The 71,541-nt window shown below is 47.1% G+C and overlaps 3 long non-coding RNA genes across 3 annotated transcripts; 2 read left to right on the top strand and 1 right to left on the bottom strand.

The window, feature by feature from the left end:
• Window positions 1-28,450: 28,450 nt before the first annotated feature.
• LOC311608627 lies at window positions 28,451-37,263 on the bottom strand. The gene is made up of 3 exons (XR_014783060.1): window positions 37,159-37,263; window positions 30,236-30,349; window positions 28,451-28,756 (listed from the first exon to the last, which is right to left on the bottom strand). It is a non-coding gene; the product is annotated as an uncharacterized lncRNA (long non-coding RNA).
• A 4,893-nt stretch (window positions 37,264-42,156) lies between these two features.
• Window positions 42,157-43,878, top strand: LOC311608370. Its single transcript, XR_014782937.1, has 3 exons — window positions 42,157-42,579; window positions 43,221-43,315; window positions 43,585-43,878. It is a non-coding gene; the product is annotated as an uncharacterized lncRNA (long non-coding RNA).
• An 8,155-nt stretch (window positions 43,879-52,033) lies between these two features.
• On the top strand, window positions 52,034-67,370 carry LOC311608787. Its single transcript, XR_014783164.1, has 3 exons — window positions 52,034-52,269; window positions 64,725-64,848; window positions 67,237-67,370. It is a non-coding gene; the product is annotated as an uncharacterized lncRNA (long non-coding RNA).
• Window positions 67,371-71,541: the final 4,171 nt, after the last annotated feature.

Genomic DNA, 71,541 nt, shown 5'->3' with positions numbered 1-71,541 from the left:
GCCATTGTGAGACAACCTGACCTGAAACCGGGCTGCCTCCAGCTCTAGTTCTCCAGAGGAGAGGGTCCGCCCCACCCTTAGAGCTAGAGATGTGGTGATGGCAAAATACAGACCCGTAGTTATGAGGTCTCTTCCTTCTCACAGGAGGAGACAGGAAAATGACGGATGCAGGATGCATGAATGCAGGACCATGGACCGGGAGCAAGCAGATCTCTGTGAGTTCAAGACCAGTGAGATCTTTATTCAAGAAACAAAAAAAGGAGAAAGAGGAAGAGGAGGAGGAAAAAGAATTGAGGAAGACACTCATAGGCAAACTCTAATCTTCACATACACAGGGGTATACACACATGCACACATACACACACACACACACAGAGAGAGAGAGAGAGAGAGACAGAGAGAGAGAGAGAGACAGAGACAGAGACAGAGAGAGACAGAGACAGAGACACAGAAACAGAGAGAAGGGAGAGTTTGTCATATGGTATGCCTTTTCTTTTTAAAAAAGATTTATTTATTTATTTATTATGTATACAGTGCTCTGCCTACATGTATACCTACATGTCAGAAGAGGACATCAGATCCCATTATAGAAAGATGGTTGTGAGCCACCATATGGTTGCTGAGAATTGAACTCAGGATCTCTGAAAAAGCAGTCAGCACTCTTAACCTCTGAGCCATCTCTCCAGCACCCATGCCTTTGCTTTCACAGGTAAGTCTTAAGTTAGAAAAACTGTCTTTTATTATTACATGTCTCGGTTGGCTTTTTATTGCTGCGATGAAACACCATAACCAAAAGCAACTTGGAAAGGAAAGGGTTTATTTCACCCGATGGCTTCTAGTCCATCACTGAGGAAAGCCAGGGTGTGAACTCAACGCAGGGCATCAGGAGACAGGAGCTGCTACAGAGGTCACAGAGGAATGTTGCCTATTTGCTTGCTCCCGTGCTTTGCTCAGCCTGCTTATACAACCCAGGACCACATGCCCAGGGGTGGCCCCACCCACAGTGAGCTGGACCCTCCCACATGGATCATCAATCAAGAAAATACACCACAGGCTGAACCTGATGAAGGCGTTTTTCTCACTTGAGTTTCCTCTTCACAAAGGGCCTTAGCTTGTGTCAAGCTGCCGAAAACTAACCAGGATGCCACTCCTATATATTTACAAAAGAAAAGGAGAATGATGTGGTGGAAAAGAATTATTAAGGGTTTCAACTTAAGCACGCTTGAGTTTGTGTTTACCTCTGCCTCTACTTCTAACTACAAACCAAGTCCCCAACAGAGCAGAGATGTCTTCTTCACCACGACAGCTGTGATGTGCCGCCCAGAGCTGGAGGTCTAGCTGCTGTTGGAGTGCCTGCTGAGCAAGCCTGAGGTCCTGAGCTCCATCCCCAGGGACCCGTCCATTCCAAGATTTTGTTTTCACTTAAAAAAAGAAAACAGTTCAAAAGTGCACCAAATGGAAAATGCACACAGTGAATTGTTAGAGGGCCCTACAGCTGAAGGTTCCAGCCTCCGTGGGTAGGTAGCTCTTTGAGCTAGGTGCAAGATGCAAGTCTCCCTTCCCCCAAAAGGGCTTCCTGTCCTTATTTGGAAGATGTCCCTGAGGTAGATGCCTGGCTTATCCTAGAAGTAACCTCTGGCACATCTTCCTGCAGAGTGCCCCACCCATATGCTAATTAGGTAGTGTGCCCCTGCATAGCAATAGGACAGTGATGTTTAATGCAAATGAAGTACACTGTGAGCACCTATCAGGCTACCTCCTGGCTGCTTCCCTTCCCTATAAATTCCCCTCCCGAGGCTGGCCTTGAACTCACAGAGACCCTTACACCTCTACCTCCCAAGTGAGTGCTAGGATTGTTGTTTTTTGTCTTTGTTTTTCGAGACAGGGTCTCTCTGTGTAGCCTTGGTTGTCCTGGACCCCGCCAAGATTGCTTCCACCTGTGACAAAGCTTAATCCTTCCCACAGTCCTGGACTCGCTTTGTAGACCAGGCTGGCCTCGAACTCACAGCGATCTTCCTACCTCTGCCTCCCAAGTGCTGGGCTTAAAGGCGTGCGCCACCACACCTGGCTGAGTGCTGGGATTAAAGATGTGAGCCACCATGCCCGGCAGCATATGGTGAATGTTAAAGTATATGTGCATGAAGCAAATCTCTTTCATTAAACTAGGCCGTCAAATATAAAAGAACAGGTGCCGGTGGCACCCTCAGGTCTAACCTGTCACCTCTTCTTTCTCCTCTCCATCTCCTGTAACATGAAATTAATAAAGCAGCAATTTTCTTTAGCCTAGCCAGTTCCCCCCAAAAAATTGACACAGAGTGAGTCCAGGACAGCCAAGGCTACACAGAGAAAAACAAAACACAAAAACAATGCTCCTCACAGACATGCCCTAAGGTTTCACTCATCCTCTCAAGCTAACAATCCATACTAAACATCCCCTTCCCAAAGGAGAATAGTAGAGGTGAGTGGTTTCCTTCTGCATGCTTCCAGCTATGGGCTTTGAAGAAAATACTTGTGTTTCTCAGTTTCTTACAGAAGACAAACTAAGCCAGCCCCTCTCTTCCACAGTCTCTCACCAAGCCCCACCCCCCTTTTTCCCCCCTGACACTTGGTCTCTGCCACGGGCACACTGAGAGCTTATAGCCCCTGGTAGTAAAATAGGAATTACACTTTCTGCTGGTTGTTTTCTATTGCTGTAATAAAACACCACGCTAGAGAGCAGCCTGTGGAGGGAAGGGTTTATTTCTTCTTACAGCTTGCGTCAGGAAGGGCAGCCAGGGCAGACACTCAAGGCGAGGAAGGAACCCGGAGGCAGGAACTGAAGCAGAGGGACACTGGGGAGATGGCTCAGAGGTTAAGAGCATTGTCTGATCTTCCGGAGGTCCAGAGTTCAATTCCCAGCAACCACATGGTGGCTCACAACCATCTATAATGAAATCTCATGCCCTCTTCTGGCCTGCAGGTGTACATGGAAGCAGAACACTGTGTGTATAATAATAAATAAATAAAACTTTTTAAAAAACTGAAGCAGAGGCCGTGGAGGAACACTGCTTACTAGTTTGCTCCTCCTGGCTTGCTTGGCCTGCTTTCTTATACAACCCAGGACCACCTGCCCAGGGGTGACGCTGTCCATAGCTGACAGGGCCCTTCATTGTGGACTATTAATCAAGGAAATGTCCCACAGACTTACTTCCAAGCAATCTAATGGGGACATTTTCTCAACCTAAGTTCCCTCTTCCCAGATGACTCTAGCTTGTGTTAAATGGGAAAACAAAACAAGCAAATAGCACAAACTTTATGACTTATTAGCCAAACAGCCAGAATTCTGGCTCTCCTGAAGTTCCCACCTGGGCAAAAAGCACGAGTTTTGAATCCACTGCAACAATTAAGAATATCATTGCCACTGGGTAGTGGCGGCACGCACCTTTATTCCTAGCATTCAGGGGGCAGAGGCAGGTGGATCTCTGTGAGTTCAAGGCCATCCTGATCTACATAGTGAGTTCTAGGACAGCCAGGGCTGCACAGAGAAACCTTAACTTGAAAAACCAAAAGGAAAAAAAAAAAGAATGAATGAATGAAAAAAGAAAGAGAGAAAGAAAGAAAAGAAAGTATCATTGGTTATAGGAAGTATTGGCCGGTGTGCCCATGAACTCTGGAAAATTGACACTAGAAAATAAGCCAGGACTTCAGCAGATATGAAGGGAGAATGCAGTTTAGTTAGGAGACAGCAACCTGTCCACCTGATGGAGGACTGGAGAGTTCAAGGCTAGGAGTCAGAAAGGCTGTCCTGTCCCTTGTAGAGACCTTAGTAATCCAGCAAACTTCTCCGAGCCTCACCTGCCTCCTCCGTAAAATGGGACAAATTCTTTCACTGGTGTCAGAACAAAGAAGCTAACAATGCTCTAGAGCTGTTGGTCTAGGGCTGCCACACTTCCTACAGTAAGATTTTTCTCCCCAGAAACCCCCGCCTCTAGGTGGACATGAAAACCAATCATCTGAGAAAAGCTGAGCTGCCCAGTATGCTCATCTTTGACTTCACAGAAATCGCTGGGAGCTGTAGTGGAAATGTGCCTAGAGGGGACGCCAGCGCTGGAGAGGATCAGCTGTGACTATGGAAACGCCATGGCCCCGGAGACAGGCGTGTCCTGATGAATTACAGAGGATGAAGAATGTCAAACAGGTACCAAGACTTGCAAAGGGACAGTTGATGACAGCACCCAGCATCTGCCTTATTTCTGTCAACAGCTTAGGAGCACCAGGCTCAAGCCAAGAGGCTTTAGGCTGATTCTGACACTTCCTGGCTCCAGGCCTCCATCTGTCTGTCCGCAGGATGAAGGAACAAGTGGATTGCTGAAGACTCCTCTTTCCCCATAGGCTGAACTGTCCCAGAAAACAGTCTTCTCCTGCCTGTTCACTCAGGACCCAGGAACCTGACTTCAGAAACTTAGGGGAGTGCCTTGGTTCCTTGATCCTTGGCCAGATGTGGGCAAAGGTAGCATTGGTAGGATGCCAGGGTAATCACTGAATCAGGTCAGTTTTGCGCTGGCTCTGCCCACAGGGTGGCCTTACAGAGGGGCCTGAATCAGCCAGGTGGGAGAGGTCTCAGAGGTGGGGAGAAACCCAAGCAAGGCGGCCTTTGTCAGCCGCAGCACGGAGCACTGTACATGTTGGAATGCAAAGTGGGGTTCTAGCTGCTAGAGGCAGTTCTTGGAGTGTACAGTGGTTTGAATTCCACAGACATTTATTTCATGTGTCTACACAGGATGGGTGGGACAGCTGTCCTCCTCCATGCCTTATGTGACAACTTGCAGCTCCCTGGGCCCCTGCCACTTTGAACATCTGGCTTCAGAACTTTGTCTAAGGCTTGTTGCATCTCTTTCCCCCTGACTTCCATCTGTCACGCAGTGACATATAACTTAAAGAGAGCTGAGATAGTCTAGCTGTGTGTCTAGGAAACCCAAGGCCAATGAGAGTTCTGGGAACCTGCTAGCTACTACTGCTGTCATGTGATTCATTCCCCAAACACTGGTTCTTGACACCTCAAAAAGGAGAAGCCGCCCCACACGGCCCTGCCCCCCCCTCCCCATCCAGGGAGCAAGCAAGTTGCCAGTATCTGATCTAGGAGTAGTCCCTAGGGGTTTTTATTTTGTTTTTCCTGGAAGCCAGCTTCACTCTAAAGAAGTGACAAAGAAGCCAGAACCCCACTGTGAGGAGGGGCCTCCACCTTTCCGACCTGTGGTTTGTAAGAAGCAGCATGAAGGTTAGAACTGCCTGACCTACAGGCCTCAGGCCTCCCAGTGTGGAGTGAGGAAAGCCAGTGGCTTTCCCTGCCACTGCCCCCAAGTATAGGTAACTCCTCCAACCCGATGTTTCAGTCCCTCGCTCTGGCAGGCACCGGTGCGCAGACCCATCACACTGCCTGACACCTCGGCCCTGTGCCCAGCCTGTGGGCCACTGTAGGCTGGCGCTGCTTGGTTGGGAGTTTGAGCCCTGCCCAGCCCAGTGGCTTTGAAGGGATTTCATCACCCAGCCCGTGACTTGGCCAAGTGCCTGGGAGAGTGCAGAGCATCGTGGCCCCAGGCTATCTGCTTTCACCGGAGAGGCCCTCCTCTTTCAAGGAAGAAAACCTGGGTAAGGAAGAAGCCTGGGTTCCGAGGTCCCTGCATCTAAGAACTATACCCCAAGATGCTACTTTCCCAAGAGACAGAGACAAGATAAAGGGCCAGAAAATTAACACGGAGACAACTTGTTAATGATTTTATTGCAGGTTAAATAAAATGTGGAAAATAAAACTACAGGAGACCCTTTTTAACCTTACGGGCTGTAAATACGCATTAACTCAATTACTATCAGCAATTAAGGCCAGTTTGGGAACAGTGGCCTGAGACAAAAAAAAAAAAGACATTATCATCCTGGGAAATGAATCAAGAATAAAGGGAATTTATTCCACCTTGGCTAATGAGCAGCTGTATAGGGATGGAAATGAAGGCCTTTGCCTCGGAATTGCTTTTGACCGTTGGGGGAGGGGGGTTGGGGGGGTTGGAAAAAAGGTTCGCTCTACGTAAAGCTCTTGGAAGGACATTAGGGACATTGTTACAATGCAAATGAGGAAGGCCGTTGTGTTTGGGTAGTTTATGGGTTTAGTAAAAGGAGTAACATTTCAATTAGTGGGGAAGGAATGAGAACCTGCCTCAAAGAGGCTTAATTGGCGACTTGGCATTCCCAGGGGGACTTTGAAGTAGCATCAGAAAGGGGCAGTTTTCAGAAATGGGTGGAGAATAGAATAGAGCAACTTAGGTCCTGGGCTGGGGATGTTGGAGGCAGATGGGGACGCTGTGAAGGTACTATGTGCAGCGCTAAGCAGATGCCGGCCACATGCACGTGCCCACTCCAGCTCTCTGGGCTCCTGGATGGTGTTCCCCATGCCACCTCACCCAGCTGCCCTGCCGTCGCCAGGAAAACATCTGGCTTCGAGGACTGCAACCCTAACCTCACCCGCATGGAATTCCGTTTCCTTTCTCAAGAATCCCTGCGAATTCAACTCCTGATTGCACAAGCTTATGGGGGAGGGTGCACTACGGCAAATGAAGCACAGTGTTTGTGTGTGTGTGTGTGTGTGTGTGTGTGTGTGTGTGTGTATTAGCACACGAGCACTCACAAGTAGATTCAAAGTCTGCAGGATCTGGAGACTGAGAATTCAGTGTGACCTCCTCTCAGGGCTGAATTTTAAATAGATGGTATTAAAGTCTCTTTTCAACTTGAGAAGTTACAAAGGTAGCTCACCCATAAGATTCCTTGGCGCTCTCTCTCTCTCTCTCTCTCTCTCTCTCTCTCTCTCTCTCTCTCTCTCTCTGTGCGTGCATGCATGTGTGTGTGTGTGTGTGTGTGTGTGTGTGTGTGTGTGTGTGTGTGTGTGTGGCATCCACTCCCCATGAGCTTGTCAGTGTGGTTTGCCGGCGAGACACTCAAATATTCACCCATCTTGTCTAAGCTGAGTCTCTCTCCCTCTGTTTTCTGGTCTGTTAGTTGTGGTTGATTGTTTGTCAAATGGGGTTTTTCTGTGTAGCCCTGGTTGTCCTGGAACTCACTCTGTAGACCAGGCTGGCCCCGAACTCAGAGGTCCACCTGCCTCTGCCTCCCAAGTGCTGGGATTAAAGGTGTGCATGGCCACATCCAGCAAGGATTTATTTCTTGTTGTTGTTGTTTAAGTTAACAGATTTAATCAAAATGAGGTTTGAAGACTGTCTAAGGGGATGAGAATCACCCTACCCAGTCTGGAAGCCCAGGCTCCTCAGCAGGTACTGTCTCCCAGAGCCTTGGACCCATAGAACGGGTGATTCTTTGATTTTGACTTTAAGGAGGACCAGCTAATCCCTGCTGAGGTCAGTAGCTATGAACATGAACTGGATTTTGCTTGAAGCTCTCTATCTTGAAACCTTAAAAGCTATCGACTTCAAACACATAGGACACTGGGCCAGTCTTTCTCTCTCTGTCTCTCTTCTCCCATGGGTGGGTGGCTTCTTCTGAAATGCTGGCTCATATCTCTGGAGCCTGTGGTTTGGGGATTGCTGCGAGCCAACTACAACAGGATCTAAAATGGGTAGGGACTCACCCTCCGAGTAATGCCAATCCATTGAGCATCTCAGCTGGTGGCTTGCTGCCTTCCAAGTGATCCCTCTTCCCACCTCCTTCACCCTAGTTCTTATCACACCTACCAGACCTCTTCCTTTGTTTCTTTGGAGTCGTGACTGATAGAAAACGTGGCATCTGCACACACCCTGAAAGCGGGGCCTCCCAGCTGCCTCAGTGACACCCACAATCCATCAGGCCACTATGAGGAGCGCAAAGCTCGAACACCGCAATACCAATTTCTTATTCCCATCACGAGTAGACAGGAGATACCAGTGGCTGCCATATTAGCCACAGAGTGCCCTTCTGCCCCTAGAAGACATTGTTAGTATGTGCTTTTGGCAGGACACAGAATGCATTTTAAGTTTTAAGGTTTTTTGTTTTGTTTTTGTTTTTGTTTTTTTGGTTTTGTTTTATTTTTTTAGTTTTTCAAGACAGGGTTTCTTTGTGTAGCCCTGGCTGTCCTGGATTCACTCTGTAGATCAGGCTGGCCTCGAACTCACAGCGATTCATCTGCCTCTGTCCTCCTGAGTGCTAGGATTAAAAGCATGCATCACCACACCCGGCTCAAGTTTTAAGTTTTAAGAAGGCCTTAAAATTATTCCTGCTGAAATGAGCCTTGGAAACTGAGCCCTCAGAAGGCAGTGAGCTCTACCCAGGTACTCTCAGGGGCGAAGGACACAGCTGAGGTGGCACTAAGGCCAATGCCTCCTTCCAACAGTGTGGCAGTCTCAGCTGCCACTCCCCTGTGGGTTTTGCCTGCTCTTAGCATGGAAATTGACCTATAAACCCTAGAAAAAGAGACAGGAAGAGGTAATCTGAAAGGCCTGAGGAATCCAGTGAGCACTTGCTCCCTGCTTCTCTGGGGTAGATTACTCCAGATTATCATATATTCTTGCCTCACTGAAGAAGCACTTTGCATACTTAATGCTTATTTCTTTAAAAACCTGTTATTACAGCCCATGTTGCCACAGTAGGGCTTCAGTTAGTGCTCAGGAGAAAATTCTCATACTAGACCACTGCTTGGTATCTTTACCCTCAACATCACTCAAGCTGCAGAGGCCAAAAAGCCAGGTCTGCTACCTCCCCTCTCATGAAGAACTAGGTCTTTGAGAAAGGAGGCTAGTGTTCAAAGCCACACTCCTCATAGAAGGTTCACACCAACCACGCCCCGAGTCTCCGACACTTTGCTGAATTCTAACCTTCAACAGTGGACGACTTACTTGGCTTAGGCAAAACCTCCTAACACACCCTAGCTGTCAGGCCACAGAATCAATCTTTGCATAAATACCCCACATCCTTGTCACAAATCCTCCTCCTCTTCCTCACTTTAGTCTTTAGAGTATCCCTTGCCCTTTCCCAACAGCTCAGTGAATGATGAAACCTGTCTGTGCCTACATACTTCCTTCTCCCTCTAAAGTCCAGACCGTCCTCCTTGCCTCTTCCTGGAGTTGCCCAGGGTTCTGGTGCAAGACTGAGACCTCTAGAGAGATTTCTAGTCTATTTCCAAAGTCCCCACTAAGAGATGAGTCCGTTGTCAATGTAAACGCATAGGAATTTATTGAGCTGATGTGACGGGGTCTGTCTAGCTCTTTCAAGCTGCAGACCCCGAGAAACAGAGGCATGGGCCTTTTATAGGTTTTAGACCAAGAAATGAGTTTTACAGTATGTGATTGGTTGGCATTTGGGCAGAAAAGCTGTAAACAGGGAGTTACAAGCCTTGGTGTTTCATGGTTGGGTAATGGGTGGAGGGGCAAGTTGGCCTATGAAGAAGATTGGATGAAACAGTCACAAGGAGCTTTAGGAACTTTTTTAGCTGGGAGCCTTAATGGGGGGGTCCTTAAGGAGGCTGGTTCCTTCACTGGAATGGAGGATGCTACCCTTCAGCCTCCCGTATGAAGGACCAGGATGCGAGAAAATGTATTAGACCATCTAGGGACATGGAGAGGAGACTTATATCTTCATCAGTTTTGCCTCTTCAGAGCTGCTTCCAGAACCTACAAGGGGTGGGGGGGGGGGGAGTGAGTAACTGAAGGCAGAAGAAATTAGCTAGTCTAAGCTGGTCACACCCCAAACTTCAACCTTGCCAGGAAAACCATGAGAGAAAACATTGCAGAGCCGAGACAGGCAACAACAGCAACAGCAACAACAATGACAACAACAACAACAACAACAAATGTACCAGAAAAACAATGGCGAATTGCTTCCATGCACACTTTCTCCAAACTAAAATGTAAAAAACTAGGTGTGTGCTGCTTCTGTGTGGTACAGAAAGTATCATAGACCCCCACTCTCAGCTCTGAGAAGACAGATTTGAGGCCTGGGAGTGTGTTTGGGTGGTAGGGCACATGCACTGAGGCCCTGGCTTCAATCCCAAATTGCCAGACTCTTTTTTTTTTCTTTGTAATGACACAAAAAAGATGAGATTCTCTTCGCACCTAGTGATTCTCTACCATAGCCTTTGGAGGACTGCATGAGCGTCTGTGGCCACACTGTAAACAGAGACACGTTCCTTACTTAAAACCCTCACCTACTTCTTATCTAGAAAGGGTCTAGGGCCTCAAAACTGCTTGTGTTCTTCAGATACATCTATTCACCCCAGGTCGGAAGGCATGACAGACCATCAAAGTAAAGATAGCATCAAAGTCTAACTTAGTGAACCATGAGTTTTATTGGGGTTACATATAAGAATATGGGTGAAGGTCTATTTATAGGAGCAGGAATGGTTCAAAAGCAGCTGCATCACCAAAGGCCACCAGAGCATGGGTGACAGCTCACAAAAGCTGGAAGCCTGAAGCACCCTGCACAGCCTGCACACAGTTCAACAGGTTGGAGCGTGCCCTTTCCAGGTGGTTTAGTTACTCTAAACTTCTTCCAGACACCTTGGCTGGTTTCTGCTTCTGTTTTATGGCTTATCTTGTTTAAGACTCTTCTTTGCAATTTGATTTGTCTAAAGGTGACTCTTAGTCAGCTTTACTGTCTGTATATTCGTTGAGAGGGAGGAACCTAGTAAATCTAGTCAGTTTCAGGGACTTCCTTCGGGTATTTTGAGTTGTTTACTTCCTGTCTTAATGAGCTTTTCTGCAGGATGGAGCATTTCAGTCTACTATACAAGACCTGGGGATACACATTGGTAAGATTCAAAGCTTGGAAAAAATTTAAAGTAGCAGGACATGGAAACAGAACCAGGCAGATGTCTGTGAGTTCGGGGCCAGCCTGGTCTACAGAGTGAGTTCAGGACAGCCAGGGCTCCACAGAGAAACCCTGTCTCAAGTAGCAAACAAACAAACAAACAAACAAAAAATTTAAAGCCAAAGACTTTATATACTTAAAATTACCATCACAGCTGCCATTTCAAGTCATGGTATCAAAATTAGTTTGGGACAAATAAAGAAGTCACTGGGGAGCAAGTGGTATTTGTCACTTCTATGCTTGGCTCCTGCAGCCAGGTATCAGCGTGGCCTTCAGTCAACAGTAAGTACTACACCAGGCACAGAGGGCCTATTATTATAGTACGGAGAGCATAGAGTAGCTGTTCCCTAAACCTTAGCAGTCCCATTTCTACACTTCTCTGAAAGACCACAGGAAATAAACCTACCATTTAGTTTTTACCTATTGTGTGCCAGGCACTGTGATTTGTAAACACATACATGACCCCATCTCTTCTGTGTAGCTGTTCATGCAAGTGGATCCCTCAAGTTGGGGGTTTGGTTAATGTTCACCAGTATCTGGCCCATTGTCTGGCTCCTAGACAGATAACAAAGTCATACATGCCTCAGCTGAGTCACTCAGGCTTTGTATCACTCAGATGTCTCTGTTTGCATTCCACTCACCTGCCCACCTAATGCCCAAACTCCAGTGTATACCTCACCTTGGTACTATTCAGTAATTCAATAAGTATTAATAACCATCACTGTGATGGAGAAGAAGCAAATATGGGGAACTCTGAGCCCTTCAGGCTTGGTACCAACAGAAGAAAATACCTGAATATTCTAGAATGTTTAGTTCAAGCTCCCCATAAAAGGGAGTGCCCAAGAAACACAATTTTCCTGACATGTGATTATTCATTCCAAATAAAAGTTGGCTTTAAAAAAATATTATCCAAATCACATCCCTGCTTCCTTTGCTTTTCAGGGGCAGGAGACCCTTGGCATGTCGTTTACTTCAACACTATTGTATTTCCTCAGAGCTTTGAAACTCAAGCCCTTCTTTGATGGACATTAGTGGAACGTGCTTTCCTGTCTCCCTAATGAACTTTCACTTGAAGAACACCCCCAAACATAGATGCAAGCCTGTAGCTGCATCTTGTTCAAAGCGCAAGGAGACCCTCTCTGCTGGTCCCCCTGTCTCTGGTCCACCCCCAGAGGAGTAATCAGCCAAAAATCACAGATGGGATCATTTACAGTTTTGCTTTCAAGCTCCCTGGCCCTTTCAGATTGTGTTTACTTGGTCAAAGCCCTTGGCCCAGCCAGGGTGGGCTTCCTGACGACCTCGTCTTGCTGATTCTCAGATGCTCTGACTGGGACTAAACCTGGCTAATCTTTGGGATGAGTGATTGGGGGTTGGGGGTGCTCCTTTTTGAGGCTCCTGGTAAGTGACAAGATGGGCAAGTCACCATACAAAAGTGTCCTTCAGGAGACGCTTCAGCTCCTATGCCTGGAAACCAGAACAGCAGCCCTGAAATAATTACCAGCTGAAAAAGAAAACACACCCCAAATGGAAAGCAGCCTGCCAATAGGACAAAAAAAAAAAAAAAAAAACTTTAGCGGAACTGTTCTTAAAAAGAAAACAGAAAAAAATCAAAACAAACCTTTAACCATCCTTCAGGGACAAACGCTCTAAAACAAAACCAATATCAATTTTTAAAAATATTTTTTTAATGCATGTTTAAAAAAGCTGTAAAGGTGGCTGGAGAGATGGCTCAGAGGTTAAGAACACTGGCTGATCTTCCAAGGGTCATGAGTTCAATTCCCAACAACCACATGGTAACTCAGACCCATCTATAATGAGATCTGGTGCCCTCCCTCTGGTGTTCAGGCATTACATGCAGGCAGAACACTATATACATAATAAATAAATCTTTTTTAAAAAACTATAAAGGAAATAAGTGAACAGTAAAGTTCCAAACCATTATTTGCACCTTTGTTGATTTGCATGTTTTCCTTCAGTACCGTTTCCTTAAGAAGAGATTTGTTACAATAATTAGGTGTAAACAAAAGTATGTGAACCAGGACAATTTACCGTCATCAGATGCAATTGTCCACGCCCTGAACGGGCAAACAAAGGAGCGAACCGAGGCCCCAGGAAATCTATGCCTTTTTGCTTGGCCAATTGCTGGTTGTGACGAGACTTTGCTTTTGACTCTCTGCTTCTGCCTCCATTAAGCACAGCACGTAAGGAGATCCTGTTCCTCTGAGAATCAAACCAGGCCACAAAGGTGCTAGCACCGGGGCCCGCTGTGACTCCACCAGCCGCCTTTGGCTCATGCACCTTAGAAGCAGAGGTCCTCCCCAGTCAAGGCACCTGCGGGTGAGCACTGAGCACACCCTGAGCCAAGGTTCAGAACTCTCACCTCTGAGCTTCCGCTGGCTCATGCTGTGGGCTGTTTAGACCGTCTACACCCTGCTTCCCTCTGCTGTGTTCCCAAATGGATGCTTCCTCCTCCTAAGTGGTGACTCTTCCCTAAGCCTTCTCTGGCTCTCTTTTCCCCAGAGGACAGTGACAGCATCTCCTGAGTCAGCTGTTCATCCCTTGTGAGTTCCCTGTAGGGTTTGCTTCATCCTACTTTCATACGCAATCTCATGCTAGTCACCTACACACACACACACACACACACACACACACACACACACACACACACCCACGGTCAGTCGTATCTCAGAATACAAACAGGCATGGCACCTTGTGTCCCGTGGAACCTTGTTACATTTTTAAGAAACGAGAATTATTGTCTTCTTGGTCTTCATCCACTTTTAAATGTAAAAGCAAGTATGAAGAGGCTTTGTTTCACAAACTACCAGGCTCATCAAAATTGGGTTCTTATGCTGCAGTTCTTTGAGGCTTGCAGAGTGAGGGCTGTCTGCAAGTATAAGCAGGCAGCATAAAGGTGAAAAAAAACGTGTGTGTGTTGGGGGGATGAGGGACTGGGCAGCCAGCCATGTGTATAAAACTCCAAACGCATGCAGTGTTTCATAAATCACAACCGTGGCACAACACAGATGTGTCAATGTCAGGGTGGGAGGGTCCCTGGTGATTGGTAGCCACATGGTTCCCATGCTGGAACTGTCGCCGAGGCTTATTGGAAGGCTGAGGAGGACAGCCATGTCTGGAACAACAGTCAGTCTGACGAACGCAGCTTTGTTGCTGAAACACAGTCATTTCTAGAACGCTTTAGTATCTTCCGGAGAAAAGAAGACGGGATATTTACAACATACACACCCTTATAAATGCCTTAAAACCCCTGGAATCAAATAAACCCCAGTGTCCGTGAAGTCCTGATGCTTCCCACAGCGAGGACAGGGTGCCGGAAGGCGGCACACCATAAGCGCTGATGAACCGCGCTGCAGACTGCGCAGCAAACCTGCTTCAAAGCTAAACTGTTGTGTTTGTGACGTCACAACGGAAAGGACGCGGATGAACAAGAGAAAGGGGAGATACTTGTCGACCTGGGTTTGAGCAACTTGAAAGGGAGCCGTGCTGCCTGGCTGTGCTGAGGCAGGAGCCGCTCCCTGGCAGAGCGAGACCTCCAGAAGCCCCCAGAGGCTTCAAAGAAATGGCTACGTGCGTGCATGGGTGCGCGCGTGCGTGTGCGCGTGCGGCCTCGGCTCCCAGCAAATACACCGAGCTTAAGGTGAGGTCACAGTCACATTAAGATAAAATGGACCGGAGTTTCCCAGCTGGGGTCCAGGGCAGGTTCATTGATTATTCTCACTGATTCAGAGCAGGAGTAAAGCTACCCTTGGTGAGTGAGAACTGGTTCTTACTGCTCTGGAGCCACGCCCTGCAGGACCACCAGCCTCATGCCAGGGGCAACTTCTCTTACTTCCATTTCTTTTGCCAACAAAATGGGGATTCTAAGCTTTGCCATGTCCGGGGTTGTTACACAGATTAATTGATATGTTTTTAAAAAAACGTGAGCAAGTAAAAGCTCGCTTGGAACCTCTGCTATTGGCTATTTGAGAACCATACCTATTCCCTAATTTCTGACAAGCCATGGGGCCAACGATGAACAAAATGTTATCCTTACGCTGGGCTCAGATGTTGAGGTCCTCGATCCTCATCCCCAGTATCTATAAATGGGAATTTGCTGGAAACCATGTCTTTGGCGAGTGTAAATGAATTCCATTTAAGGTAAGGCTCTATTCTCTCTCTCTCTCTCTCTCTCTCTCTCTCTCTCTCTCTCTCTCTCAAAGTTATTATTATGTATACAGTGCTCTGCCTACATGTACACCTGCAGGTCAGAAGAGGACATCAGATCACATTAAAGACGGTTGAGAGCCACCATGTGGTTGCTGGGAATTGAACTCAGGACCTCTGGAAGAGCAGTCAGTGCCCTTAACAGCTGAGCCATCTCTCCAGCCCCATAAGGCTCTATTCTTACATGGCACTGATGGTCGGGTTGTATCCTCGTGACCAGTGCCAACTTCATTACCTCGGGGTTGGGCCCTGATCCGACATGGCTTCCCTACAGGAAGAGGAAAAGGCCATAAAACCCCTGCAGACCCATTGGGAGAACGTCAGGTGAGGACCCAGGCGAAGATTAGAGTGTGTGAAGCAACTGCACACTGCAGCGTGCCAAGCCAGGCTGACGGACACCACCGGAAGTTCTAATAGAAGCCCACGGGGAACCATGGCTTGGCTGGTGCTTTGATCTAGACTCCCAGCCTCCAGAACTGTCTCTCCGGTTTAAGCCACACTCTCTTGTGCTTGACACTTTGACATGGCGGCTGTGGTAGACGGAACAGGTACCCTAAAATCCCCCTCCTCACGTTCCTGCAGGCTTCTGTAGCTGCGGTTCTCAACCTTCCTAATGTTGCGACCCTTTGAACAAGGTTTCTCATGTTATGGTGAGCGCCCCCGCCGCCCCCACCAACCACAAAATTATTTTTGTTGCTACTTTACAATTGTAATTTTGCTAGTTATGAATCATAATGTATATCATACATATCTGATATGCAGGCTATCTGAGAAATGACCCCTATGAAAGAATGGTTTGCCCACCCTACCCCCCCCCCCAACGAAAGGGGTCAAAACCTGGAGGTTGAGGCTGATCTATAAAAACATTTATCCCAAAGACTCTTGCAAACTCTACCACACAAGTTTACAGTTCTGTTATTTCTAAAGCGCTTTGCCTCGGATCTAGCAACTTCACTTGAAATCTCTTTAAGGGAGCTGCATAGAGACCCTGTTTGGGATAGACGGCTGCAGGTTAGAAGTCTGTCTGGTGCTCTGGGGAACTGAGCTGAAGACAAGGCAGCAATTCTGCAGGAAGTGGGGGGTCTGTGTGTGCTGCGACCTCTCCACACACCTTGCCTCCTCCCTTCCCCTTCAGCCAGACAGAAAGTGGACCCGTGAAGCTCGGGTCACCAGTGGACACTTAATCCACGTTTCCAGAAGCCTTCACCAAGGAGTCACCCCAAGTGTGTGGCAGAAGAACTTTACTAGGAACCAGGGCTGCCGGAACTGGTCCCAGTTATGCCCCCACCAGCTCTGCCAGCTTTTATCTTAGTGGGTGCACCACCCCTACCTCCCAGGGTGATGTTGGGCTACAAATCAGACAACCCCCCAGAAGGGTGTTGAAAATGGTACAGGGCCGTGCAAATGGAAAGTAGTGGAGTCATTATCAACATCGTCTTCCACTAGTTGTCAACACCTGGGGGCAGGAGCTGGGGGGGGGGGGGGAGCGGTGAGAAAACCCTCAGGAGGGCCAAGAAACTGGAAGCAAAGTGTCCAGCTGTGAAAAGAGTCGTCCACAGTGAGGCTAGATCCTCTGGTATCGGCGGCCTGGGGAGCGACCAGTCATGATGCGCTCTCCTGGTGGGTCGTAAAATGAGTTTACGTAGGAAGGAAGCAGGATGTATAAAAAGCCCAGGAGCCTGATCTGTTTCTGAGATCACACAGAGCAGCATTGTGCCGGGGTGTGGAGCTGATGTCAGCGTCTAGGATGCTGGTCGCAATCGCCCTGGTTACCCAGCTGGACCGGAATGAGGCAAGTCTGTATCTGAACTCATTAATTTTTACAACCAACTGAACTGTTCTGCCTTTTTGAGGGGGAGTAGGGCTGGGGAGGTGGTGCAGGGGGGATGAACAAGGGAAGGAAGGGAAAAGGGAGGGGCTCACATGTATGGAACTGGGGGGGCCTTCCCACCAGCAGACACTATCCCATTATTCCCTACCATCCCCAGCTTCCAACCTCCAGTGGCCAGGACAGGCAGAGCCACTGCAGTGGTCTCTGCCAGCCCAGGGAGAGGAAACCGGGGCCAGTGAGCCCAAAGGATAATTAGAGTGCCACAAGCCACTCCTGGGAGTTCAGGTTATGTCAATGTTTCCATTCTTCCTCACTTTTCAGGGGTTTATAACGGAGCTATAAAAACTCCTGCCAGCTGAGAATTTGGCAGGCCAGGTCTCAGCAACCGAGGGGCTGTTTTTCTAATTCAGTTCAGCTGCTTGTAACTTGAGGTGGTTGGATGGGGGGGCAGTGGGGGGTGAGGAGACACGTCGTACATTTGGATAAGGCAAAAGGGCTAGGCTGAAGAACCCCGTGTTGGCTTGCTTTCTGATGCCCTCCCCCCTTCCTCTCACTTCGCCTTCATTTCATTGTGCTATAGGAAAAGAAACAGCATTCTATAAATGCACCCCAAACACTTCCTGAGCCAAGAGGAGTCTGTGGATCCTTTCCAAGTGCGGCTAATGCAGCCGTTCCTCATTATTACGAAGATTGGGAGTCAACCTCCTCCTGAACAAGCCAATGAGCGAGCCTGCTCACCTAGACCCTGAGAGGTCTGTGGATGGGCGGCCAGTGCAAAGGCTGTGACGAAAGCGCCGCTGTGGGGTGGCCCTTTTGTGCTACTCCAAACTGATAAGTATTATCCCAGTCTCAGTGATTAGCCTCTGGGGCCAAAAATCTATGATGCACTCAAAGAGGCCAAGTGTAGCGCGCACGATGCTCAAGGGTTCTTTCACTCTCTTCCCACAACATAGTCCACCCCCCCACCCCACACCCGCTTGCACTCCATCTGATTTATTGCTCACACTATACTTGTCACTGGTTTCTGTGTTTTGTGTCAGCTGTTCATGTATGTCTTTCACATACAGTGAGTCCCATGTGACCAAGAACCGAGCCTGTCAGTCTCTACTTTGGGTTTAGGTGGACTCCACACTGTTGACGTGTGTAGTCAATGGCAAAATCCTTGTGACGTACGGTAGTGACATAAGCAAAATTCAGAACCAACCAAGGCTTAACCAATTTCTTCCTCCTCATTAGAAGGGAGGGCGGCACAACATAATTTCTTACCTTGTTGGTCACAGTAAGACTAGAAAGGCTGGGAAGTATTGGCCCATGCCTTTAATCTCAGAACTTGGGAGGCAGAGGCAGGCAGATCTCTAAGTCTGAGGCCAGCCTGGTCTACACCGTGAGTTCCAGGACAGCCAGGCTACACAGAGAAACTCTGTCTCAAAAGAAAAACAAGAACAACAACAACAGCAGCAACACCTTGGTGCATAGAGCGCTCCATAAAACCTTGTTGGATGAGTTAACAAACAGGCGAGCTACCTGGGTACTCTGAGATAATACTTTTTCATATACTGAGGAAAACGTTCCGAGTGATGCTAAGTAACTTAAGTTCCATCATAACGGCTCTGATCCAAGAGGCCTGGCATAGTGACACATGCCTTTAATCCCAGCACTTGGAAGGCAGAGGCAGGTGGATCACTGTGAGTCCGAGTCCAGTGTGGTCTACAAAGCAAGTCTGGGACAGCCAAGGCTACACAGAGAAACCCTGTCTCAAAAAACAAAACCAAAAAACCAAAAAGAAAGAAAGAAAGAGAAGAAAACAACTGACCTCAAACTTCTCTGGGTGTTCTGAGGACACTATTAGCAGAGAAGAGTTGATGGCCATCAGGGTTGGTCTATGTGGCAGAATAAGGAAAGCAAACATGCAGAATTCCAGGCCCCGCCTAAGCTTTATGGACCACCTAGGAACACCCTGAAAAGCTAGGTATTGCTGGTACCTTCGCTCTTCCTTCCCAACCTAAACCTCACAAACCAGATTTCCACAGAAGACAAAACGGGGTCTCGGAGAGGTTAAGTCACTTGTCAAGAGCTACTCAATAGTGACACCATCTTAGATTCTGAGTCTGGTCTCTTTCCAGGCAGTGTCTATCAATCATTGCATCTACAAGGGAGCAGTCGTGGAAGAGTCAGTTAAACCTAACACCGTGGCTCAGGAGCAAAAGGAAGAATCCTTCATTGGGTCTTCGGAACCCTGTGCAGGAAGATCTTCTACCTCTCTCCACCCCAGCCTTAGGCCCCTCCCCCCCCCCCCCCAGCCTGCACACAGCACTGTGCAACCTCAGGGTCTCAGCCCAACTCCTGCTCCCTGAGGTGCTCTGTGATTTCTCTGCCTGTTGAACTTTATTCTTCTGTAAATAATGACACAACTGAAACTGACCTCTCCGGGTCACCACAGTTCAGTTCATGAACAGATCTGCCGCTACAGAATTGCCTGAGTCATAGATACCTTAAGATTTCCTAATTTGATTCTTCTGCTACCAAGAAGCAACTCTGAAGTTTTCCTTTCTAATCCGACGTGCATTTGTAAACTGGGCTAAAATATCTGTCTCAAAAAAAAAAAATTGACTTTGCAAAACCAAGTCTAGAAGTAGTTGCATTCGGGAGGCAGAGGCAAGCGGGTCGCTGTGAATTTGAGGCCAGCCTGGTCTACAAAGTGAGTCCAGGGCAGCCAAGACTACACAGAGAAACCCTGTCTTGAAAAACCTAATAAATAATAATAATAATATAATAATAATAATAACAACAACAACAACAACAAACAGCCCAAACCAAAGAACCAGTCTCTTCACTAGCTAATGGATGCCACCATTTTTACGAAGCACAACCTATTTCAAACTAATACTGTTGGTGCTGAAGCAAACCTCTCATAGATTCTGCCTGGCCTGGGACTTAGCTAACCCACTTCTGAGAGTACAACACTGAAATGGAGCCATGCGGGGACTCTTAGGCGGTATTGATCACCTGCTGGATTGCCCATCATAAATGACCCAGGCCAACTCAGTGCCATCTCCTCAAACACGCCTCCTCAACCTTTCTGAATCGAAGAACATTTGGAAATGAAATGGTTTTTGTAACTTCCAAGAAGTAATAAGGAACGGCTTTAGAAGTGACACTGAATCATGGATAATTACATTTTCTAAAGGGCCTTTGAAAGAGCACCGTTTGTAATAACATTTGAGTGTGAGGAAATGGGCAAAAAGGACTTCAAGGACAGATTAAAGAGATAATGTAAGAATCTGGGACCAGGCACTGTGTGTTCAAGGGAAGGCTATAAACATGGCATCAAGGAAAGCAATAGCACCTTCAAGTACTTTTGTTCCCTTTTATATTCCAGTGCCAGGAAGGATTTATGGATGACCTTCTGCACTATTAGCATAGCTTACATGAGGCAAAAATATAATAATGATAATAATAATAGTAGTATGAATAAATTAATAAAATATATTAAAATAATAACATACAAAATTTAAGAATAAAAAGGACTGTCTACTTTTATTTTTTGTTTTAAAAGTTTTTTAATTTATTCATATTATATCTCAATTGTTATGTTTTAAATGTTTTTAAAAAATTCCTTTTCATGCACTCAATGCAAAATATTGCTCTCATTTTACCATTGCACAAATTGAAGATCATTTGACCTACACTATGTGGTTCTAAGCAATGTCACTGGAAGGCCAGCCAAGGTCTTTGGCTCCAAGTCAATGCTCTTACGCCTCAACCTTTTCACTACAAAGACTCAAATTGTGTTTAATAAACTTTTTTGTTTTGTTTTCTGTTTTGTCTCCCTGTGTAGCCTTGACTGTCCTGGACTCACTTTGTAGACCAGGCTGGCCTTGAACTGACAGCGATCTGCCTGCCTCTGCCTCCCGAGTGCTGGGATTAAAGGCCTGTGCCACCACCACCCGGCCTTTGTTTAATAAACTTATAGCATGCAATCCATGCTCTCAAAATCTGAAAAGCCTTAAAGGAAGTTGGTGGCACATCTGCAGGCAAGGGTTGGCTTTCCTCCATGCTGCGATCCCCTGTGATATGGCCCTAAGAAGAATATACAGTCAAAGCTCCCTGGAGAGGGAAGATAAGTATGAAAATAACATGTGTCTTGTACGTGCTAGGAAGGTGGTGCCATCCAGTCTGGAGGGCAGAGAAGGCACCGGGTGAGGTAGACAGCAGGCTCAGATCTTCCAGAGAAATAGCGGTGGTTACAGGAAGTGGCAGGAAGACCATGACCCCTACATGGGGTCTTGTATTGTCACGTGTACAGGGCCAAAGGGAGTGTGCTTCGTGGGTTATCTAAGAAGCTATGACTTACCCTGGCCACAGCGGCAAAAGCAGCAGCAGCAGGAGGCCCCAGACTAAGCATCTAAGCAAAGAGGAGCTTTAATTCAGAACATGGCTGCTTTGGCAAGAGATCACATCCAAAGACCTTCTAGGTGTGTGTGATCCGGCTGGAAGACAAACACGCCTTTAATCCAGGAGACAGAGGCAGGAAGATCTGAGTTCAAGGCCAGCCTGGTATAGAGCAAGTTTCAGGTAAAGAAAAGCTTAGGTCCAGGAATGATGGTACATGCCTTTAATCCCAAACTATAAAGATAAAGTTAATTTGTAGAAAGAAGCACCCGTATTTGAAAGTGATGTCCATTTGAGAAGCAGAAAAAGTGGTGAATCAGAGAAAGATTTGACAGACTAGGATACGCCCAACTCTCATGGGAAGAGAAAGGGAACGGAAGCTACTTCCGGGTCAATGCAAAGAGAGTGGAGACAGTTTTACCAGGAGAGTTTTACAGAGAGAGGCTAGACACAGGCGAAGCCAGAAGGAGCCAGAGAATGAGAAGGAGCTAGAAGGTTAGAGTAGACTGCTGGAGTTAGTTTGAGGCCAAGCAGAGCAGTTCAAGGGCCAAGAGAGAAGCCAGATTGATTAAGTCAGCTGGGAGAGGAGTTTAAGCCAGAACAGATGAGATGAACCAGCCAGCCTAGAGCTCAGAAACAACACAAGAAAGGGTGAGCTTATTCAGCAGTTAGTCTCAGAGGCTTAGGTTAGACAGTACGGAGGCTAGAAGCTTCCAGGACTTGGTCTCGATTAACAGACAGAGGCAGTACATTATCCTTCGAGACAATATTGAAGCAGGCAAATAAAAGTTCCTTTTTTATATGTGTGTGTGTATGTATATGTATATACATATATATGTGTGTATGTATATATGTGTGTTATACATATATGTGATATATGTGTGTGTATGTATGTATATATATATATTGTGAGCAACACCAGGAGGGAGACAACAGAATACAATGCCATGGCTGTCAGGCAGGCAGGAAGGCAGCAGGGTCACAGCTGACTGAGAAAAATGGTACCAAGAGAACGGGTCTCCTCCAAGCCAGGAGGAGTCCATCTTCCCGTCAGCCCCTCCCCCACCCCATCCCTGACTGCACCTGATTTCACTTTCTTCTCTTCTTGCCTCCATCAGCAGGACTTCCAAAGTGCTCATACAAATTCATGCCCGTCAGGCAAGCCTGCTCATATTTATGAACAAACGCGGGAGGTAGACATATCGTTCATCATTCCTTATAAGTCAAAGAAAATCAGTATGGAGATTATAAAAGGTAGAAAACCAGAGCTCAAAATACACAAAAAGGCTATTTTTTTCCAAAGAAGCAAAAACTAATTACACTATCTAGAAAACAATTTAAAGACTCTGATATGTTGTTATAAAAATTCAAGGAAAAAAAATCAGATAATGAAAGACAAGAAACACAGTCTTCTTCAGCTGTAAAGAACACTATGGCTCCGAAGAGGTAAAAAATACAAGGCAATCAGGAAATAGCAAAGTAGCAAATTAAAGGTTTCATTCAAAACTTCTCAGGATGTACCCTGCAAAAGTTGCACTTGGTAATATGAAGAGAATCTCTAAAAGCTGCTTTGAAATGGGAGGAAAAGCAAAAGGGTTAAAAATGATGAGAGAAAAATTGGGCTTGGTGAACAGAAAAAATAGATAAGAGATCGGAGGAAAAGGAGCAGGAAGAATAAAAACTGAAAATGGAAATAAATAAAAATTTCCTCGGCTGATATAATTACAGTTTTTGTCCAAACAAGTATATGTCTATCCGAATATTTAAAACTGTTGCTGAGGGAGAAAAAATGTAAATTGGGAAAACCACTAAATAAAATGACTAAAAAAAATATATGCAGGTCAAAATATTTTAGTTGTATCTCAGAAGACTATCTTAGATAATTCAACTACTACATATAGCTAAAATCAAGAACAAAAAAATTTTACAATTACAATTACTTAGGAAAAAAAAAGTCAATTTGTTGATAGTTTGCAATTGCAGCCCGGCTTCAAATAGTCCCCTCCCAGTGAGCGGCAGAGGAACAGAGAAAGGACTTTGGCTTTGAGTACAAAAAATATTGCCTGCTAGTCAAGATTTCTGAATTATCAGAATATAAGAGATTCCTAGAACATATCACTCATACCTTCCCCTAACCCAACCAAAAAAAATAATAATAATAATAAAAAAATTTAAGTCTACTGTAGCCAAATGACAGATGACTCAATCTTTTAAAATGGGAATGTTCTAAATTTATAATGATCACTAAAATCAGATTTCATATATATATATTTGTAAAGGAGTCTTTTTTTTTAAGGGTCTTTGTTTCTTTTTTGAGGCAGGGTCTCACTTTGCAGCCCTGGCTGCCCTGAAACTCACAGAGATCTGCCTGCTTCCACCTCCCGAGCCTCATAAGCAGTGCTTACATTACATGTGTGGGCACCTCACCAAGCTATAAAGAAGTCTTTAAATACAGAATAATAAAGCTGTAAAGAAGTACAGCATAGTAACCCTGGAAAAAAAGACAGTGTTAGGAATTATAGCTGATGCAGGGCGTGGTGGGTCACGCCTGTAATCCCAGCACTCGAGAGGCAGAGGAAGGCAGATCTCTGTGAGTTCCAGGACAGCTTGGTCTACAAGCGACTCCAGGCCAGGCAAGTCTACACAGAGAAACCCTGTCTTGAAAAACTGGAAAAAAAAGAAAGAAAAGAAAAAAAATCTAGTTAAGGATAATTGTTCTGAAATACTTAGGAGGAAGACTAGTGCTATCTTCAATTTCAGTTGATTGAGGTGTGTGTGTGTGTGTGTGTGTGTGTGTGTAGGTATACATGGATGTGTGAGTGTGTGTACATGTGGGTGCATGCAGATGCAGGCCAGAGGACCACCTTCAGTGGCGTTCCTCGGGTATCTTTGTTTTTGAGACTTCACTGCTCACTGACCTAGAAGTCCTCAAGTAGGATAGGCTGGCTAGCCAGCAAGCCCAGGAACCCACTTATCTTCTCCTTCCCAGCACAGAACAATCTAGACCTGGCTGTCCTGGACTCACTCTGTAGACCAGGCTGGCCTCGAACTCACAGAGATCCACAAGCCTCTGCCTCCTGAGTGCTGCGATTAAAGGCGTGCGTCACCACTGCCCAGCCTTACACCAAGATTTTCAAAACATAGGTTCTAGATAGAGACCTAACTCAAGACCAACTAAGCCATCTCCCTAGTCCTGAAATTGTGTGTGTGTGTGTGTGTGTGTGTGTGTGTGTGTGTGTAACAATAACAGTTAAAGAAAAGCAGGCCATGTCCATGAACTTGGGAGAGAACCAGGCAGAAGGACACATGCAAGTGGTTGGAGGGAGGACAGAATAGGGGGTGTGGGGGGATGACGCAATTAAATTTTAATAGAAAAGAATTCTGGAGTTATATAAGTTATTAGTCATGTTTGAAAGCAAGCATGGAAGGAGCAACCTGACTTACACAAAAACCAATATAAAAACAATAATAAATATAAATGGCTTAAATTTCACTTTTAACCAAGGAGCAATTCTAATTATAGCTTATGGCTAATAAACTTACTTGCCAACAATCTGATCTCCCCTGCACATCAGATTTAAGCAGACACAAAAACATAAAGACTAGAGTAGTATTATTTATTTGAAGGAAGAAGAAGTAATGTAGGCTATAAGGAATGGAATTTCTTATGTCTACTAAACTCTGGGCTAGTTCAAAGCAATGGGTGCCCTAGTGAAAGATGAGGTAATAACGCAAGGAAGTTCTGGGTCTCACCAGTTATTTTTCATTCCCTAGAGTATGTGTTCACAGATTAAAATGAGACAGATGGGGGTTGGGGTTAAGTTAATGGACATCCTTGAGGATATTTTAAGTTTTTAGCAGTGACAAGGTCATTGAAGAAGTGTTGCAGGCTGCGGGGATGTAGAGAGCAGGGCTGGGTTGCAGAGTAACCATCACAAAAGTCAATTAGGATCAACCCTAGCTATCTGGGGAGAGCACACAGGATTACCAAAGCCCACGGAAACCAGACGATGGAGAACTGGGTGCCGCACAGAGAAGTCTGCGGCAGTGTGCAGCCAGCAAAGGTTTGGAACCGGGGCGGTCCCTCGAATCGGTAAGAAAGCCTCTGCAGATTAGCCCAGTTTTGCCTTTTCCCAACTGAGGCTTCTTCTGCCCTGAGGGCAACACAATGCCACCTCCCTCTTTCACAGGTCGACGTAAAGAAAAGGAGAGACTGACTGCACAGCCTCCGTGCGATTCACCGGGCTGGCAGGAAAAGCATGCCTTCCCTCTGAGAAAAACCACATTACTCACCAACCCGGCAAACTGGAACGCTCTACAAAACCATTGCTATAAATCCAGTATTCGCGCAGAATCTGGAGGTTGGAGTTCTTGTGACTGCAGGGAAGGAAAACATGAAAGGCTGCCAGAGGGAGAAACCCAGGCCCTACCGAGACTCGCCCAACTCACGTTTAAGTGCAGTGGTCCTCCTTTTACTGATGAGGAAAAGGTAACCCAGCAGGCAGGCATGGGGAACAGTGAAGCCCAGCTTGATCCCCACTGTGTGAGAAAGGGAGCTGTGATGTGTTCTGAGAAGCAAAGCAGGGACTTTATTTTGGTCTAGGCTTTGGCCAGCTACAGGCCCCTGGAGATGTAAGAAGCCAACATGGGCATCCGGGATTTGGCTGGGGTCACCAGGACCCTCTGTGAGCGACTGCAAATGGCACCTTTGTGTCTCCTGCATGGGAGCTGCTCAGAAGGGCGCTGTGACTGGAACCCGATCCGGGCTTCCTGGGGCTGACTCGTCCTAGAAACCGGACCTCTAGCACGCATCTCCTACAGACCTAACATACAGTGCAGTGCCTGAGCCACGGGGTTAACACTGCTGACTGAACAGCAACGTGCAGAGAGGTCCAGAGCTGGTGCCCAAGAGGGATCAGACCAGACTGGTGTCACAGCTTGCCTTTAGTCCCCAGGCCTTTTAAGTCCCCGCAGGCTGCTGCACAGGACCATCGCTCAGAATCGACAACCCTGAAAGATGCCTTTCTCCTGTTTTAATTTCCAAAACCTGTCATTAAAGTAGCTCTCTCCTCCTAATGAGGTTATTGGTGCCATAATATCATTAAAGGGGGGTGCCCCTGGTGTGCAGCCCAATTAAGGAAGGTTTATTAAATGACGTGCAGTTCATTGCTTTGCTGAAATATCACTTCCGGTCTTGCTCGGCAACAGAGTGTTGTTAGGAGCCAAGTATGAGGCTCATTTAATCGTGTGCTGTCCGAGGGACTGACCGAGGGACTGTCCCTCCTCATACTGTCATCCAATCCTCCTCCAGATGGCTGGGGGAGGAAAGAAAGCAACATAAACGCCAAGAACGTTTAAGTCAGGTGGCAGAAGGGACAGGCCATCCTTCCAGGGACAGAGCTCCTGGTTCATTATAGGTCTGACCAAAAGAAGCCTCTTGTGCAGAGCCCACAGCCCAGGGGCTTTGCTCTCAGAGGGCACACAGGAGATATGAATTGCGTGTGGTCCTCCATCCTTGTCAGTAACAGTGTGGCTCAGAGGACACAGCAGCATCTCTGGGCTTCCCAGAGATGCAGAGTTCTGTAGTCTCAAAACAAGCCTGCTGAATCGATCAGGATTTCTCAAGACACTCAAGGACCCAAACATGCTTCGCATTGTCAGATTCATATTAGAGAGTTACTTACTGGGCTACAGTTTATCCTTTTCTTAAATGTGAGGCTACTCACGCGGACAGAAACGTGATTGTTTTTGTTTTTATTTTTTTTAAACAGAGAGGGGGAAGGAGAGAGGAAGAGAACAGCAGAAGGGAGGAAGGAGGGAGAGGGAAGAACAGAGCCCAGACATGCAAAGTTCAAAAGCCCACATTTCGTTTTACTCACCAAACCACAGACCTTCCTACATCACAGCCAAGGGCTGGAGCTCAGCCTCTGCCAAGCCACAGCTGAACAAAAAGCCAGGAGGAGGAAAGCTCTCTTTCCTACAGAGGAAAGCAAGGAATACAATCCCCTGCCCAACCTTCCAGCCCCAAGGAATCAGCAGGTGGGGGCCCACAGGGGCCCTCAAGTCATTCCCCACCCCTTTCATCCTGCACAGCAAATGGAGGCAGGTGATGCTATTTATTCCAACAGCCGGTGCTGGACAGTGGAGTGGCAGGACCGGGTAGGATGGCCCAGGTCCCCTGTCTCCTTGTTTCAAACTAGGATTCTGTGAGTGTGTAAAAAGCCTTTTCTCAGATTCATCCAACGTCGAGCTGTACTTTTCTAAAGCAAGAGTAACAGTACACATTTGTAACCACCGATGAGGAAGCCGGGTGAGGTGGCACACACCTTTAATTCCAGTACTCTGGGAGGCAGAGGCAGGTGGCTCTCTGTGAGTTCAAGGCCAGCCTGGTCTACAAAAGGAGTCCAGAACAGTCAGGGCTACACAGAGAAACTCTGTCTCAGAAAACAAAACAAACAAATAAACAATAACAACAACAAAAGCGCTGATACAGAGACCCACCAGGTGACAAAGTAACTGGAACATTGCACAGAAAATGGCATCTACCCTGATCTTCATAATGACTTGATTTGACTGCAACACTGAAGACAAGGTAACAAAACCAATTGGGATTCACTCTTTCCTTCCCAGACTGTGGCTTTCCTCCTCCTGTGAGAGAAGGCAGGTGCCAAGTATGGCAGCCTTCCCATCCCTGGGGGGACCTTCCAAGCCACCCAGTACCACAGCACTGAGCCCCGCCCGCTGTGCCCCCCCCCCCACCGAGTCCCTTGAGGTTTCCATTTGCCCTGTTACACTGCCACCACATAGGATCGGAGTTAATCTGTCCTTTCACAGTTTATGCTCTGGTCCTTCCTGGATATTACTGCATTTCTACTTTAGGGACATTATTAATTCAAATAGGCATTAACTCGGTGCTTCTCAACCTTTCTAATGCTGTGACCCTTTAATACAGTTGCTCATGTTATGGTGACCCCCCTCCCCCAAGCGTAAAACTATTTTTGTTGTTGGGCTGGATGTGGTGGCGCACACCTTCAATCCCAGCACATGGGAGGCAGAGGTAGGTAGGTCGCTGTGAGTTCAAGGCCAGCCTGGTCTACAAAGTGAGTCCAGGACAGCCAAGGGTACACAGAAAAACCCTGTCTTGAAAAAAACAAAAACAAACTACTTTTGTTGTTATGTCATAACTGTAATTTTGCTGCTGTTGTGAATTGTAAATATCTGACAGGCAGGATCTCTGATATTTGACCCCTAGGAAAGGGTTGAGAACCTTTGGGTTAACTGCCTCTGACAGCTAAGGTGACTAAGTGACGACGATCAATCAGTGAGTTGAAAACACAGTGCAAGCGCTCTGGCCAAAATCCTTGGAGGATCCAGAGGGACCTTCCACGGATTCATCACGCACCTGAGTGTGGTGTACACTGTAAAGCATTTTCCATTTAGTATTTCTGAGCTGTGGTTGATTGCTGGTAATTGAAACGTCAGGGGGCAAAGCTGTGGATAAAGGGGGGACTCTGTAAGTGGCTGGTGGTTTAGTTGAAAGCCTAGGTTACATCCCCCGCCTCCCTCCCCCCCCCCACCCCCAACGCCCCTTTTGAATTGATATGGGGCAACATAAAAACCAAATCTAACAACATAAATGCTCCTCAAAAGACAGTTCCATGACGACCAAGTAACCCCAGCGGAAAATTCCATGGGAGAAAACCTGTCAAGAGGGTGCTTCATCAAATCCTTCATTCTCAAAACCCCTGCTATCCGAGGAGCCATCTCACCTTCCAGTGCCAACACTGCTCTAGGGACCACCGCCATTTCCTGCCCTGGAGTGTCGAATGGCAGCGCGGCTGCCTACTCACTCTCTATGCAAGAGACCTTCAGGGCCGTGGCTCCTGGCATCGCTCACCACCACCACCACCCCCCCACCCCACCCCCGTGTTTCCACCGTCCTGCACACCCTACCATTTTTCTAAACTGAAAAGGCAAAGGGCATGGGGACGAAGAGAAGCCGAGAACCCTCCCTGGAGCGAGTAAAGTGATTGCTGTTCCCATGGCTGGCTTTCCACTGTTGCCCGTGACCTCTGCAGATCCCCCCTTATGAGTTAGTGTCCCGGAATGTCTCTTTATTAGGTGTCTGGAGAAACGGAGCTGTCCTGATGCCAGCACCCCACACTGAGGACTTTATTAGTTTTTTAATTTTCTGTCTGGGTGCCCCTGCTGCATCAAACTTTCCACAGCTGTTCGGGGCTGCTGAGCATGGAGCCTCTCCAGGCCCTTTCTCCGGCCCCACCCCCTTCTTGTTAACAGGAGGGACTTGTGGACCCACTTGCAACAGAGACGTTCTAAAGCACAGACTCATCGTCTCTTGTGAGCGATTGCTTGTGGGTCTAGATGTGAGGCGATGTTCTACCTAAGAAAATCTCCTGGTGTGCAGGTTCCTTGGCTCTGAAAAAAGACTGTCCATGCAACATGGGTCAGGCAAAACACGAGCCCTGCGGATCAGGCAGGGGAGACTAACTTGGAACCTGGCCCAGAGATTGATGCCCAGCGTTCATAGTGCTCCCTTCTGAGGGGACATTACAAGAGCCGCAGAGTGAAACGGGAGGCTTTGCAGATATTCTCCTCACAGCTGAGGCCCAGCACAACAGGCCAGGCTGATTGCTCCTGTCTCTCCCAGAGGCAAATAAATGCTATACTCTATGCCAGCCGGCCTGGGATGCCCGGGGGCGCCCCTATGAGGAGCAATAGTCCACAGGACGCCAGGTGAGAATATCCAAGGCTATACAGAGGACCGGGTTTCTAGACTGTGGAACCCAGCCAGAGAACGCACAGCGCCCTCCAGGAAACAGTCCCCTGTCAGTTTGCTTTCTAGTGTCGGTCTTTAAGCTCCACTTTAAGGAGGCCTTATTTGTGGGGCGAATGCCACAGACCAGAGAGTTGAAAACCCTTTGGTGATTCCCGCCTGGGGAACAATCTTACCTCTCAGAGCAAGTAGGTATTTGAGGTTAATCCCTCTGTGGATTGACTGGGTTGAAAGGCCTAAGCAGGTCAGGGGTCCATTACTGCTTGTGTTTACATATAAACTTCCTGGTCCTGGGAGACAATCAGAGCCAGAGGGGTAGGAGAAGGGAAGAAAGGAAAGGAGATTTTTTTTTTTTAATTAAATGCCCTGCCTTCTAAAAATAAATCAACCAAATGAAGAGGAGCTTGCAGAACCAACGTTTGATTTCAATGTCAATGTGTAAATATTTTTTAAGGTTTTCCATTCATTATCTATACATGGAGGCTCCAGCATCTTTTAAAACAGAATTTCAATAAAATACTGATACACATTTCTATGCTTAGATAAATTCTTTAAACCAAAAACAGGAAGAAAGAGGTCCTAGTTGCCGCACAAGACTCAGAGGGGCACAGATAGCCACCAAAATGCCTTGGCCACCTTTTGTGGGATCAGTTAGATATTTATTATAAGTTGGTTTGATGAGAAAAATCATAAGGGTTCCAACCTGTGAACAAGCTAAAAATTGTGTTATTTAAAGGCAATGTGAATCTACCACAAACACGCATATAAGCCAACAAAGCAGATAACTGAAATAGCAAAAGAAATAAGAAAAAAAAGTATGTGTTTCCTCAACATGCTCAAAAGACTACCACGCAGATTGCACAGTGGGGTTGCAGATAGAAGAGGCTGGGGAAAAAATGCAAAATGGCTGTCCAAGGGGACCATTACTTTTTAAGTCTACAATCTTAGTAACTTGTCAAAAACTATTCTTAGAAGGCAAAAGCTCTTTTTTTTTTTAATTCTAAGAAAGACTCAGATATGTCTCAGATATGTATGACCAATAAAGCATCCACACAGGGCCGTGGGAACCCTACTATCTGGATCAGGTAAATCAGCGCCTAGGATATACACCTGAAACTGCCCCTAACAAACCTATCTCAAACACCCATCACTGCACCACCTTCCTTTCTTTTTTTTTCTGAGCTTTTTGTAAGTATTAAAGATATTTCTCACTATTTGTTCTTGACCAGTAAAAAGGAAAGCATTTCTCCTATAACAGTCTCACTTTAAGGGAGTCTGAAAAGACAAGGATCTGCATTTTAGTTTTCAGCTATGTTTGGTCTACATAAGCATTTAAAAAAATGCCAGGCAATGGTGACATGTACCTTTAATCCCAACACTTGGGAGGCAGATGCAGGTAAATCTCAGAGTTTGAGGCCAGCCTGGTCTACAGAGTAAGTTCGAGGAGCCAGGGCTACACGGAGAAACCCTGTCTCGCGGGGGGGGGGGGGGGGGGACACAAAAAGAGTAAACAAAATTCTTTTACTGTGTGTGTGTGTGTGTGTGTGTGTGTGTGTGTGTGTATTTCTAATTTCTTTCTCTCAATAAAAATCCATGAGCCTCTAAGTTATCACCAGCTCAGACTTCATCCTCCACACGGGGATTTTTCCCTCCCATTTTTCTCATCAGCTGCATAAAGACAGCTTCCGGACACTTTTAAAACCCAGGTCCCCCACAGAGCACCTGCCAGCAGGAAAAGTGATTCAGAAGCAGGATAAAAGCTGAGCGAGGGTTCAACAGCCAAAACCAGCCCAGAGTTGTCATGCCCAGGGACTCAGAAATGCTGTGACTTGAAGGGTCACGAACATGGTATTTCCTGAGGGGCACTGGTGCTCTCTACACCCCTTTGTCAAGAAGGTGAGGCACTCACCAGACTGAGTGAGCACAGTGGCTGAATAAGGAAGGAAGAATTCAGGGCTCAGTGGCCACTATCAGACATGAGCAGGGAGCAACTGGTGAGTCATGGGGTGATATCAGACTGTGTTGTGGGCAGCGGAAAACTCTAATAACAAGCTGCTCTTTGAGTTTCAAAATGCCAAGTGGCTGGGCTCTGGACGCCAAGTTTGGACACCTTTGCGAGGAAAGGCGGTGGGTGTCGATTATAATTATACTGGGGGAGCCCATATGAGCAAGCAGTGCCCAGATTAACCTGTTCACTGCTGCCCCTACTTACTGTCCCATCCAAAGCCAACGAAGTACATTCTAGCAGCCCCCAGAATCTCCCCCCCACAGCTCAGCTGCCTTCTTGCCTGCAGAGCAGCAGCAGTCACAGTGATGAGGGCCCTGAGGGAATTTGTTAGGTCGGTACGAGAACTGGGCAAAGTTAGACACTTAGCGAGCCTCGGAGCCTCACTTCATATATTATCAAATGTATGTGCTGGAGGTGCTCAGAAGCATGTTCAGGCTCTACAGCTAAATTTGAGAGTAGAAAGGATGAGGGGGAGGAAGGCTAACGAGAAAGAGAGCGGAGAACAAGAGAGGATAAGGAAATGTTAGTTACACCAAAGCAGGGAAGACTATGAGATAAGGAAGGGGACCAGGAAGGCAGAAAGAAAGAGAAGAGAGGAAAGAAGTGGGAGATCGGTAAGAGCAAAGTATAATGGCATATATGTGTGAGCATGTCACGAAATGCAATATTTTACCTGCCAACTAAAAAAAAAAAAGGATAAATTGTAAAAAAAATGAAGAAAAGTCAAATAGACTGTTTTTAGGCATTTGACCCCAAGAGATCCTTATCAGGTAGACATGTCTAAACCTCCGGAGGCAAAGTCCAGAGTGAAGGGCTTGGGTTCGCAGGCCTTAGTGCCCCACAGGTGGAGGAGCCCTGTGGAACATGTGAAGCTGCAGCCATTGTTCAGGGGGAAGGAGCAGATGTTCATTCGGGTGAGGTAATGTAGGGACCTGCCAAAGCACAGCCAAAAGAGACTTGTAGGAACAGGTCTGGAGCCTTTCCCACGCCAGGTGCAGGGAGCCTTTGAGTTCGCATTAACACAGGCTGGCTTCCCCAGCCCAACCGATCCATTGCTCACGTGAGAGGAATGTGCACTGCATAGGAAGGAAAATGGGAAGCTTGACCTCAACTCAACAGACACACACAGAGACCCTCTGCGTCCCTCACCAGTGGCCTGAAGCATCCACGTAGCCATTGGGTCTTCGGGATGGTGTGCAAGAGACTCTGGGTGGTACGCGTTGCAGAAGCCAGGGCTTCACTAAACAACTGGAGGTACGTTCTGGTGAAGAAAGGGCTGTGGCAGAAAGGATGCCTTGGTTACTTTTCCTGTTGCTATCGTAAAAAACCTTGACAAAGGCAACTTAAGGGAGAAAGGGTTTAATCTGGCTCACAGGCCCAGGGCAGGAGCTTGAAGCAGCTGCTCTCACGTGTCCACAGTCAGGAAGCAGAAAGTGGTAAGCATCTGTGCTCGGCTTACGTCCTCCTTTTTCATACAGTCAAAGATCCCAGCCTAAGGAGTGATACTACCCACAGTGGGCAAGTCATCCCAACTCAATTCACCTAATCAAGATAATCCACCACAGGCACTCCCAGAAGGCCATCCGCTGACTGTTTCTAGATCTCTCCAAGTAGACAATTGAGACCAACAATCACCAGGTGCGGTGGGTAGCCATGGCACCCAGGGGTCAGACCACAAGGTTGGAGTAAAGTATATGCCCCTGGATGTGTGGTGCAGTCTTGTACTCAGAAAGCCTTGGGCATACCGGAGTCCAAATCTACCTCATGAAATCTTCCCAGAACACTGTCCCAGTAACTGGTCTCCCAGCATTTGCATCCATCCTCTGCTTTGCAGCCTGGGGAATTTTCTAAAACACAGGCCCTCATAGTCTTTCAGGGTACCAGAGCACCTCCTGGTGCGGAAAGGAATCTGTGAGCAGGGATGTCCTGCAGAAAGTCATGGTGGAGGGTTCAGTGATTCTTATCCTCAAATTGCAGACTTCCATGGCCCCCCACCCCATGCGAGAGTTGAGGAGACTCCCCATTCTTCCTACTGCATCCAAGTGGCAGCCAACTGCTCCTTGGCATCTAAGCACGCCAATACCTTGATGTTACCTTGTTTTTCTAAACCCTTCCTTTTCCCCATACCATCCTGTCCTCCTTTGAAAGGCTCAGAGAGTTATGCCTATCTGAGACATGACAGTTGTGTCTACCCATTCAGCTGAGAGGCCATGACTAGCCCCATCTCTATCCACACTCAACAAAAGCCTCTGCGGGGTGGCTATGTGACCTTGTTTAGCACTGATGGTGCCGTGAAATGTCTTCACCCATAAGGAGATTCATGGCGCCTGAAGGCAGGAAGCTGTCCCATCAATTTGTTGTCCTCAGTGTCTGTCACATAGCCACTATCTAGTTGCTGTGGAGTTATGAGTTAACACAGAGCTTTGTAGGATCACATTCATGATTGGTTTTTCTGAGGCCTCAAAATCTTAGGCTTGTCAGGTGTGGTGGCGCACGCCTTTAATCCCAGCACTCGGGAGGCAGAGGCAGGCAGATCTCTGTGAGTTCGAGGCCAGTCTGGTCTACAGAGTGAGGCTAGGATGGCCAAGGCTACACAGAGAAACCCTGTCTCAAAAAACAAAGAAACAAAAAAATCTTAAGCTTAAAAAGAGTAGCAGAGTCTGAAAAACAATGATCAAAATACAGAAACAGACTTAGGACTTTACAAATCATAGAAGAATAAAAAACATTGCTGGAGTTGTGCCATCTCCTCTCCCCAAAGGCCTAAATATACACGACTAGTACTATTGGGCTACATGTCTCAACAGACAGCGAGCAACAGCCATTTCCATGAAACTCCACGAATACAGATTTTTAAAGGGGAAAGAGAGGGAAGGGGTGATGAGCAGTGTGAGGACAGGGGAACCAAGCAGAGGTAGCATTTGGGATGGAAAGAGAGGCCCCAAAGCTCCATGATAAAAGCACAGGACAGCAAGAGACCCTGGCTGGAAAGGGCCAGGGAGAAAGAATGGAGTCCGTGCAAGTGCACGTGTGCCGTAGGGTTTGAGTGTAAAATCAGGAAGTAGGGAGACAGAGTGTCTTCCGGACAGAAGGCTGCGTAAGTGAGCCCGTGTTGTGGCAGTCCTCTGGTGAGTTCCCGTCCCCTCCAAAAATAGATATATGGCCCAAGATTTATAAAGAATAGGCCTAAAGCATTCTGCACGGCTTTTCAAGGCAGAAGGTAACTGTCACGAGCAAATCCATACAGACTCTTGTGCCAAGAGCAACAAGTTAAAAATAAAATAGAAATGGGAAACATTTTTTTAAAAAGGTGTCAAAGGGAGGCAGCAATCATCAGAAACCAGTATGAAGCTCACAAACCATCCTCCTCCTCTCTAGCAAGGGGGGCTGGGGGGAGGGGAGGGGGAGAGGGGAGGGCTGACACACCCCACAGGCATACTCCTGTGGAGCTGGAGCCAGCAGGACTGCCCTGAAAATGCTTTCCTCACTCACTGAGGAACCCCCGGAAACCCGTCAAGAGAATATTAGGTGGCACTAGAATGCTAACTCTGTGAAATTAAGCCCTCTAGGGCTTGGAGACCTAGGCTCACCCCATATATCAGAGTAGTCTCCACACTGCCCTGCCATACGGCCAGCCAGCTCCCGCTGCCTCACCACCTCAAAGATGTTCATACAACTTTCCTACACTCAGGCCGACTTTCCCCCTAGAGAGTAGACATGGCGAAACCAGGGTAGGCAAATGGAGGCCTGACAGAATGACTATGTCCTCAGGTAGATGACGAATCTAATGGTCCAACCTAAACATTCCTGTTCCCGGGACCCTCTGTGATCTGAGTTCCAGTGGTTGCTCTTCCGCCTCAGATCCTGGAGATAAATATGGTCAGAATGGAGTTCAAGAACCAGGGCCTCTCACACTGCCACCACATAGCCACGGTGCAGCTAAAGCTGGGTCTTCAGGCCCACAAGCTGGAGGGTAACAAGCCTTGGACATATGGAAAGGAGCTCCTGATACTGCTGCTGTCTCCTAGTCCCCAAAGCCAACTGAAAGCATTGTGTTCTTCCTAACTCTCCGACCGGCCAGAGCCGCCCTTTGTTCCCTCTCCCTCTGTACTCTGACTGGCCTGAGCTATAGCTTCCTCAGGGCCTTCCCATCATCTTCGGTTCTCAGTAGGTACAGCTCTTCCATCTCCCCCAGGGAATGTGCATTCCAAGGGCACTACTGGTCCCCAAAGCAGGAGGCAGCACAAGATTGGATGGAAGGCTGGCTGAGAGGCGCGGAGGACGAAGCACTGCTCCCCAGTGACCGGACTGAGATCCCAGCCACCCAAGGTCCAGATAGAAGCAGGCTCCCATCAGTATGTTGGCCTAATCTCTGGGTCTCCACAACCCATCCTAACGTTCCCCTACTTCTCAAGAATTCCACTGACATCCCAGAATCCAGCCATGGACCAGATCCCTCAAGACAAGATGTCTGGAGGAATTAGAAAGATGTTGCTGGTTAGGAAATTGGCTCCTATCCGGGCATGGTGGTACATGCCTTTAATCCCAGCACTCTGGAGGCAGAGGCAGGTAGATCTCTGTGAGTTCAAGGCCAGCCTGGTCTACAAAGTGAGTCCAGGACAGCCAAGGCTACACAGAGAAACCCTGTCTTGAAAAACAAAACAAAACAAAACAAAAGCAAAAGCAAGAAACTGGCTCCTGAAACTGCCAGGTGGTCATGGCGCACACTTTTCATCCCAGCACTGGGGAGGCAGGGGCAGGTAGAACTCTGAGTTGGAGACCAGCTTGGTCTATAGAGTGAGTTAAAACAAAACAAAACAAAACTGGCTGCTTGCATCAGTGCAACACTGAACACCACACTGAAGAGCCTGCACTCAACATCTCATTTGAATTGCAACACAACCCAGTGACACAAACAGGCCTGGCATTAATTGTCTAGATGAGGAAACTGAGGCTCAAAGAACTATTATCCCCATTTATGTAGATAACCAGAAGAGGGGTTGATCTAGAGCGAAAGCCCCCAGTTGCTGTCTGATGCTCTTACACTTAGCACACTCGCAGTTACAAACCCCCCCACCTCAAATGATTTACCAATGTCTCAACAACCAAGTAAGAGGGGTTTCCAAATCGCACTTGTCCTGCAGCTCTGGCCCTTGAACCCACGATGGCGCAGTGGCATCCTGCAAGATAAAAAAGGCCCCAAAGAGCAGACAGCCGCACCCTGGGACACTCCAGGCCCTGCTGACTCAGGAGGAGCATTCCCACGGGTGACCACAGCCTGCTCCAGGCTGTTGCCCAGGAGACAAAAGAATCAGCACAGGGCTGCCTGCCCTGCCCAGACTCTCAGCGCAGTAGCTTAGCTCAGAAGCTGGCAAGCCCGCACCACTTGGGTGTGACTCGGCGGGGTGCCCGGGGCCCGGCAAGCCCGTCCAGGTCTCCATTCCTGGGAACACCCTCACGCTTCTTCGCCCTCTTACATATGGGAGAAGAGTCAACAGGTTGGCTGCAGCCCAATCTCAGCAGCTGACTAGAATAGTGAATGGCAGGCCATCTTCACCAGACCGAGCCTTTTTGCCATGAGGATATTTGAATGTGAGCCCTTAATGCCTTTATTGCGAAGAGTTAAACACCGGCTTCGTAGATGCATCCCTTTTCTAAACAAGCATGCTTTCTCATCCACACTAGGAAAATGCACGGTGCTCCTCCAACCCAAAGAGACAGTCCTGTGGTCATTAATGAATGCGTGTTTAGCAGGCAGTACCTACTTACAGTTATGTGACCATCCAATGAAGAGCTTGCTCGGGGCAAGACAGTGTGCTCAGTGGATGTAAAGACTCCAGAGAGGACCAGGCTTCCTCGGTTCAAATCCTGTTCTCCTATTAAGGGATTAACCTATTGTTTATTTTATTTATTTGTTTGTTTGTTTGTTTTTGGGACAGGGTTTCTCTGTGTAGCCCTGGCTGTCCTAGAACTCACTCTGTAGACCAAGCTGGCCTCAACCTCACAGAGATCCCCCTGCCTCTGCCTCCTGAGTGCTGGGATTAAAGGTGTGCACCACCACCGCCTGACCCGTTCTCCTTTCTAATAGCTGCCGGACCTTAGGGACATTGCTCTGCATCATTCCTTTGCTTGCCTGCTTCCTTCCTTTCTCTCATTGTATTTTCTCTTTTTTCCTTTTTTGTTCCCACCGCTACTGCATTGGAAGCTAATGCACGGAATATGGGAATGCCAGGGTCAGGCATATACCCTACATCATTTCAGAACGAGACAAGCAGTGACCTTCCCCTCCCTGTGTTGACAGCACCCTGTGCAATCAGCCAGCAGCTCAGCAAGGGTCACCTTCACCCCAGGCCCCAGGTGCTGAGCGCATTCCTATGTGAAAGAATCTTCTAATGGCTGTTGTGAGCAGGGGGCAAGTAGCGGCCCAGCAAACGCGGGATTGGCTTGGCTTGCTTGCCGCTTGTGCTTCTCTGTCTTCTCTTCTGTGAAGTGAGGATGCTAGGACCTAACTCACAGAGCCATGGGGATTGAGTAAGATGGTGTTGCCAAGGTTTTGAAAGTAGGATGGACTTCCACTGACAACTCGATTGGATTAGGGGGCAGTAGACAGGTGCATCCTCGAGAGTGCCTATGAGTGTACCCAGACTGGATTAATGGAAGGAAAAAGACTTGTCTTTAATGTGGGTAGCACCGTCCCATAGGTTCGGGCCCTGGACTAAAACCAAAAGGGTGGCGAGAAAGGCCAGACACATGCTGGCATTTCTCCTTCACTATCTCTTGTTCCACTGAGATGAGAGCATGCAGCCTTTAAGTTCCTATGTACCTTCCCCCATCAAAATGGACTGTGTCCTCAAAGCAGGAGCCAAAAGAAACCTTTTCTTCTTTTAACTTGCTCCTTATCTCGTATTTTGTTACAGCAACAACAAAGTAACTAATACAGAAAGTTGGTATCGGAGTGTGGGGTACATGTCACGGTACACCTGACCCTGTGGTTCTTAAGCCAGTGGAGCTGGTTTATAGGAGGCAGGTGAACGAGTTTAGAGCCCTGCGTTAGCAAAGCCCAGGCATGCAGTAAGCAGAGGCTAGTGGACCATTCTAGAGGACTGTGGCACACCAGGATGCCAGGAGAAACGCAGGCAGTGGAGGCCTGGATTGTGAAGTTTCTCAGAAGAGTAAGGATTCTGTCAGGAACCTGACTATAATACAAATATGGCTGGCCTGCATCCGGAAAAAATAATGAACTAAGTTGTTTGACAGAGAGAATTTCAAGATAATATAACATTCAGCTACGGTGCTGTTACAGCTCATTGAATTTAATTAGATTTACAGTGAGAATTCAAAGGAGAAAGATGAGCAGTGTGCAGTTTGGTGAGGTAAGGAGTGTGAACGTGTGTGTGTGTGTGTGTGTGTGTGTGTGTGTGTGTGTGTGTGTCTGTCTGTCTGTCTGTCTGTCTGTCTGTCCTGGTGTGCAGTGAGAGGGCAACTTGTAGAAGTCAGCTCTGTTCTTCTACCATGTCACCTCTGGGGATGGAACTCAGGTCCTCAGCATTGGTGGCAAGCACCTTTAACTACTGAGCCATCTCAACGAAAGGTGCAGACAAGGTAGGTTTGAAAAAGAGCATCTATACTTAGTGCTACTAATGAAAAACCAGAGAGTCTGCGCTTAGAAAACAGGAACGGTTGGAAAGGTGCCTTGGGGCAAGACTCCATCCATGGAAAGTGTGTAACAACACAAACTTGCTTGAAAAAGACTTTCCTCTGAAAACGGAGATTGGGAGAGTGAACAGAGAGCACCAAGGGCATCAGGCTGCACCAGAGCCACCTGGGAAAGTGTTTTCTATGTTCATCCAGGAAGATGCACAAAGGCTGCCGCAGCTGTGAGCCAAGGGTTATTATTAGATTATACGGTGCAGCATCTAGAAACATGGGACCTTCACCAAGGTAAACTACAGACGCTCACCCATGGTCAAGATCTGAGCTGGGTGTTTCCAGACTCTTGGCCACTTATTCCAGAGAGCTGACAGATTTGCAAAAGAAGCAAGAACAACTTATTGGGTCAGAGGGATTATGAATTAAAGAAGGATGCACAGATAAGATGGACAGTGGACCACATAAGTGACAGAACTCAAGGGCCCCAGTTATTGTCTGGGGTTTCCTTTCACAGAGTTCAAGACAAGGAGTTGACTACTAAGTGGCCTAGTTTGGGTGGATTTTTTATTTCGATCGATAAATTGGGTTATATAATTCTTTTCTTTGAATGTTCCTTTCCATAGTGCATCTAACTTACATTATATGCACCTGCAATCAGGTATAGGCATGGGATGATAAATAGGGTATTACCCCTAAAAGGTTACAATAGGATATAGATTTGCTCTACTGCGCATGCACCCAAAACCAGTTCAGGCCAGACCAGCCCTTCTAGAATTAATGCACGAGTATGTTGGGAATACATTAGAATAGAAACCGTATAAGTTTGATTATAATCAGGGAAAGAGAAACATACACACTGTTTGCTCAGGGATGGGATTTCCTGTGGCCTGATATGGGGTATCTTTCAAGAGGTTGTCAGAGACGTCCTTTGGAGGGGGTGTGTACATAGTATGTTCAGACGAAGGAACCAGGCTTTGTGTATCCGTTATTATGAGGAGGTGGTGCATATAACTGAAAACCAAATGGGGTTCCAAGCTAAACTATCTCCTACGCTTGCCTGACTCAGAGATAGCTCAAAAGAAATACCTTGTGTGCTACAGGGACAGAGCTGGAGAGACAGGACAGCCCAAGGTTGGTGGAGCCCAGGTAATACCATCGCAAGTCCCAGATGTTGGATATGGACCTGCAGGAATAGTTGTTGTTTTCCTAGTTCTTTTCCTTTTGGAATGGGAATATTTACTCTGTGCTATTGTATTTCATAGGTAACTTACTATTATTATTATTATTATTGATTTTAAGAGGCTCATAGCTAAGAGTTTTTCGTGAGTGTCAGAAGAGATTTCCTACTTTTAATGGTGTTGAAACTGTCAAAGACTATGGGGAGTTTTGAGGTTGGATTGAGTGTATTTTGCATTATGGGATGGCCAGGAGCCTGTGAGGGTTAGGGATTGAGTGCTGTCCTAGTTTGCTTCCCTGTTGCTATGATACACATGACCAAAGTGTGGTTTAGGGAGGGAAACCTCATCTTACAGCTTACAGTCCTTCATCCGGGGAAGCTACGGTAGGAACTCAGGGAAGGAGCCCAGAGCTGGAAATGGAAGCAGAGACTGTGGAGGAACCTGCTTGGGGCTTGCTCCCTATAGCTTACTCAGCTTGTGTCTTTATACAACCACCTGCTCAGGGGTAGCGGCACTCACAAGTTGCTGAGCTTTCTCACCTCAATCATTAATCAATAAAATGCCAGCTGGGCATGGTGGCACACGCCTGTAATCCCAGCACTCGTGAGGCAGAGGCAGGCAGATCGCTGTGAGTTCAAGGCCAACCTGGTCTACAAAGCGAGTCCAGGACAACCAAGGCTACACAGAGAAACCCTGTCTCAGATAAATAAATAAATAAATAAATAAATAAATAAATCAAACAAACAAAAAAACAAAATCAATGTGGACGGCGTCAAGATGACAAGGAGTAGATTTGTGGTGGTCACACTCCATTGTCAACCTTGTTGAATTAAAAGCTGCAAGGGCACTGGTGAAGAATGTTTCGTGTGTGCGTGTCTACAGGGGTGTTTACAGAGGTGAGTAATTCAATGAAGACAACCCACCTGTAATGTAGGCAGCCTCATGCCACAGGCCGGAACCCTACACTGCATAAAAACAGAGTAAGGGGGAAAGCCAGGCAAGTGCTGGCATCCCTCGGTCTCTACTTCCTGGTCCTCCAAGATGTGCGCATGCACCCTCGGGTTACTTCCAGCATGCCTTCCCCACCAGGATGGGCTGTAGCCTGAAGTAAATCCTTCCCTCCACGGTCTCATGCCTCAGCAACAAGAATGGTAACTAATACAGGTGCACGCACGCACGCACGCACGCACGCACGCACGCACGCACGCACAGACGCACGCACGCACAGACGCACGCACGGAACACAACCAGCACTGTTTCCACCTTTACTACCGCCACCCACTCCCCACCGTCTCTCCCACCTGTGCCAAAGCTCATGTCTTGGTCCATGATAAAGCTGTCCCCAGAGATGGAGCTTCTAGGAGTTACTGGATCGTGAGAGTTTTGCCTTTATCAGTGGACTAATCCATTGATAGATTCAGAATTTGAACAGACTGTAGGGAGCAACAGAACTGTGGAGAATGGGGATTAGTTTGAGAAGGATGGGTCTCGTTTCCTGAATCCTGGCGACCATGATGCATCTGCGGTGGCCTCTTCAGTATGCCACTTCACCTCTGGCTCAAAGCAGGAAGTCCAGCCGACCTTGGATGGGAACTGCTCTGCTCAGTGACAAGAAACCGACTAACACAGGTGGCCTTACCTAAAGCCCTGAAAGCAGTGCTCCGAACAAAGCAAGCCCTTGATGGTTAGTACTACGGGAGTATGTCTCCTTAACTCTTTCCATTTCTCAGTATGATGGAAACTATTATGGTTCCATTTTACAAATAAGAAGCCGGCTTCAGGGTCGTTAAGCAAGTTTGCGAAGGCCTGAGCGCTAATTAGAAGCAAACTCAAGGCCCTGACCAGGTGTGCTTGGACCCAGACCACCATGGTTTTATTTACTGTGCAAAATGATCCAAATGCTTCCTAGACAGTCACTCACCTGGGACTGGGGTGGGGGTGGGGGTTAGAGGTGTTTGTGGCTTATCAAGTGCAAGACACTTTGTTGGAGCTTTTCACGTGTTAATGTAAGGGAACAAATCACTCTGGTTTAAATCGAAATGTGATTAGGTCTTTACCCAGAGGAAGGCAAACACCACACCTCCTGGAGCTGTCTTTGCTTTCCCTCTTGGGGCTCCTCTGCTCCCCTGATACCTCTGGGTGTCCGAAGGTCTGGCAAGCCACTGCAGGCAGCCATAACAACACTTGCTTTTTGCCCCATACTGTTCTGTTCTTAGCATATATGAGTTGTAAGAGTAAGCCATATAGAGAGTAAGGGTTTGGGATTTTTCTTGTTTTGTTTTGTTTGCTTTTTTAATTTTTGTTTTTGTTTTGTTTTGTTTGCAGACAGGGTTTCTCTGTATAGCCTTGGCTGTCCTGGAACTCACTGTGTAGACAACACCGGCTAGAAGTGAGAGACGCACCTTTCCTGCCTCTCAAAGGTGTCCAACACCACTGCCAGCATGTAAGGGGGGGGAGGGTTGTTTGTTTTTGTGGGGGTTTTTTGTTGTTGTTGTTGTTGTTTTGGTTTGTTTTGGTTTCTTCCACCTTACTCAGCTAAATTTAGAACTATTGTCCTAATCCCATTTCTGAACAACAACAACAAAAAGAAAGAAAGAAAAAGAAAAAAAAAGAAACAAGCAAAACTAACTTATTATCTTTAAGAAACTAAAGGACTTTTTGTTTGTTTTTTGTTTTGTTTTTGACACAGCAACTCACTGGAGTGGAATACATGTAACTACAGGCAGTGACCTTGACTAAGGTAATTCAGGCTACAAAACATGCAGAGAAAAGGGATCCCAGGAGAAAGATGTCACCATCTTCACTAAAACATAAAACGATTTAGAAAAACTGTTAGCATATAGGCAGCCGTGTTGGGGGCCTTCGTCATCACCTGCAGCCCCTGCCTCTAGGTGCACATGCCAGGTGTGTGATGGATAAAAAGGACCCATCTGTCACTGTGCTCTCTTGGTCTTGGTTTTGTTCTGTCTCTCTCTCTCTTCCTCCCCTCCCCCTCCCCCCTTTTCTCACTCTCAGTCTCTTTCTCTTTTTTTCTCTGCCATCATGGCTCTGTCCCCTTCTCCCCACCTGTCCACTTGTCCAGCCACACCCTTTCTCCAAGGCCCTGATTCCTCTCTGCTTCCCCTCCCCACAAATAAACTTCCTTATAGCAGATATGTTGCAGTGTGACCTTTATCAAATATTATAACAAAAACTATACTTAATATAAAGACCAAAGAAGTCCATTTAAGTGCTTTTTCAGAAAAGTTGGGAAACTATTAAAGTTTTTAAAAGTTTGAATATTTTTACATAAGATAAACTTGTATATTAGTCTTATTTAATTATATGTCATATAGTTGCATACATATCATGATAAAGGAGTTTATCAGGGGGCCGGGGACACAGATCAGCAGTTGAAAAGACCCAAATTATGTTCTCAGCACCCACATGGAGCAGATCACAAACACTTGTAGCCCCACTTCCAGGGGCTCCTATACCTCTGACCTCCTGGGCTCCTGCACACATGTGTACATACATACACGGAGACTCACACATACACATAATTGAAAATAATAAAACGTATCTTTTTTGTTGTTTTGTTTTGTTTTCTTGGGTTTTTTATTTTGTTTTATTTTGGTTTGGTTTTTTGGTTTTTGGTTTTTTTGGTTTTGGTTTTCGCTTTTGGTTTTTTGAGACAGGGTTTCTCTGTGTAGCCTTGGCTTTCCTGGACTCACTTTGTAAACCAGGCTGGCCTCGAACTTACAGTGACTGACTGACTGACTGACTGACTGACTGACTGCCTGCCTCTGCCCCCTGAGTGCTGAGATTAGAGATGTGCACCACCATGCCCAGCTGCCCATATTTTCATCCACAATTAACTGACAATGTAGAACCTGGAGCTATGGGGACAGCTTAATTCATAGTGACTTCCTCAGGAGCAAGGAGTAATGGTGGCTTCCTTCCTTCTCCATGCACTTTATCTAAAAATTTATTAATTAGTTACAATCATATTAGTGCCTGTGTATGTGTGTGTGTTGTGTGTTGTATGTGTGTGTGTGTGTGTGCCCGAAGATACCAGAAGAGGGAGCCACATCCTGCAGAGGTGGAGTTACAGGATGTCGTGAGCTGCCTGACTTGGGTACAAGGAATGTCACTGGTTTGGGGCCCTTCTTCAGCAAGAAAGAGTAGGAAGCACTCTTAATCACTGAGCCATCTGTCACACATTTTCATATTTTAAAAATTGTATATGATGACTCTATGCAAAATTTATAATCTAGAAATATATAAAATTACTTTAGTTTAAAAATTAGTACCAGGGAAAGAAATTTTGTTAATATTAATACTCACTAACTTAATCCTATATAAAATTCTAAGATTTTCCCTTGGACTAGTGTTTTGATATAAGTGAGTATATACCATTTGTCTCTTTTTGCTTCTGGGTGAACTCACTCATTATGATCATTTCTAGATCAATCCATTTGTCCACAAATTTCAGGAATTCCTTGTTTTTAATAGCTGAGTAGTACTCCATAGGGTAAATGTACCACAGTTTCTTAGTCCATTCTTCTACTGAGGGACACTTAGGCTGTATATAGGGGGAGGAGGTCTCCCTTAATCACAGACATAGGGGAGGGGAGAAGGGGGGAAGTGGGAGGGAGGGAAGAATGGGAGGAAACAGGGGAAGGGCTAACAATCAAGATGTAATATGAACAAATTAATAAAATAAAAAAAGAAAAAGAAAAAAAGTCTAAGATTTTAATTAGATTAAAATAATAAAAGTGCTAATTAAGAAAAATAAAAAAGACAGAGAAACCCTGTCTCGAAAAACCAAAAGAAAAAGAAAAAAATGTTCTGGGCTGTGGTGCACATGGCTTTAATGCCAGCACTTGGGTGACAGAGGTAGGCAGATCTCTGTGAGTTCAAGGCCAGTCTGGTCTATAGAATGAGTCCCAGGACAACCAGAGCTACCCAGCGAAACACTGTCTTGAAAACAAAAACAAAAGAAGGAAGAAGATGAGGAGGAGGAGGAAGAGGAAGAGGAGGAGAAGAAGAATCAAGAAATTAATAAATATACTAATAGGTTATACTTAGAGTCTATATTTAGAAACAAAATATTTGTGATACATCAAGAAGAAGAAATTATTTTCCTGCTTGTACACATTACAAATGATATAATGCATAAAGGTTTCACTCTCCTTTTGGCACTGATATTTATTTAACCTTAGGGAAGGGAGCTAATTGACACCTTTGAGAACCAAAGGGGAGTTACAAACAATAAACCCCTTCCAAGAGAGAGGGAAAGAGAGAGAGAGAGAGAGAGAGAGAGAGAGAGAGAGAGAGAGAGAGAGAGAGAGAAAGAGAGAGAGAGAGAGAGAGAGAGAAAAGATAAAGAAAAGAAAGACACACAAAAATTAAATAAACTTCAGTGCTTCCTGGTCCCCAAAGCCTATCCATCCCCCCTTGCTGAGTGCCAAGAAACATACTTAACTAAACTCTATTTCACAAATTTTCCTCTTCCACTCTCTTTTCAAGTTTTACTATGATGTGCTAAATCATGGAAAGCATGGAAAGTTATGGAAAGCATAAACAATAGATATTAGCAACATCGTAGCAAACCTTACCCCTTTCCCCTTTTTGTTTGTTTATAGTTGCTGTTTATATATGTAGCCCGGCTTAGCTTCATACTCAAACGCCTCCTCCCCCAATCTCCTGAGTGCTAAGATTGAAACTGTTACGTCACCACACCCAGCCAGCCAGTCTTTATATTTCTATTTTAGATTTATCTATTATACATTTGCTGAAACATTTAAATATTGAAAACATTAGCAAGCCACCTATAAATACTTTAGTATGTGCTTCTAAAAATAAGAGCATTTTTCTTTCAAACAACAAGCCAGTGGCATTCAGGACTATCAACAGTAATTCCATTATATCTGTGGCCGAGGATCTTTGTGGTACAAGGAACATTGCAAAGAAAGCAAAATCCTAGGAGAGTATGAAGAACTGCAAACGATGTTCTTCAAAACCCGAATGAAATAAAACTCTTCATCTTATCTCTCCATGGGATACCGGGGCATTGGCCACTATTCCCAACACACTGAAGGTCAGACAGAACATGGTTTCAAAGGCAATGAGTTTTTCTCGGTGGAGACCATGGTCAGCAGCTGCTCTGGCCTGTGTGTCCTTGCAGGGTTATTCATGGTCTGACCTGGGGAAGGAGGCAAGCACATACCCCCAGTCTCTCCAGCAGAGGAAACCAATGGCCTACCTCATGGCATCCTAGATCACAACCGTTTATGGCCGAAGCCATCCTTGCTTTCACTGCCAAGTCCCTGAAACCTCAAGATGACCAACAGGGTCAGAGGAACTCAACCCTAGATCTTCCTGGGCCATTGTCAGACCTCCCTACTCAGACTGCATTTGTGGTCCAGCCTGTTAGCTCCCAAAGCTGATTTTTGGGTGCCAGAAAATTACAGTGCTTCAAGGTGAAAGGTATATGCTCTATCTCTGGCCTGCTACAGTTCCCATACCAACTCCCAACACAAAGTCTTTTGGGGGGGGGTTGAGACAGGGTCTCTCTATGTTACCTTGGCTGTCCTGGACTCACTTTGTAGACCAGGCTGGCCTCGAACTCACAGCGATCTGCCTGCCTCTGCCTTCCGAGTGCTGGAATTAAAAGCATGCACCACTACGCCTGGCTTTCAACACAAAGTCTTTGAAGATACTCTAAGCCTTCTGAGCACAACTCTGTCTATAGACATTCTTTTCGTTTAAAATATATAATTTTAAAATATTTGTTTTGCCTTGTTAACATTTCCATCGCTGTTATAGAATACCCTTTAGAAGAAAGAATTCATTGTAGCTTACAGTTTCAGAGGGTGACAATCCATGGCCATCATAGTGGAGAGCATGGCACCAAGCAAGCAAACACGGCACTAGACCAGTAGCTGAGAGCTCACACTCTAATCCATAAGCAGGGAGCAGAGAGCATACTGGGAATGGTACTGAGTCCTTTGAAACCTCAAGCTTGTCCCCAGTGACACACCTCCTCCAACAAGGCCACACCTCCTAATCCTTCCCAGATAGTTCCAACCAACTGGAAACTGAGTTTTCAAACGTAAGAGCCTATGGGGCCATTCTCATTCAACCAACATAAGCTTTATTATTTTAAATGATGTATATGCATGGAGGGAGGATAGTATGTACACATTAGTGCAGACGCCTGTGGAAGCCAGAGACATCAGATCTTCCTAAAGCTAGCATTATAAGCAATTGTGAGAGTCAGACATGGTGCTGGGACCCAAACTCACATCCTCTGCAGTAAGTACTCTTAACCACTGAGGCCTCTCTTCAGCCCTAGATGCTGTTTTGACATTGTTATTTAACTATTTGTCTCTCTCGCTAGACTGAGTCCTTAAAAGCAAGAGCATTGTCCTTTTCTCCCCTGTATCCCCCTGTGCTTGGTTGAGTGTCCATCCCTGAAAATATCAGTGCAAGACTCAAGCACATATTAGGTAACCTTGTTAGGAGTGGAAGTGGTCCTCAGAGATAAAAAGTAAGCTTTTCCAGTCAAAGTTGTCTTCGAAGTGGCATTGAATCCAGTGACAAGTATCTGTCACAACAAGAGATACACAGAGGAGACAGTCAAGGAAGAGGGAAAAAAACGTGTGAAGACACTGGCAGAGACTAGAGTGGCACCCATCACAATAACCCAAAGAATGCCCATAGCCACCAGAAGCTGGCAGAGACAGAGAAGGGTGTCCCACTCCACAAAGCCCCAGAGCCTTTAGAAGGTATGTGGCCCACCAACAGCTTCATTGCTGATTTCTGACCTTCAGAACAATGAAGGGATGGATGGATGGATGGATGGTTGGATGGATGGATGGATGGTTGGATGGATGGATGGATAAATGGATGGATGATGGATGGATGGTTGGATGGATGGATGGATGGTTGGATGGACAGGTGGGTGAGTGGATGGATGGATGGATGGATGGATGAATGAATGCATGGATGGAAGGATTTAAGAATAGGTGATAGAGATAAATAGATGATAGATTGAGATAGATAATAGGTAAGTGACAGATAGATAGATAGATAGATAGATAGATAGATAGATAGATAGATGACTTTGTAGCAACCATAGAAAACTGTATGCTCAAGTTACACCATGAAGCTAAAGTGCATTTGTCAAACTGAAGAACTGAAAGAGCAGGACGTGTGGCTTTGCACATTCTCCATACCCCACAGAAAGGAGGCATCCCAGGAGGCCACTGGACTCTGGCTAGCAAACACAGAAACCTCACGGTTCTGGTGTCAACTGAACAATTTGTTTCTTTTAATGAGGTGTTTTTACGTCCTTCCATATTCATTGTCCTTCCCTCCCTGGCTTTACTCTAAGTGGGTGAGTTGACTTTTGATGTATTGCCAGAGCACAATAAATTATGAGTCTCTTTCTTTAAGTTGGAAAGGGGAGGAATTCTACTTCCCTATTCAGTTATTTCAGGCAAGGGTGGGAGCAGGTTTTGTGCCAGCAGCATCCTGATTATGATTCAGGATGTGCAGCCAAAGGCAAACAGTTCCTCTGTAAATTCAATCACATAGGAAGGAGCAAAGGCCCAAACAAGAAAGGCCGGGTTCCCTTTGTGTGCATAGCCAAGGGGTCCTGGGAAGCTGGCGAGGGATGATGCCCCTATCTTAAGCAAAAGCAAGACTGAGATCAAAAAGTGGTCTTCTAGAAACTTCTGCCAGAACTCCACATAGGAGAGGAGTAGCTCTAGACAGTCTTAAATGCACTGACACCCTTTGTAGGCTAGTAGGATGGAGGTTAACCAGAAGTAAATACTATTTTATTTTTATTTTGAGTTATATATCTGTGTGCGTGCGTGTGTGCGTGCGTGCGTGCGTGCGTGTGTGTGTGTGTGTGTGTGTGTGTGTGTACAGCTTTGTGCATGTGAGCGCAGTACCTACAAAGGCCAGGAGAGGGCACCAGTTCCATGGGAACTGGAGTTACAAGTGGTTCCAAGCTTCATGGTGTGGGAGCTGGGAATCCTGAGTCCTTGGCAAGAGCTGTATGAGTTCTTACCTGCAGAGTCATCTCTCCCGTCCCAGGTGGGTTTGTTTGCTGGTTGGTTTTTGTTTTTGTTTTTGGTTTTGGTTTTGTTTTGTTTTCTTGGTTGGTTAGTTGGTTGGTTGGATTTTTTGAGACAGAGTCTCTCTGTGTAGCCTTGGCTGTCCTGGACTCACTTTGTAGACCAGGCTGGCCTCGAACTCACAGCGACCCACCTAGCTCTGCCTCCTGAGTGCTGGGATTCCAGGTGTGCACGACCATGCCAGGCAAGCCTTTTGTAATTTCTGATATAGACAACATATGGAGCTCGTAAATTTAGTCTCTGAGGAAGGAAATGGGTGGCACCACCTCCGTCCTCCATCAATATTCTTTAGCTTTCCATGCCAATGGCCCCATTTCCCCCATTGTCCTTTTACCCAGAGGAGGGCTGCCCCGGCCTCCATTGAAGACGTTTCTCTCAGTTCTGTTTGTCTTCTCTCATGGCCTCACGATCCAACCTTCTGACAATGGCGCACTTGTGCTCTGTCCCCTGAACACCTGCCATGGATTTTGGGGCAGGCTTTCTGATCATCCAGGATTAAAGGCTGGAACCCCAGCTTTGTAATCACAGGGCTACTGCTGGGTTAGGCGAGCGCTATCAACTAGAGCACGCACGTGGGCACCAGCGGAACTCAGCCTGTCTACTTAACAGGCAAACAGAGCAGACTTCATAAAAATGAGGATGAGGCTGACACCTGCCTGAGGGGAGGTTTTGGGGTTCACTGCCCTAAAAGGCTCAACGGCATTGCCTGTGATGCTTTGCGAGCATCTCAGGACTGCAAAACCCAATCTTGTCCTTCGAGTGCCCTCAGAAATCTGTGTTCCCCCAAAGAAGATGCATGAAGTGGAGGCTTCTGGGAAAATATAAGCAAACCTAATGAGCCAAGTGGTTCTTGATGTTTAGGGTGGCACAAAAATATAGAGGGAGGGAGGAAAGCAGGAGAAAATTCTAGCCTGAGCTGTCAGAGGCCGAGCTGCACTGTGCTGCAGAGAGTCTTTCAGTGTTTCGTGAGCACAGACAGCAGTGAGCAACAGTGCTTCTTGCCAGCAACATGGTCTGGTTTGCTACAGCTGTGAGTCCATTCCAGTCCAAAGGGCATACTTTTTTTTTTCCCCAGATAAGGTTTCTCCGTGTAGCTGTGGCTGTCCTAGACTCACTTTGTAGACCAGGCTGGCCTTGAACTCACAGAGATCCATCTGCCTTTGCATGCTAGGATTACAGGCATGCAGCACCAGGCCGGGCCAAAGGGAAGCAAGTATGCAATAGAACACACAGCCCTTGTGTGTTCTGCTACCTGCTATGGTTTGAACCTGAAACATGTCCCACAGGCTTATATTTTAAATGCTTGGTTCACAATTCGCTTGCCTCTTTTTTAAAAAAAAAATATGTATCTTTTTAAAAAGATTTATTTATTATTATGTATACAGTGCTCTGCCTGCATGTACACCTGCAAGCCAGAAGAGGATGTCAGATTCCATTACAATGGTTTTGAGCCACCATGTGGTTGCTTAGAATTGAACTCAGGACCTCTGTAATAGCAGTCAGTGCTCTTAACCTCTGAGCCATCTCTCCAGCCCCTTGCTTGCCTCCTTTTAAGTGCCATAGAGCCATTAGGAATTAGAGCCTGGCCGGTGCAAGTTAGCCTTTGACAGTTGTACTCAACTTCAGTTCTGGCCTGTGTTCTCTGTTTCATGGGCCACCACTGTATTATTGGTTCCTTCTCTGCTGCCGTGATAAGACACCATCACCAAAGGCAACGAAAGGAAGAGAGAGTTTATTTTGGTTTATGGTTCTAGAGGGATAAAAGCTCATGGAGGCAGGATGGAGGCAACAGGCACACGAAGCTGAGAGCAAGCACAAAGCGGAGAGCGCTACCTGGAGACGCCGAACGCCTGCCTCCAGTTGATGAGGGTTGCTCTGGTGCTATGTATCCTAATGCTAGTTACTGGCCCCCATGATCTGGTTGCTGCTCACTCGAGCACATTCTCACGGATCCCTGTCTTTGTTGTGTAAGCTTTGTTCTACCTAATACAAAGTGAATTGGTTAATAAAGATGCTGAAGCCTGTGACTGGGCAGAAGAATGGTAGGCGGGGCTTAGGCTCCAGGGCTTGGGGTCTCTGAGGGACCACAAAGGAGATGAAGGAGGGAGGAGAGGAAGAAGAGGAAGGAGGAAGGAAGAAGGAGCTCTGTGTCTGGATGGGATGGACCAGGAGCACCAGTTCAAGGGAAATGTGCCATGGAGACAGACTGATGGAGCAGAAGCCTCCCCGGAGTCATCAGAGGGGCAAGTGACGAGCTTCTGTGTGGGTTTTAAGGGTAGAAGGATTTAATAGCTTAGAACTTCCCAGTTTAGTGCCTACAGCTTCCCAATAAATCATAGTCTTTCTATGTCAATCATTGGGGAACCAGTTTGCTAAAGAAAACAGCTGTTGTATTAATTTCCTGCAAAATTATTGTTAGTCACGTTACAGTTGGTGCACAGTGTGGGGGTAATTAGATTCTGGAGGGTGTCTATACCCTGAATAGTTCCCAAATAATTGAAGCAGAGATCTCTGTGATTTATGAAAGCCTTAAGGCACAGTAATCGGGCAGATATCAAGACTCTTAAGGCGCTTTGCTATTTCCCAGCTGCAGGGCCCATGCTATGTGCCGTAGTCGTTCCTGTCTGGGCTGCTTCTGTTCTGTCAGGCCAGCCCTCATGGCCATGTGCGCATGGTCTGTACTGCCCCGTGGGGACTTCGATGTTCTCTCCTGCTCTGTATTTTCTGCTGCCTTTCTCCTCTCCTCCTGGCCTCCTGGTCCTTCTCAGACCTCAGGCCCAGCAACCTAAGCTCCGCCTACCTCCCTTCTGCCCCGTCACAGGCTTCAGCAACTTTACTAACCAACCAACTTTAAATGATTTTCAAGCCTCTTCACTGGTTTATCTGGTAGCATGTTAATGAGAAAAATATTAGCACTTCCATTTTCTACATGGAAAAAAATGCAAACACATAATTTAGATAAAAAGAAGTAAAAGTCACTAATATATACGATTGTTTATAAATAACTAATAACATATGTAAGAACACACCATATACACTGTAATTACTTTTGTAACTATTGATTACAAAAGGAAGATAATGTAGTATAGGGGTAATCAATTAGACATTCTTCTCTAATGATGGGGCTTGACAGGATAAACCTTTCTGGAGGTAATTTGGCAATACAAACCAACAATTACAGTATCTCTACACATGTTTGATACTAATTTCAACTTTGTGAATACATCAAAGGGACACATATATAAAATTCTTGCCAGGCAGTAGTGGCGCACGGCTTTAATCCCAGCACTCGGGAGGCAAAGGCAGGTGGATCACTGTGAGTTCGAGGCCAGCCTGGTCTACAAAGTGAGTCCAGGACAGTCAAGGCTACACAGAGAAACCCTGTCTCGAAAAACCAAAAATAAATAAATAAATAAAAATTAAAATTCTCATCACAGTAGATTTTGTAACACTAATGAACAACAACCTAATCAATGAATGCTAATTGAGACTGCAGTGACGATGTATCAATATATATGGTGGAGCGCGTCTAAGTGATGTTTGGGAAATTGGTAATGATTTGGGGAGCTATGAAACTAGGGGTGCTCCTAGAAAGCTCAGTGTCGGCAGGAGATAGAGAGAGGCTAGATGAAGGGAAGAAAGTGAGCATGTTACAAGGGAGATGGTCTCCTGTGACAGGAGAAAGAGATGTGGAGTGTCACTGTTAGGTATCTTGACCACTTATGGTAGTGATGGTTACCTCAGAGCCAAACACATGTGCATATGCACATGTCCACACACACACACTTACTTTACAAAAAACCCAATCTTTAAAAAATATCCATAAAATTATGAGTCAGAAAAGATTGAGAGTTACTCCAAAAGATAATTGCTATGAAACCAGGGTAGAAATACCAGGGATTCTGAATTCTTCTCTGAATTTTCTGCTTACTAAGGGCAAGTCAATAAGGTATTACTTTAACAGATGCCGCAGGAAGAAATGTAGCATTCGGAAATTATTATTGGGCTTGAGGGGCGGGGGTCTTACACTCTGACTTTTTAAAAAGTTTCTATCAAATTCAATAAACCAAGAACTTTTTCCGCCAGGCATGGTGGCACACGCCAGTAATCTCAGCACCCGGGAGGCAGAGGCAGGTGGATCACTGTGAGTTCGAGGCCAGTGTGGTCTACAAAGTGAATTCAGGAAAGCCAAGGCTACACAGAGAAACCCTGTCTCGAGAAAACAAACGAAACTTTTCTCTTAGGAAAAAACTAAAAAGAAGAACCCTTTCCCAACATCAGCATCAATATAGAAACACACAGAGGCACATCCAAACAGAGCAGCCCTCCTGTCTTACATTGTGTTGTATAGCTCATCACACACAATACGTTGGGGTCTTCACGTTCCAACCGTCAGTAAGCAGCAGTGGAGGCCGTAGCAGAACGCCAAAAACATACACAGCCAACCCGTACTAACAGCAAAACAGGTAGTTAAGAGGGAGCTTCTTTTAGACAGGGTTTCTCTGTGTAGCCTTGGCTGTCCTGGACTCACTTTGTAGACCAGGCTGGCCTCAAACTCACAGCGATCCGCCTGCCTCTGCCTCCCGAGTGCTGGGATTAAAGGCGTGCACAACCACCGCCTGGCTTTTCCCTGTTTTTTTTAGATTTTTTTTTGTTTTTTGTTATTTTTTTTTCCTCCTGAAATTTAGGATTCTAAACAAGTACACATTCAGAGAAATTCATTATGCTGCCCAAGAAATCTAACACACTCACTTAAGGATGTGAGACTTGAAACCAGGAGACTTGCCCCACGTGTATCTATCTGGAAGACAGCAAGCTGGGAGAGAGCACACGGAGACTTTCAAGACAGATTCCTGTGCGCTCCGGTGTGTGTGTGTGTGTGTGTGTGTGTGTGTGTGTGTGTGTGTGTGTGACTAGAGGATGCCTGGGTGTCTTAGCTGAGGTCTAGGCCTGTGCTTGCTGGGGAGCCAAAGGCTGCCTCATTGTTTAGCCATGTTCTGCATTCATGTTCTCTGATGATCCACTCGGAGACAGTGTGAGGGAGCTTCCCTCCTTCCTGGGTGTGGCTGCCTGCTGATGGGTATGACTCAGAAAGGACCCTGATAATGTAAGGAGTTTGGAGGGGGGGGGGGCGGGGAGAGAACGAACTACCTCGCTTAAAAAGGTGGAGCAGGGTTTTTTTGTTGTTGTTTTTGGTTTTTCGAGACAGGGTTTCTTTGTGTAGCCTTGGCTGTCCTGGACTCGCCTTATAAATCAGGCTGGCTTCGAACTCACAGCCCTCCGTCTGCCTCTGCCTCCCAAGTGCAGGGATTAAAGGCGTGTGCCACCACCGACCGGCTTCAGGCTTCATTCTTAAGCACCCTCAGGCCTGTTGCCCTCCTCTGAGCCTGCTGGTTCAAAAGCGTGGAATCCATCAACTCCTTCCCTTGGGGCTTTTGAAATAAATGATAATTATCCCTTATCTAGACATTAGGATACAACTGTATCACTCACAGAAGGCGTCAAAGAGCATAACCGGGGGGGGGGGGGGGGGGGGGGAGATCTGTCTTTGTATCAGCGACTACAGGACCCTCAAGCAAAGAGTGTTTCTTGCTAGCCTTGGCTGTTCATTGGTCCCCACAGCTACCAATCACAAACCGGCTTCTGGTTCAGACAGACTTTCGGTGTTACAGTGTCTGAGATTCCTCCAGGCCTGCTCCTGGAAGGAACTCCACTCCAGGGGGAAGGGGGAAGGAACTTGAGGTTGGATAGGAGAGGGCTGAAAAATGTGAGGAGCGGGGGCAAAACGAAGAAGACACTCAGTGTTCCTGGTGGAGATGTGCAAGTCTGTCCGTCTCTCACAGCTCCCCTAAGCCAACGGAGGCATAGCGGCATGCTTAGCCTAGTTAGAAGTTCCCTGGAGATACACTGCCCTGTTCAGCAACAGCACACCATGCCTCAGTATCCGCCATAAGAGAACTAGTTATACCGCGAAAATTAGTGAAGTGTACAAATCAGCGCTCTCTCCTCTCCTCTCCCCTCCATTTCCCAGCTGGTCCTCGCAACATCTGCCGCACGTGACCATCTCATACCCCGCGAAGGGTGATGAGCGTCCTGCCCCACCCCCTCCGGCTGCTGTGTGCTGATTGCTGACAGCCGTTACAAATCTCTCCAGGAACTGCCTTAAGCGCCGAGGAACAGTCACAGCCCAGGACTCCTCCGTTCCCTAGGGCAACGTCCTTATCTAGTTAATTCTAGGGTGGGACAGCAAGACCAGTTCCCTGTAAGACAACTTTAGCTGGCTCGCATGCGCGCACACGCACACGCACACGCACACGCACACACACACACATTCTGCACAGTAAAGGGAATTTTGGCTGTTAACGAACAACATTCCCTTTTGGCTTCTACTGTTAAAAGGGAGAGAGGGGAGGCACTGTGACACAATCTCTCTCTCTTTTCCCTTTGTGACTGACTATCTTTCCTCGGTGTTGGAAGGACAGATGAGATTCTTTTCACAGCTAATGATCAACAATGTCCTAAATGAATTTGAGGACATGGATTTCATCTCACGGATCCTATGAGTCTTTCAAGTCCCAGGGCAGCCGGGGCAGAGGGAGCAAGGATGGAGGACAGCCTGGGCTACATGGTGAGCTAAGGTCAGCTTGGACTTTACTGCGAGGCTCTGTCTCAACAAGTACTAAACACAGAGACAAACATCTGGCCCAAGTCTTTAAGTCAGCGCGATGATCTTCCCTCCTTTGTTTAGTTATTCCCTCATCACCTGTTCATTTTCCTCTTTCTTCTGAAACTCCATGTTGACATGGTAGGTCCCCTGGATCCAGTTTCCTGGGCTTTGATCTCTTGATCACTCTCTTTGTATTTGGTTCCTGTGATTGGGGTACTTTTTTTAATCTGGTTTTCTAAGCCACTTCTTTGAACTCACCCAGTGTCTTGCTTTAGGTTAGGATGCATATGAGTTCTAGAATGCCTTTTAAATCTTTTGATAGTGTTTTTGAGTGTTCTGGTAGCATTGGTTCCTTGATGCTTTTCTCTTCTTCTTTCTGGACTGATGATTTCCATAGAGGCGTTACTGCTCTTTGCAGCTCAGCCCCTGAGGTTCCATAAGCTAAAAAACAAAACTAATTAATAATAATAATAATAATAATAATAATAATAATAATAATAATAATAATACAAAAAACCCTGCCAATATAAGGTGTCTTATTTGTTTGCTTGTTTGTTTGTTTAGACAGTATTTTGCCCAAATATATGCCTGCCCTTCAGAAGAGGGCACCAGATCTCATTATAGATGGTTGTGAGCCACCATGTGGTTGCTGAGAATTGAACTCAGGTCCTCTGGAAGAGCAGTCAGTGCTATTAACCACTGAGCCATCTCTCCAGCCTGAGCATCTTTTAAAACTCAAAGCTCATCCACTGTGATACACCTCCTCCAACAAGGCCACAACCGCCTCCTAATCCTTCCCAGACAGTTCCACCAACTGGGGACCAAGTATCCAAACAGATGAGCCTATGGAGGTCATCCTCTTTCCAACCACCACAGAAGAAATTGCTTCTCAGGCCTTCGGTCCCTGTAGAGGCATCAGGCTGAGGAGCTCCACTGTTCCTTCCAGTTCAGCTTCTTCTCAGCTGAGCTATTGAGGGTGATCCAGCCCAGATGCTGGAGCCATGAATGGGAAGGGCCAAGCATAGGTCTTACCAACAGCGAGTATCATCCCTAACTAAGCCTTGCAGGCACTGGTACCCAGAGAAGAAAGCCTTGCTCCATCCATCTCTGTCCAGTCTCCATCAAAGCTGGGATAAATATATAGTGGTATAAATATAAAACGCTCCTCTCCCCTGGGCTCCTGTGTTGGATGCTTGGTCCCCAGCTGGTGACATTGTTTTGGGAGCTGGGACCTAGCTGGAGGAAGCGAATCTGCCTTCCACAGTTATGCCTGGTCCTAGATCCTATTCTTTCACTCTGCTTCCTGCATACTATCAAGTGAGCAGGTTCTGCCACATGCTGACACGATGCCCTGCCGCATCGCGGGCCCAGACTGAACAGACCCAGAGCTACGGCCTGAAACTGCTGTAGCTCTGAGCTAAAATAAACTCCCCCACGTCACTTCCGTTTTCATCAGGCATTTTGTCACAGCAACAAGAGGTCGAACACATCCCCACGTCTCCAGGATCTGCCTCCACCATTCCCGTCAGGAGAACCATCTATCAGGCTAGAGCTGAGAACAGAGGCAGCGAGCCTACCATATTAGCAAAATCTAAGACACTGTGTCTTTTAATAGAAAGGACACACTTGATCTGCTGACCCTGGCTGATTCCTCATTTACTTCTGTTCTCCTCTGATTTCTTTTGGGGGGCAGGGAGGTTTTCAAAGTTATAAGTGTTAAAGAAATATCCCAGGCTCGCTGGATTTACCTTAAAAATCATGTTCATGGGCCAGTAAGATGGCTCAGTGGTTGACAAGCTTTAGTTCAAACCTCGGGACCCACATGGTGGAAGGAAAGGAACCCACCGCTACGATTTGTTCTCTGACCTTCATATGCATGTGGTACAGTTATGTGTTTACACGTGGATGTTGTGCATTCACACCAATACATATATTTAAAATGCAATTAAAAATTAAAATTGTAAGCTAGGCAGTGGTGGCGGTGCACACCTTTAATCCCAGCACTTGGGAGACAGAGGCAGGCAGATTGCTGTGAGTTCGTGGCCAGCCTGGTCTACAAAGTGAGTCCAGGACAGTCAAGGCTAACACGGAGAAACCATCTCAAAACAACAACAACAAAAAAAAGTAAAATTGTGTTTTTAAGGAAAATAAGTGGTTAAAAAGGCAGTGTGCACGATGTATTATGTGACTATGTCTCCTTCATCTACAAGCATGTTAAATTTAAAAAAAAAAGTCTTCATGAATAAACACCACACTGCTATTCTTAGATGATATATTTATAAGTAACTTATCTTTCTTTTTCTTGTCTACACCATCTAATATTTCTTATTGACAAGAGACAGAATAATTATTCTGCCCAGTTGCTGGCTCAGCAAGACACGTTAGATGTAGTTGACTCTCATAGGAGTTTTCATAATGAAGAACGGAGGAGACAGTTAAGCAAAACTTGGCGTTTCCATGCCAGAGTGCATAAACCAAGGCCCCACCTTCCCAGGCTGTTGGTGACCTGTGGAGGCAAGGAAGAACCAGAGCCAGAAGCTTCTCACCCAGATGGACCCCACCTAGGATGGACCTGAGCCCAGAACGAGTTCAGAGACAATGATCAGCCCAAGACCCCAAGTCTCCCCCAACCATCCAATAAGAACACAAGTGCCCTGTGTGGTCTCTCAGAATAGAAGCACTTCCTGACTCTATTGGCTCCAGCACCAGGCCCCGGTGCCAGGCCCTTAGGAGCTGCTTCCACAAACGCTGGCTGGATAAATCCATTCTCTGCTCACTTGATAATACTAGCGTGTGCGACTAGACGGCTCGGTTGGGTTATGGCCGGTCCTCAGACTTGCGATTCCATCTAGACTGGAGACTGAGCGGGAAGATTTCCGCTCAACAGAAGGGCTCACGCTTCTAGGTTCTTTAGGAGATCTTGGGTCCTGTTGGTTCATGCAGAAGATTTCTTTTTAAGGAGCTATGCTCCACGGCAAATGGGTGTGGCCCGGAAGGAATTGCCCATGTCCTGGAACAGTGATACAGGAAAGCCTGTGCTGGCTATAAAGAGAGGCCAAGGTGTTTCAAGTACTTTCTGCTTCCAATCGTATGGCAACTTCAGTTAGGCAATATTATGTAAATTTGTCTGTTTCTTCCAACGTGTTCCTCTGCCCTGAGGTCATCTCCGGGCTTATTATGTTGCCAAGTATGATTCAAGGGAAAGATTGGGTGTGCCCTTGCAACACTCTTCTGGAAAGCCGATAGGTGCTCTGGGATGGGTACAGGAGAGTCTTATGGACCTGTGTGCCCGATCTGTCCCACAGAGCTAGCCCCAGGGAGAGATGCTTGCCGGACAGGTGATATTTAAAGGGCCAGGCAAAGGTAGCATTAGAGACACAGCATAGGGCTGGGTCTGAAGGCTCTCTGCTTTTGTTGGCTGGTTCCTGAGCACGTCTGGGCTGAGGGTTGGACAGCCTGGGTCCACAGAGCAGCATACAGGAAGCTGAGAGCAGTGCTTCCTTCACAGCGGACACAGACCGGCTGCCATAGTTTAAGAACCAGAGTGACCACAGGAGCCCATAACAGCAGCTTTAGTCGGAAACCACTTCTGAGCTGAGCTGCCCCCTCTGGCAGGAGCTATAACCTCCCCACCCCACCCCACCCCACCCCACCCCGCCCCCGTTGCTGCAAGCCACATTTTATGGAGTTCTTTTATTAGTCTCCCATGTAACCCATAGCCACATCATAAAACTAAATACCCCATTCTGTACATCAAGCCCACTGACTTCTTGAGCCCTGATTAACACTGGGCTTTTCCTTCTGAGGTTGTATTACAGTAACGTTATAACTGACAGCAAAGAACCCTTTGCTAGGGAGCAGTCAAATCCTTCAGGCTCACAAGGCTTACTCTCAAATCACAGTGTGTCGCGGGCGTCTCCCTCTTCCTCTGAAGTCTTTTTGGCAGCCTCCCATTAGTCCTTCTCTGTATCTTCCATCCCCGCTTGTCCTTCCATTCAGCCTCTTGCCTTGCCTTAGAGCTAAGCACTCAGTGCTGGCCTAGAGTCACAGGTCAGGGGAGCCCCAACTCAGCCCCGGGAATAAATTTAGCCTGTGGGATATATCCCAGATGGAGAGGTTATCTTTAGCCTGGCAGAGGTGGAGTGTCAGTCCAGGCCACGGTGCAAACAGCAGGGGGAGGAGGTGAGGGAAAGGAAGCCAGTCCCCTGTCCCCACCCGTGCTAAAATCCGTCATGTGCTTTCCAAAACATGAGGAACACCTGAGAATAGTGGTCTGTTTCTTTCCTTCCTGTGACTCTAAGAAGAATTTTAACAGAAAGTATTTCTGCACCGTGGGCTGGTTGCAAAAAAAAGAAAGAAAGAAAGAAAGAAAGAAAGAAAGAAAGAAAGAAAGAAAGAAAACCTCGCCCCTGTGGTCTCCAGCCTTCCTCACTCATGTCTGTTTACTGCCTGCTCATTGGTTTTGTTGCCTGCAGGTGTAAAGGTTTAAGACTTAAGAAAAAAGGATTGGGGGGGGGGGGGTGAGGGGGGAAGCTACCTGGAACATTTGCATGGCTTGAATTAAGGAAAAGACCAGAAATAATCTTTTTTTTTTTTTTTTTTTAAGGTGGAGTACCTCAGTTCACTCCAGGAATCCCAAGAGCTGAACTTGTTTTGATAGTAAGAAAATGCTAGGCTTTACCCAAGGAGACAACAATAACTGGCCTTATTATCACAGTGATACAAGAAATGCTTTGGAGGTGGGGAGGAATCTGGTGGCACAGGTCTATAATTGTAGCTGCTCAGGAGCCTGATGCAGGAGGAACACAGGTTCAGAGCTGTCTAGGCTGCAGCGTAGATTCAAAGCCAACCGGCTTGGCTCAGTGAGACCCGGGGTCAAAAACAAAGAGGAAAAAGAAGGAGGGGGGTTAGGGATATAGCTCAGTACCTTGCAGGCATGAGCCCTTAGGCTCAATCTCTAGAATTATTAAAAAGAAGAAACAAGGGCTGGAGAGATGGCTCAGAGGTTAAGAGCACTGACTGCTCTTCCAGAGGACCTGAGTTCAATTCCCAGCAACCACATGGTGGCTCACAACCATCTATAATGTGATCTGGTGCCCTCTTCTGGCCTGAAGGTGTACATGCAAGCAGAGCACTATACATAATAATAAATAAATCTTCAAGAAGAAGAAGAGGAGGAGGAGGAGGAGGAAGAAGAAGAAGAAACAAAGAAAAGAAAGAAAAAAGAAAGAATACCTTTTTCACTTACTAGGATCCTTCCTTGTTACAGTCTGTAGCCAGACACCCACCCCACCCCTCCACTCCTGCATTTGTCCTTCATTGTAGAACAATTAATTCATTAGAATCTTTTGTCAAAACATCTGAACACTTGCTGGTTATTATTAGGGCAAATTCTGAGCCTAGGCTGAACTTGAGCTGGGTTCTGACATGTCTGAGCATGTCTGACAGCTGTGCGTGAGGCCCTCGTCTCCAGGGAAGTAGTCGTGCTGTGGGACAGGAGACAGAACCGTCCTCAGTCCAGGAAGACAGTCCTAGACGCTGGGGAAGAGCAACCAATCTGAGTATCTTTTGGGCACAGAAGCTTTGGGGAAGCAATGAGACCGACCATAAGAAAGAACTGGAAAGACTGCTCAGTAAGATCTTGGGTAAAGCAGAGCACAGAGGGTTAGAGCTTGGAACTCTGATACTGGACCATCACAGAGCAGGGAAAAAGAAAAAGTGTGAAATGGATGGACAGCCCTACAGACGTAAGCCCTGGGGATCCTTGGGAAATTCCTGGACCGGCAAGCCTTTGCTTTAGGAAGGCTGTGTGGTATAATAGGCCCTGGAAGGCCACTGGTCCTTGAGAACCTAAGTGAAGTGAACTTACTTTGCTATGGCCCTCAGTCACTGAGCCTCTGTGTGTCCTTTCCTTCTCTGGATTGAATGATGCCAGCTGCACAACGGCTCCACAGGGCACCCACTACCTGGTCATTGCATGAGGACACTTTGGTCCGCCTACTCATCTCCGTGGCTCCTCCGTCCCCAAATGCGACACCGCAGAGTAACCGCAGAACATCTAGAAATATTTCAGCGAGCATCTACTCACTGAATAATCGCTCTGTCTCGATCAGCTATCGTCCTGTGAGCCAGCCTGACGGTTTGTTGCCACTTACTGAAATGGCTTAACAGTATCTATGCAAGTTGTGCCAACCGTGACTCCGCGGACCTTTCTCTGATTGATCATCATGCACACAGTGCCTACAGATGCGTTAACTTCATAACAACCTTCTGGGCCACCATAAAAGTACAAACTATGGAATCTTTGGGGGGGGGGAGAGTATCTGAGAGAGGGGAGGGGGAGGGAGGGAGAGAGGGAGAGACAGAGACACAGAGAGAGAGAGACGATGTGTCTCAGGTAGCCCATGAGTACACCAGACTCGTTCTGTAGCCGAGAATGAGCGTGTGCTTGGTTTTACATGGTGCTGGAAGTTGAACCTGGGACTTCACTCTTGCTAGGAAAACACTCTGCCAACTAAAACTACAATCCCAGCTCTGAAGAATTCTCAACGATGACAGCACATACCTTGCAGGGGGATAATTAGTTAGGCAGGGTGTGATTAGGAATAGAATTATCTTTGTTTGGGCGCTCTTAACCACTGAGCCATCTCTCCAGCCCCTCACTCTACTTTTGAAAGTAGACTTGTATATTACTTTTCCAATTAATCTTGAAAAACAATCTAGTTCAAAAATAAATTAAAACAGGGAACAACACACATACTCTGTTTTCTCTTCAGAGCATATAAATCTTTCACCTTTTATAAAGAACAGTACACAACCTTAGCCCTGTCAGTGACGTGGGCCTAGAAAGTGCCTATCGCCAACGCAGTACCCGGTAGAGTCAAACACCCAGCGTGCCCTGGCTCTGGATTGAATGCTTCACCGCATTCAACATGGATTGGGCAATGACTGGCCTGGCTCGCAGCCCTCACAACACTCTCCCCCATAACTAGGGCAACATGACTTCCGTTTGTTGACTCGTCGCTAGGTCCAGGCCCTGAGACTAATCCTGCTTCTTGTCTGGAGGGATTTTTAAGGGCTAGCAGCTTGGGTTACTCAGCCTCAGCCAGCCTGGTTGCTAGGCTTGCTCTAATCTTTGTGTTCTCTGGGCAGAGTGGTCTAGGCCTTCCCTCATGGGGACACAGATGACCGTTTGTATGCGCCACCCCCACTCCCCACCCCCGTGTGCCACTGCATACACCCGTATGTATTCACCGACCACAGTTACCAAGCACCTCTTGTGTGCAGAAAAGCAAGCTAAGACTGGTGTAAAAGCAAGTGTGAAGGGAAGGGCTGTACCAGGGCAGTCCAGTAACACAGGCAGGTGGAGGCCAACTCCAAAGGGCTCTCAGGCAGAATGGCAGGTTTGGTGTGAAGGAGGCAAAAGGAAGGGCTGATTTTAGTCTTAGGGGGATGCGAAGTGGGCCTGGGAGGGATCGGAGAAGATTCGTGGTGGCTAGACACCTGAGGTGGTGGGATTTCCATAGCTGCGAGCAGAACGTTGCAGATCAAGAAAGCAGTCTATGAAGGCAACCCCTACTGTCACAAAATTCAGAGCCCCGGCCCTTCTGCCAACGCCAACTTCTCCTAGGAGAGGTAGAAGGGTAAAGCAGCTTGCCCTGAGAGCCAGTTTTACGAAGGGCGGAAGTCTACCCGGAACGCCCATCTTCCCACTGTTGTGTCTAGTGTACATCAACTTGTGTTATATTTTTCTTCGATGTGATGAAACATCCAGCAAAAAGCAACTTTAGGAAGCAAGGGTTCATTTTTGCTCTTGGCTTGAAGGAATGTCACAATGGGGAAGACAGGACACTGGGAGTTCGAGGTCACCTGGTATCTAGGTCAAGAAACAAGGAGGATGGCTCCTGCTAAGCTTGCTTCCTCCTTCTTACTCAGTCAAGGCCCCCAGCCCACAGGACCAGGGGGCTCCTATTCAGGGAGGGTCTTCCCCCTGGAAACGCCCTCTCAAGCTCCGCCCACTGTATCTCCTAGGTGATTCTAAACCAATCAAGGGGACGATGAAGACGTGACCACCCCGTTTTCAAGATCATGTCACCTCAGTGACCTTCCCAGGCAGGATGGTGGTCCTGTCCCTTGCATTCACAGTTCTGAAGAGGTGGGGAAATTCTAAAGCTATTTGCTGAAGTTCAGGTGTGTGTGTGTGTGTGTGTGTGTGTGTGTGTGTGTGTGTGTGTGTGTGTGTGTGTGTGTGTGTGTGTGTGTGTGTGTGTGTGTGTGTGTAGTACCGGAAGACCAATCCCTGAGGATCAAGTCAGGACTCTACCACTGAGCCGCCACACTTCCTGCCTCTAAGGTCCAACTGAAGTTCAGCCACTGCCTTTCTGAGTCATTTTATATCTCTTAGTGAAATGTTCTGGCTAGGAGTGTCACCTCCCTGAGGTCACCATAGATTAACCAAGTCAGTAAGACTGAGGCAAGCGCCAGCCTCAATGCCTACTTTGGAGCTTTATAACCCTAGGCTGTGGTTACTCTGTAATCCACCCTTTGTGACTTTGAGAGGCCCCAGACCGGAGCTAGTAATCCTGAATTTATCTCTGCAAGCGATTAAAAAGGCGGTCTCACTGCAGAGTCTTCGGAAGGGATGGGCCCAAAGGCACTGGGAGAGTAAACGCACCCACCCGAAGGTGGAAAAGTAAACCCACGGCATCAGAGTTGCCACATTCAGAGGAGAAATGGCTCCTGAGCCCCTTTCCAAGGCTTCAGCTGGCATCTGGACGCTACCCTGCGCCCGCCCCGTGCCGGGTCACAGAGCGGACCTCCCACCCACGCGGGCCAGCAGCCGACCAGGCTGGGCGCGGCAGGAAGGGGAGCCAGGTCCCGGCACCCTGATCCTTAACTGCTGCTTCCAAAGCCCCGGCTGATCCTAATCAGTGTGGGAAAGGAACGCCGGGGCCCAGCCCGCCGCCGGAGACGCCTCCTCTTTTCATAAACTTTATCGCCACGGTGCACAGACCCTGATAAAGCCCCATAAATAAACGAGCAAGCCGGAGTGTGCGCGGCTGGCCAGAGGCTGCTGGAGCGCACGCCCTGCCTAGGCCCGCAGCTCCCGGCGGGTGGCGTGGGGGGTGGGGGGGTGGGGGGATGGGGAATGAATCACCCGCCAAACTCAAGAGGGATCCCAGCTTCCCCCATCCCACTGCCTGCAATCGCAGTGCTATAATAAGAATGCAGGCAGGCCTCCCCTCCTTGGCAGCACTGAGAAGGACTAGGCGTTTCCTTGTGGCTGGCGGCCACCCTTTTGGCCTGGGAGCTAGGAGTGTTCTTGCTTATCCCTCCTGCTTCAGGTCAAGTTCCTTGGGCCTGGGTTGGGCCTGGGCATGTGGCTCCATTATCACAAATTCCTCTGGCTTTTGCACAACACCTCGGGCTGGAGCGGGGAAGGGAGGGGCGAGGAAAGGCTTGAAAGTCTCTAATGGCTGGTGATCAAGAGAAATTGGTTCCACAAAGGAAGCAATAGACCCCTTCTTTTTTCTTTCTTTCTTTCTTTTTTTCTTTCTTTTGTTTTTCGCGACAGGGTTTCTCTGTGTAGCCTTGGCTATCCTAGACTCGCTTTTGTAGACCAGGCTGGCCTCGAACTCACAGTGATCTGCCTGCCTTTGCCTCCCGAGTGCTGGGATTAAAGGCGTGCGCCACCACGCCCAGTTTAGACCCCTTCTTACATGGATAGCGAAGCCCAGGGTACCAGGCTAGTCTGTGTCTCAGTTGACCGCTGACAGTAAGAGAAGGGGGGAGGGGCTGGGGGGGGCTTCCCACTCCTCTCTGGCGAGGAGGAGGAGGAGGAGGAGGAGGAGGGTTGGGGAAGGGGGTTGTTGTTCAAAAGCTATTCAATATCTTTTATCCTTCAGTCCTTAAAAATATTTTAAAATTTATTTTTATTATTATGCACGTGTATGTGTGTGTGTATGTGTGTGTGTATGTGTGTGTATGTGTGTGTGTGTCTGTCTGTGTGTGTCTGTGTATGTGGCTACAGGTATCCCAGGCCAAGGCATCAGCTCCTCAGAGCTGGAGTTATGGATGTTTGTGAGCCGCCCCTGTAGGTGCTGGGAACCAGCGAGCAAGCGAGCTCGGGTGCTCTGGAGGAGGAGTATGAGCTCTTACGCACTGAGCCATCTCCCCAGCTCTCAGTCTTTGACTTTTTTTTCCCCCCCTTGCATGATCTCTACCTTAACCAATAGAACAGTTTGAAAACAAGTCTGTGGTCTATATCAGGGTATGGAGACATCTAGAAAGGCAGGTGTTCAGCCCAGCATGTGCCAGCTCATCGCTAAGGCACAGCTTCTAGGCTTTCTAGTCCAGCTGTACCCACCTGGCTCTGTGGCCTCACAGCCTTTGCCTTTCCCTGGGCCACAGTTTCCCCATGCACCTAAACATTCTCTAAACACTCCGTCGGCTTGCCTAGTCTCTGGAACACTCTATGCTTTTGTTTTTTCTTCCTCTCTATGCTTCTTATAAACTCCTCCATTTCCTGGCTGTCTCACCACAGGTCACTCTGATGAGACACTGCTATGCCTAATTACAAGAAGCCAGAGCTGGGAGCGGTTCCAGAACTGATCCCTACCTCATGAAGGCTAGCATAAGACTGCCCCTCACAGTAGCCGCTGGGCTTGCGGGTCCTCCAGCCAGGATGAAGTCATCCTGTGAAGGCGGGGCGGGGCAGGGGCTATAACTAAAAAAATAAAACCCAACAAACTTGAACAACAGGGACTCACCACTTCTCGGACCAAAAAATATAAGCTCCATTGTGGCAAATGGTTGTGCTTCCTGTGAGAGGGAGGGACCAATCAGCTCAAAGCACCTATTCCAAAGAGTGTTAATGCTGCCTTCGGTGAGGGACACAAAGCTAAGGAGGAAAGGAGCCTCTGCTGGCAGTTCTACAGAGAGCGCCACCTCAGTGTCCTCCTAAGCATCTCTGGTTGACACTGGCAGTGTGGGTTGGGTGCCGACCCTGCTAGCCATGGCTGAGGAGAGGAGCTCAGCGGAGAGCTGAACAAAGGCTTGGTTCTTCCAGACCCCCACTTGTGACACTGGATGTCCCTGGGAACATGTGGCCCCAGACAGCCTTCATTTCCTGCTCTCTGGACAGAAAGGGCACTCAGTCTTGTATCCTTCATTTGCATAATGTCAAAAAAATGAGTCACATTGTACTGTCATTTGTTAAGAAATATTGGCAAGAGGTTCCAATTGTGGTTGGAGTCAAGGCCTTAAGAAGGAGCAAGCGCTGAACCGGACCAAGTCACCAACTTAGTATCTGGACACGAGCCACTCTCCGGGCCTCAGTTTCTCTGTTTGTGCAGCTGGAAGATTTTGGAGGTTTCTCCCCACTCTGCATTCTAGTGACTGTACTGAACATGATGTGGGGGAGGGGTGGGGAGGGAGGAGGGAGGGGGGAAAGAAGAGGGGTGTGGGGAGACGGGGGCTAATTGGAGGTGAAGCAAGACTTTCAACTTTCCAAAACAAAGATAGGCCAGGAAACAGGTGGACATCTTTCTTCCAAAAATTATTCTTGCGTTCGATTTTGCCCGCTATTATAAAGGTCAGTGACCAGAGAAAACACATCAAAAACCTAGACTTAAACATCATCAACAGAGGCCGACTTGCTGTGTTAGCCTTTTCAACACTATGACAGAAACAATTTAAAAGGAGGAAAAATTTTGTCCTTTTTAATTTTTCCCCCCTTTTCCTGGTTAGGTTGTTTGGTTTTGGCTCCTGGCTTCAGAGATTCCGGACCATGGTCAGCTGACAGCATTGCTTTAAGCTTTATGACAAGGCAGAAGAAGAAGCATTGTGGCTGAAGGGGACAGGAGGAGGAAAGGCTGCTCACGTGATGGCCACACAGGAGCAAAGAGAAGCAGGAAGGGTTAGAGTGACAGTGTATCTATCTTTCTGGGGCACTTGTTTCCTCCAGTGATGCTGCTACCTCCCAATAATGCCATCATAGTATGCGTTCATGGAGGAATTGATCCATCAGTTAGCTCAGAGCCCTTGGGATCCATCCAGCCCACCAAGCTGGATACCGAGGTTTCTACACATGGGATAGGAGGGGGGTAGAGTGCAACTCATATCCAAACCATAATACTTACGAATTAGTGAACAAGGGCAGGAGTGCCACCATAGTGGTTCTGAGTCATTCACAGGCTTGGAACTCGGTAGAATGTAAGGGAAAAATCACATCCTCTTTGTACCATGGACAAATCAAAACCCCGACCTGCCTTTGCTGATCACTCCAGGAATCCCCAGGCACCCGAAGCCTCATTCAAGGATCTTGTTAATAATTCCTGCTCAGCCAGGAGATGGTGGTGCACACCTTTAATCCCAGCACTCGGGAGGCAGAGGCAGGCGGATCGCTATGAGTTTGGGGTCAGCCTGGTTTACAAAGGGAGGCCAGGACAGCCAAGGCTACATAGAGAAAGCCTGTCTCAAAAAACCAAAAAGAAGAAGAAGAAGAAGAAGAAGAAGAAGAAGAAGAAGAAGAAGAAGAAGAAGAAGAAGAAGAAGAAGAAGAAGGAGAAAAAAAAAAAAAAAGAATTCCTGCTCTGGGGCCTGGAGAGACAGCTCAGCAGATAAAAGCACTAGTTGCTCTTCCAGAGGACCCATGTTCAATTCCTAGCACCCACATGGCAGCTCACAACTCTCTGTAACTCACACCTCTTACACAGACATACAGGCAGGCAAAGCACCAATGCACATATAAAAAATTAATAATAATAATAATAATAATAATAATAATAATAATAATAATAATAGAATTCCTGCTCTGGAGGACAATAAACTGTTGAGCATGTGTTTTCCTGATTTGTAAAGAGAAAATACCACTGCCCCCCCCCCCAGCCGGACTTCATGTAGTGATAAATAGATCTGTGTTTTTGGTTCCCTGCCTAGGAGGCATGTAATATTAATGCAATTCCTATTACCGTCATCTGCCACAGCATTCCCTCTTCTGCTACGTGGGATGTAAATTCCTTTAAGAGAGAAGCAGTGCTGTCCGTGAAATTCCCGTAGCAAACCCTTCTGGTAAGCCAGCACTGTACGATTTCATACTCGCCTGCTGCAAACATAATGGGTCCCCATGGAGGCCAGAGGGAAGGCAGGAGGCAGCTCGGCAGGCTCTCAGAAGGATGTACCAAACGATACCCCTGTGGCTTTAAAAGGCAATGTAACCGGCCCAAGCATCCTCCTCGCTCCCAGAGTACAATCTAACAGCAGAGAAATTAGCTTGCTGAGAGAAAGCAAGATTCAGGGGCGTGGGGGGAGGTGGGGGCTGGGGGGAGCGGAGGGAGCTTTGGATGGAGTTGTATTAAATAAGGTCAGTCCACTTGGCACAAGGAACCGTACCTCAATTCCGGTATCAACAGTTAAATAAAGAGATTAGATTAGACACCCTGGTCCTTAATCTTCTTGGGTACTCCTTTGGGACTCCAAAGAAGCTATGGTTCCTGGCTCAAAAAGATAGACATGCGCCAGACACAGAACTGATGTCATTTTCCTTACAATTTAGAGACGTCACAGGGTCCTCTGTTGCGGCCCCACAGGGGCTTCCCCTCCCAAAACAAAAACAAAACCTGAATTTGCCCCTCCTTAAGGCCCCTTCTGCTTACTTGGCTTCAAGCAATTGAGGAACAGCCTTGGCCCCCTCTGCAAATCCTCTATAAATCGATGAAGAGAACGTGTTCTTCCTATGGATGCTGTGAAGATGACTGATTTAGACGCCCATTTGAGGCTCTGTCTGGAAAGCAGCACCCCAGAAAGTGGTTCTGCACATCCGCAGCATGAAGCTATGACTCAGTTGTTTTCCTTCCTAGCAGAAAGGGACCAGGAAGCACAGGAGGCCTAGAGAGTGTAAGGAGAAAGCCAGTGGGTATGGTCAAAACAGGCAGACAGTACAGGACTTGAAACTTGCCTAAGGCCTCTGGGAGAGCGAGCCCCAAGGGGAGTCAGACTGCGGTGTCATCTCAGCAGGCAGGCACGCTCTCCTGCTCTCCCCACAGCACCTGTGCAGGCCTCATTGAGACGACAGCGTGCTGGTTTGTTTGTTTGTTTGTTTTATCAACTTGACACAAGCTGGAGGCATCTGAGAAGAGGGAACCTTACTTGAGAAAATGCCCCCATCCTATGGGACATTTTCTTCAATGGATGACCGATATGGAAGAGCTCACCCCGTCATGGGTGGTACCACCACTGGGCAGCGGTCCTGTGGTGGGTAAAGACACAAACTGAGCAAGCCATGAGGAGCAAGACAGTAAGCAGTACGCCTCCATGGCCTCTTCCAGGTTCCTGCTGTGACTTCTTTCAGTGATAGATTATAAATTGGAAAGTGAAATAAACCCTTTCCTCCCCAAGTCGCTTTTGGTCATGGTGTTTTCACAGTAATAGAAACCTAAGACAAGCTGGCCATGGCGGTACACATCTTTAATCCCAGCACTCAGGAGGTAGAGGCAGGTGGATCTCTGTGAGTTCGAGGCCAGCCTGGTCTACAAAGTGAATCCAGGATAGCCAAGGCTACACAGAGAAACCCTGTCTTGAAAAATGAATGAAAGAAAGAAAGAGAGAAAGAAAGAAAACCCAAGACAGAACCCTTCTTCCTTCCTCAAGGTTGGACCTATCCCTGATCCGTCTCTCCATCAGCCAGGCCATACAGTGAGGGTGACCTAGAACCAGGCTGTAGTCAACCTGTAGGGCCTCAGACAAGAAAGCCTTCTCAGTGTTATAAACCTTGGGATTTGGAGACTTACCTATTACTGCAGCAGAGACAAACCTAACTCACCAATGCATCTTTGTCTCTGGAAGAAGA

Source organism: Acomys minous (genome assembly GCF_964271855.1).
Source record: "Acomys minous genome assembly, chromosome: 11".
In the NCBI taxonomy this organism is placed as follows: Eukaryota; Metazoa; Chordata; class Mammalia; order Rodentia; family Muridae; genus Acomys; species Acomys minous.
This window is presented reverse-complemented; position numbering and strand designations above follow the sequence as displayed.